Source organism: Gavia stellata, chromosome 6 (assembly GCF_030936135.1).
Source record: "Gavia stellata isolate bGavSte3 chromosome 6, bGavSte3.hap2, whole genome shotgun sequence".
NCBI classification, from domain to species: domain Eukaryota; kingdom Metazoa; phylum Chordata; class Aves; order Gaviiformes; family Gaviidae; genus Gavia; species Gavia stellata.
This window is the reverse complement of record NC_082599.1, coordinates 51,476,106-51,548,194: the sequence shown is the minus strand read 5'-3', so window position 1 is coordinate 51,548,194 and position 72,089 is coordinate 51,476,106.

Sequence of the window (72,089 nt, the reverse complement as noted above, 5' to 3'; positions counted from 1 at the left end):
AGCAACGCACATCCGTATCTGCTACCGACACCCATGAGGCAATGTACTAAACCCCCACAAACTTTTTTCTTTCTCTCTCTGATTTTTTTTTTCTTATTTTTAACAAAATACTCCTCTGAACAATAAATATTTAATTTTTAGAATTAAAAAAGGGCATTGGGTTTAGTAGGTGGCCTCAGTCCAGTTAGTATCAGCAGTTTTTTCCCTCTAGGGAGTAATTAAGGGAAAGCTTCCACCACAATGCTAAACTGTGATAATGACAGAATTTAAAATCATTTTCATACCACATGCTGCATTGCAGTTCATTTCCATATGCTCTGCCTCCAATGAAGGTGTCAAGCTTATAAAGTCTCCTGGGCAAAAGGATGTCTGAAGTCCCAATGCCTGGAAGGAGGCTCAAGGGAAAGACGCACGTTGTCATGCTATATGTGATAAGGTCTCCACTTTATGAAGTTGGCAGGAGGAAAGTAAGAAGGCCCTGGAGATTTTTACTATATTTGTCTCTGCAGCACAGTTAGCACCTGAGATTTGGGATGTTTTGTTGGTGATTCACCTGTGCTATAAATTATTTGTTAATACTGGACGTTCACTACATATCTACTGCACTCACCATAAAGCTAGATAACGGTGAGGCACCCATAAAAAATTTTCATGGTCCACACTTTGCAACACCCGGTAGCAGAGCACAGGGCAAGGATCCTGTACTACCTGGACTATCCATTCACTGCAATGCCATATGGTGAAAAAATAGCAGTATAGCCACATTACCTAATAGGTCACTGTTAACTTGGGTGCAGCATTGTCCTGACAGTTATGTTGACTCCAATGCCAGCTCTGGCTTCTTCAGCAGAAATGAAAAGACTCTTAGGGAAAGGTCATTTGCCAGACATCCCATCTGGGCTGGGAAATAAAACTAGTGACAAGACGAGTGGTGGCACTGAGAGCAGCCTCCACATAAAGTTTAGATCTGAGAATGATACAGCTGGAGAAATATTCTGCAAAAAAACCCAAACAGTAAAAATCGCAATCAGCTTGTTCGTAGCAGCAAATAGACAGGTTTGGACAATAATTCATTCAAGTTTTGTCTCTCACTTTGATCACCTCCAAATTCACTAAAATCGGACCCAACTATCTAAGGTGGTAAATTAATAAATATTTATCACACACAGAACTGGTGATCATACCTGAGAGGTCTCCCTAGAGGATGTAATTGAGTAAGAGCAGGGAAGGAGGTTGACAAGAAAAATGGGAATCGGAAACATGATTGGTGTGGTAAGTGGAAGTAGCAAGGAAGGGACACATCTTACAGGAGGAAAGAATGGAGGGAACTGGGAGCAGGAACTTGGTGAAAGCAATGGGGAACAACACATGGGTGCCCAAAAGAGAAACCTCCAGACTTGTAGGAGCAAGGCAAGACTAGAAAGAAAGGTATTAGGCAGTGAAAACCATCCACTGAAAAGCTGAAAATTAGTCCCCTGCATACAGCTAGGCATAAGAATAAAAAAACCTCAGACAACCTAGAAGCACAGGAGACAGCAGAGATAAAATCTGGAGAAAATGAGCAGAAGTGCAAGCAGCACGTTCCTCCTGGGCTTGGATCAGAAACAAAAAGCCCTGAGGCTCACCACCCTCAGCCATCAGCAGATCTCCACTCCACTGAGAGTGCCTTACCCTGCTCTTGGGTATTTGTTTACACAGGGAGTGATGATCTGACACTATGCCCCTTTGTTCTGGTACCAGGCTTTGGAGCAGTCAGCCTGAAGAGCCCATCTCTGTTGACGGTTTTTATGGCTGTCAGTTATAGGACGAAAAGAAAATGAGGGAAGAGAATAGATTTGCTGTTGTAAGAAGCTTAAAAGCACATCTCAAGTCGGAAGGACACTACTAAAATAGTGTCGTTGAGGTTAAAATGTCAGTCCTCATAAATTAGGAAATCCTTAATTTTGGTAATTTCCAGTTCTGCAAGTTGTTTTGACATACCAGCCTTAACGTACCCTTATGGTAGTGTTAGCTGTGTATGGTTCCTGTGCATGTTGTACCCACGAAATCATATCCCATGCAACCTTACACCTGCTAGGGTTGGAAGAAATGTGAAAAAAGCCAAGAGCAAAATTTTGGAGAACAATGCTGATGTATATTGTTGCTGTATCCCAAAACCAGAAAGTTTTGAATATACCCATTTTAAACTCGAGTATTTGTCATTCAGTTATACAGACTCAAAATGTTTGCTTCCAGGACAAACCCATAAAGATATTGGAACTTTTTCACCTTTGTGCAAACTTATGATATCTCACTAATTCTTTGAGGTTCCTCCGTTTCATCTCAAATCATTCATCTCTAAACACAGCAAACACAGCAAAACGTGTCACAAAGGCTTGAAAACTTATTTCCTTTGGGTTTTTGTTTGCTTAACATGGTCTGTCAAGGAATCAATACCTATTCTCATATGCACACAAAGACAAGTAATCTTAAGCGTGCATATGAATGAAAGGCAAGCAATAGATTTGATGCAACTGGGACACTGCATAATCTAAGTTTGTAAACCCCTTTAAAGACCTTTATAGAGCTAATTAAAAAGGTAGAAAAAGATCCATCTCAATTAGGACCATACTTGCTTATGTAATGTTTTTGTGCAAATATGATGACAAGGTAAATTTTAAACTCTGTGTGCAACCAATATATCAGAAAGGAGACAAAATATTCCAGGTGCGATCCTTCAGGAAAGGCCTGGCCACTCAGGACTGACAAATTGGTTGACAATTGTTTCAAAACCTCTCTTCTTTCTGTTATCCAGGAGGACAGATTAAAATTCCCAGTAGCATTCCTAAGGCATCTCACTATTACAAGGATTCTGCTGATATACTCAGGGAGTAGAAACAACAGTATGTGATTTGTTGCTACCCCAACTAGAGATCAAATTTCAATGACTACCTTTCAAATACTTAAAATCAGCAATACCGCAAAAGACTTTACAAACAAAAACAATAATTAAAGAAGTTGCAATCTTCCTCCAAAAACAAGCACTTCCATGACTGTAAAGGTTACGTTTATTGAGCGTATTTTTCCATGCTATTATTCACCAAGACCTACTCTATTTAGTAGAAATGATCCATTTGTATCTTCTTTATAAATTTTGCATTGAAGTCCAAGTTCATGCACATTATCATAACTAATATCTTCCTTCTACTGGAAGAGAGACCCCATAATTATATCATTAGCACACTGAGTATAGTTCCATTTTTCTCCAAGAGCAATACTGCATACATAAGAGCAAAGTCTGGCTTTACTTCGAGAATCTAAAAGTGTCTCTGGACACAAATTACTTCTCACTACACAAATGTGAGATAGGTAAAGATTATACACAGATGGCATGAGCTACATTAGTGTTAGGTTAAATGATTTCCTGCCAACAGAGTAGACAAAAAGACAGGAATGAATGGTGAGAATTTTCATGAATAGACTGCATTGGCTTTACAGGATTTAGACGTTCTATACATATAAATAACACCCACATATTCATAGTGTGTGTTATCAGTCAACAATTACATGAATATTCCCAAATTGCAGAAACTGGGGGCTTCTACATGTCTTGCAACATCAAATCTGAAGTTCATGAAATGGTTTGATAACAAATGAAGCAAACTATGAATGATTTTTCTCTTGAGGAACCAGGAAAAAATCAACTGTTTCATTTTGATCTTAACACACAGGGATGACCCATGTGAATCAAAACAAGGAAAGTTTACATGAACTGGAGAACCAAGAAGCGCTGACTTTTGCACAAGTTTCATAAATTAGCTTCCTTTTTGTGCTCTGTTCCTTGATAACAAATTGTGATCTGGGGACTCAGCTTCTGCAGTGGATCAGTGGTTTTGACTGTGAACTACTCTGGTGACCCACAGGTCAGAAAAAGCCTTTGTTCTCTGCTAGGAATGTTCTATTGAGGCATTCAGCACATTTCTAGCAGTAAGTAAATAAATCCTATTATTCAACTCACTTCACTTTTACACCATGAAGAGCCATTGACGAGGATAAAAGATATCAGACTGGCATTCTATGTTGTGCCCAGATGCAGCCAGCTTTTGAAGCAACACACACCTGAACCAGATGCCACGCAGGCAGCACACAGTGGTATACCACAATTATTAATTGAAGAGGGGACAGAAGGCTAGAGACAGGAATGAAAAAGAGGGAAGTGCACTTGCTCCATCCTGTTTTCTCATTCAAAATAGTGGGAAGGTTATGCTAAGTTTATTGTAGCATAGCAGAGAAAGCTAATCCATGGGAAAAGGCCTCAGCAACTGCCTGCAATCAGTGGCTTGAATATAGCTAAAGTATTTGCTTCATCAAGGGTGAGTCCCCAGAGCCTGGGTGAATATTTATGTTTGGCAAATACTTCATTTAGTAATGATGATATTAAAGCATGTCATTTTTATTAGCCCCTGCCTCTCTGGTCTCTCCTTGCCAGTAACTCATTTCAAAAAAAATCAAAGCCACCAACACATTTCCACACAAAATTTTCCAAGAGTCCAAACTCTGAATGAAGGTTGTCTTTCACGTTTGCAAATTTCAAAGAGAACGTGTGATCTATACAGTTCTTTTATACCAGAACAACTTACACTCAGTGAAGTCTAGGTCACATAACATCTTTCTGTCAATATTGCATGTCTTTCAGGTACACACAGTCAAACCAGAAGCCTATGGCTTGAACCTTGCTGCTGCTTGTGCCAGGTGAAGTTCTGTAGCCTATGTTCTGCTGAAACTCAGTCTCCTAGCCCCCTAAATCCTCAAAACTATCATCAATAACTTGAAATATAGCTTGAAAGCCTATTTTAATTGAACTAATAATCTGAAATGAAGCTGCAAAGCTCTTCATTAAAAGGCTTATTATTTGCAAACAGCTCTAAAGGGTCTACAAAATCGCAGATATGTAAGTACCATTTCAACAGACTTTATAATCTAACGGTATTTAGAGAAACTTCTTTCAAACCATAAGTTTGGAGCTTTGCTGTTTGAAACCCACAGTCAATCCTTCTAACTTTTAGTATTTAGGAAATACAAACAAAAACCAGTGCAAGTCAATGCAAGTGACAAGCCTACCAAATTTTTTAAGCATTATGCATAGCTTTATAAGATAAAGCCACCCACTCACCAGCTGCAGCTGAACATACCATGCGCTAACAGAGTACAAATAGATATACAGTAAGATACAAGCACACAACCAAATGATAAGTAAATACACCAAACTCTTAAACCAAAAAGGTTTATAAGTTTTAAAATAAAGTTAGGACAGGGAATTATTTTACCCGTCTTCTCACTGGGATAGTAGAGTCACACCGAGCCGTGCTCTTACCTATGCAGAGATATGGCCCTTTAAACACAAAGCTGTCAGCAGCTGAGGCTTCATAGTGTTAGTAACTAGTGTTTGGCACATCAGTTGTATACTGACAACTGAGGCATCAGAGGCACTGGGAAGTGGCAGGAATACTGATTCTGGCACAACTGCATATGGAAAGAGAATAAGAAATGTAGCCCACAGAGAATTTTCATGGAAGCTGTATTCTGCTGGACAAACCTTTTATTAATGATGTAGCCACAGGGGCTCATTAGGCATCTGAAAACTATGAGGATTTTATATATAATCGAAACAACAGGTAAATGTAAATTATAACACTTCCCTTTTTATCAGCGAGCTGGAGTTAATTCCACCAGTCACGGAAAACTCCAGCTGCCAACCTGTTCTTTTACCTCTGTTCCTTTGACCACAGCCATGAATAAGCCTTGCCTCTTTCTCTGGCAACTTTCCATTCAGCATAAGTACCATTCATTACATGAACCTAAAATTTAGCATCACACCCAAGAACTGAGGCTTTTGATTTTGACCCAGGTTTGCAATATGTAACAAAATCCATCTATTTTCTTGCGGTAACTGGGTGTAACTGTCATTATGAAATTTCAGCTCATCTATAAATCAGCTGAATAAGGTAATAATTAATAAAGCAGTAATAACAATATGGTGGCATGTTACTGGCAGTGGAACACAGAGCATTTCATAGTGGGACATAATGGAAAAATTATTCTGTATGGGAATTCTTCCCAGTTTAGGAGGCATGTCCCATTAAGGGATACATTATTTCTTTCAAATTTTGATCATCTTCTATCCTATGACTTCTGTCTTGTCATATCAAGCACATTGTCTGATAACAGGGAGGAACCAGAAGAGTTAATCGAATAGCCAGATGATAAGGTCTAATAAATCCCTGGATTTCCACCTAGTGACTATATTTTAATAGGTAAGGGGAAGTAAGGAAAAAGTCAGGCAGGGTGACTCATCAGTTCTAGCAATATAAGAAAATTAGATTTTAAGTGGAAAAAGATGTTTCCTAGGAAACTGCATGATCTGCTTGTGGAACATCAAACAAGAGCAATTTCCTAACAACAGCCATGGCTAAATTGATCTACTGCACCTCAGACAGCTTTATCAGTAACGGAGAGATTGGGTCCCTTTTATATTTTCTTAGTTACCATCATCAATTTGTCTATCATTTGACTCCTTCAGCTGTTACCTTTCTGACCTTCCACAAGTACAAGTATGGTATTTGCCATTATCTAATTGGAAAGCATGTTTCTCTTTCCCTCATCTTTTTTCTCTCTCTCTCTTTTTTGCAGCAAGCTCCAGATTCCGCTATTGCTGTTGCCACTGAGCCAGAAAGACGAGAGCATGTACCACAGCATGCAGCAGGCATAAGCCCAAGCGAATGTCCTGTTTGAAACCCTCAACTTTGCAGCAATGAAAAGTGAGCTGCAACATAAGCAACCTCCGGGGCTCCCTGCTCAGAGATGTTCAATCTACAGTATATTCATCCCACCTGTACAATTTACACTGGATCAAAATCAACATCTTTCCCTTTACAGTATGCTGTCTACATTTTCATTCCAATACATTAAAACCCTTAAATTTCTGCTACTGCATATGACACTTTACTTTATGTATGAAAGATACCAAGTATTTTAGATGCTAGGGAGGATAACATTTGCTTTCCTTGATCACTTCCAACACAGATTGTTCAACACATATAAGTCATAGCTGATGTAATACAGAGACTGTCTTCAGAACATGACCACGGATTTCTGAGCATAAATCAGCGTATGTGCTGACTATGTGCAGTCAGACAGGGAATTCTAGTACCAGGCAGCTCCTCAGCACTCGTGCTGCACATAAGGCTTGCACGTGCCCTGTGACGCTGAGTAGCAAATGCGCATCTGTTCAGCAAAGATGGTCTGAAAGTGCTTGGCTTCCTGGACATGCCTCTGTACATTTACTCTGCATGTGCTCACTGAATCCCATGTATCATAAAGTGAGTGGATTTACTTTGGGTGCATATATAGAGATGAATCCTATCCTAATGCCAAGGCATTCAAATTCCTCCTAGACTAAACATCCTGGCAGAAAAGTAAGATATGTCTGAGGAAACCCAAATGCCTGGTAGCTCTAAGCCTGGCCACTCTTGAGCTATCACAATGGATAAAGAAGACTGCCAAAATTAGGAGCCGAAATTTAAGTAGGCTGCCAAAAGCATTGCTGAAACATTTTCAAGCATACTGATTGCACAGAAAGTTGCAAACGGGGAAAAAGTCATAAGACCAAATCCATTCATGCTTACAAACTTGTCTACTATACAACTTGTGAAGAAACCAGAACAAAGACATTATAGGTCCCTTCCACAACAGCGACATTCTCACCAAAATGAACTGAACAGAGTATTCTTCTACCTAGTATAAGGCCCTGTAACTGAGGTTTTATTATGACTACTGCTACAAATTTGGAGATTCAGATGCAGACAGAAATTACAACATCCCAAATTCAGAAAGTCTGTTCAAGCACTTACTTAAATTTACTGCCTAAAATATACCAGTATGTTCTACAAAACTTGGGTTCTACTTTGTCTGAATTCAGTAACCAATGGAATCTGTCCCTCAACATGAATTTCTCTTTAAACTTTCCAGAAATATCCACTACTGACTATGCATCAGAAAGTCACACATGGAACAGAATCCCATGTGAAAGCCAGAGAAAGAGAGCAGAGACTGTGTTCTGGATTTGTGCCTCCAGAGTACAGTAAAGAGATGGCATGGGGGGAGTTTAGCCCACCATAACTGGTCCTTTGGATTTGCGGCAGTGATTTTATTGTCACCAAAACATAGCTGGCAACTCTACCTCTTTTCCAGCCTACTAAACAGAGCAAAATTCTCCAGATCTTGGTGAAGCCAATGGCAAACTGCTTAATACCAAGAACAACACCCCCTACCACCACTCCCAGAAAGCTCACATAAAATCCTCTCAACAAAACTTTTGTTCCTGCAGTGTTTTCCCCAACCTTTGCAATGGGAAAAAAAGCTTCTTTTCCTTCCTCTTGCAGTTTACAGCTTTGTTCTTAGCTTAAGACATATTTAGGATTAATGCTTTTATTTTAAAAAAGTAAGATTAAGTATTTTTAGCCTCTGTGAAACAAGATGATGTATGCTGCAATTGTCAAGTCCCTCTTAAATTGCATGTAGCACATTCTGTAGCTCATAAATATTTAAGATGACTAAATAATTATCCCAGGCTCCTCAACCTGCCTTTCTTTATTAGTTCCATGGAGGGCCAGGAAAGCATTTGTTCTTCTTCAGCCATACAGACAATTATTATATTGCAAAATACCCTCTTTCTGTTGTTTGTGGTGCTACTACATGATTGTCTCCTATTGTGGTGTGATGGAATTAGCCTCTTACAGAGGACAGAAGAGCCCCCATTTCCTTGCCAGATCAATCCAGCAAGCTTGGCAACTTTTCCAAAACATCTCCATCAAAGCAAATCACATCTCACTTAATTCCACCATTAGCCTCCTGTTCCCAACAAGTGTGTGTGTGGAGAGACTACAACTGGGCCTTTATCCGAGCACCCTGAATTATACAGGATTTCAGAGCATCAAGCAGAGAAGTGTCTCTCTGCTTCGAGCAGCTCAGTAGGGAAATGATAGGGGCTGAATGGATGCAGGTGTATCTATTTAAACCCATAACTGTAATGACTTGGGGAAGAGGAGGGTGAGCCGGCAGCGCTCTCACTATGGAATAGCATTGAACAGAATTTTTACAGTTGCTTTAGAGCTTATTCTCCTCTCTGTCTCTTTTTAACGCAGCCATACAGTAGCAAGCAGATACTCACAACCTAATAGCAGATGAGGAGCCCGCACACTCTCGCAGGCAGCAGATCATGCCCTAGCAGTCGGGGTGGCAACACCCACCAGCAAAGCCAAGGAAAAGGAGCTGCCTCCCAGATGGCTGGGACATAGAGCTTTGTCTCAAAGCTTAAGCTTCTTGCTTCTGCACCTGTCAAATCTGTCACCATGGTTCAGTACCCACTGCCACTACCCCCACCTCCTTCCACTCGGGTACACTGCAGAGAAGCAGAGTAGGAACACAATCCACACCTCCGGTGAGCATCGCCTTTTGAGTGCTGTTGTCATGTTATCCCGAGGTTAACTTGTCTTGGAATGCTATTGTAAAAGAGGGTGCGTGGCATCAAGTCAAAATAACCTATGTAGATACTGCAATGCGCATCTGTGTTGAGCAGAAATCTACGTTTGCCTAGAGAAAGTGTGATGACAGCGATCCGTCACTGCTATGTTAAGGGTTCGGCTTTAGACACAGCACTTAAGACACTGAGGAAGATGAGCTATGGTAAGTGCTGCGAACTTTTCAAGCACTTTGATAGCTGCGTTTGCATTTTGCAGATTCCCCTTTATTTTTGAACTCAAAATAATGAAAACAATAACATAGCTGGGACAGATCTACATGGGGGACCACTGAGAAGTTACGAGTTTAAAGGCGTGAAATTAGCGTGCAGAAGCTAAAGCACGTTACGTACCTAGGGGAATGCTCTCATTCAGAAGTAAATTGGCTTAAAGTTCACTGTGGCTTAATACTCCCTGGAAGATCATTATTTCTAGTGCCTGGGAAAACCAACATGTAAATCAGCATATTTTAGGGTGCAATTTGACAAGACTGCAAAGCCCGTTTAGTTTTATTGCTGCCACAAGCAGGTGTGGGAGCAGGCAGCTCCCTCCCTTTCTCCCCTGTCACACTTTGCTTCCCTTCCTTTTGGTCTGGCTCTACCACTTCTCTGACCCCTCAGTGGGCCTGTTCAATTAGCTAATCCAGCAGAAAACTAACAAGCAAAAAAATGTGATTAGATGCAATAACCTGAAAGTAATTTTGTAGTCAACATGGGGAGTTTTATACCAGGTCCTTATTATAAACTTTTGCTAGGATAGGTTTATGAGTTACAAGCCTGCAGGGAAAAAAAACAAACAAGGGAAAAAACAAAAAAACAAAACCAATCCACACATCCCCACCAGCAAAGCAATACCTGCAAAATGTTAGGATTTAGTTTAGGCTACGTCAGTCAGAGATGGCATATAGCTGTTCTAGAAGAGAGTCTGCTTCCCTTTGCCTAGGTGGTAGGCTCTGCAAGGAGGATTCTGTGGTTGTAATGGTAGGAGCAGCTAGAGACAAGCCTTTGCCACTCTGTCTCACTGATAATTCCCCAGGGGAAAAAAAAAAAAAACAGAAAAAAAGAGAGTTCTTCACAGCTAGTCCAAGCTTGCATGCTAAGTTCAGTATAAAATACATGACACATTCTATTCAAAAAGGTCTGGAACTGAGGAAAAACAAGTTCAAAGGAGTGTCTAAAATTAATCCAATAAAAACCACTCCCTTTACAGCTGTTGCTAAAAGGTGGGAGGAAAGCAGCAACAGTAACAAGGAAATAATTTGACAATGAATCAGGATTTACAGTGACAGTATTCAGATATATTTTGATGAAAGGGAGAGTAATTACTGGTGCAGCTGCCATATATGGGGGAAATATTTCATATTCTCCTCATCAATATTGCTGTCCCTGTGCTCAGATTAAACAAGCTAGGCCAGATCAATAGGCAAAGTTTGAGACTGCAGTATGTAGTGCATAGAGAAAAAATTCGCAGGGAGGCAAGATTTTTGACACTGCCTACTTTGGAAAGGTGAAACTTCTGCATCCTACCTTTTGTTCTGACCAGTCTAGCAAAGTCTGAAGCAAAACGATTAAAGATTAATCCAGATAAACGTTAGACTGTGCATTTGAATCAAGTAAATCAGCTGCACAAAAGCAGGAATAGTTTTCTGTACAAAGATGTTACCTCTGCTTAAGAAAGCTCTTGAGACCATAAACCATCAGAAGCTGAGAGATTACCTGAGGAAAAGAGGTGAGGAGGAACAACCATTACTCTATGCTTGCTTTGTTCTTGTGCTTTTACCAAGGCAGTGCTGCTGACCACTCTTGGAGACAGGAGAGCGGGGTAGAGGGGCACATTGCCTCACCTGGCACAGCTCTTCTTACGTTCTTTGTGTTGTAACTGCCTTCATCATCAAGCCAGGAAAACAGAAGCAGTGGAATTCTCTTTAGAATATGGTTTAGGAGAAGCATTTGAATAAGCCAGATCTCCACTTCACACATACACATGGCAAAGGTATAATCCCTTGAGGAACATCTAGGCTGGTTTATTGTCTTCAGATTGCCAGTGACACTTTTTCAAAACAAACCAACCATTGATGATGGAGATGTTGATCGAGTCATTCTGTTTGACTGTAAAATGTACCTTCACTTCATACAGAACACTGTCTTAAAATATTGCACCAGGTGTCACAGATAACATAAACTGAAGATTTGCTGCTGCTGCCAGCTTGGAATTGCTTATGCTGCAGAGCACTTACTCTTGGTAATAAAGGGCCAAAATTAAAACACAGATTATTTGTCAGCAGTTCTGTGTCAAGCTGGGAGAGCGTTTCAGCTCAGACCCTGCAGAAGCCCAGTTCTATTAATTATTTTCATCAAGAAGTTAGGTCATAGAGTAGAGAGTGCATACAAAACAGACAGATGACACCAAGCCAGAATGGTTTGCTATTATTTTGAAAGAAAGAAAAAACAAACCAATGTCAGCAAGGAAAAAGAAAAAAAATGTATCTGTAAAGACAAATGCAAAGTACTGCATTTATTAAGGCTAAAGCTAATGCAAAACTGAGAAAACTGGGTAGGCAACTGTTCTGAAGAAAAGGATTTGAAGCGTTAGAGGATCAGAGGCCATTGACTCATTTCTAGGATGATACATAAAGGCAGGTGTCACTTTGAGATGTATTAACAGAAACACCCTATGCAAGATAAGGAAGGTAATTATTTATTCTGTTCAGTACTGTTGAGATTTCAGTTGCAATGCTGCATTCAGATTTGAGAAGGATGAAGCCAAATGAGAGAGCAGAGGGGAGCTACATGAAACATAAGATCTATGAGGAAAGAAAACTAAAGAGGATCACAGGAGAAGAGATACAATGTCAGAATGCAAAGGGTTGCTTTGAAGAGAAAGGTAACCAGTCATTCCCTTGTCTAGGGGGAGACAGGACAATAAAAGATTAGCTAAATTTTGAGCAGATAAGGTTTAGGTTAGCTACTGGGAAAAGCTTTTTAGCTGCAAGGATTACAAAGGATTAAAAAAGATACTTGGTGCTCTATGGATTTTCACCCATAGGGATTTTGGGACTAGGTTTAACAAACCTTTGCCAGAGTAGTGCCAATTCTAAACACACTTGGTACTTCCAGAACTTAAGTGTTGGGCTGTATAATCTTTTCAAATCTCACATGGCTAGAAATCTCTAAATACCATCTTTCCCCTGCTGAGGATGATGGAAAAGTCTGTATTTAGACATTTGGGACTTTTAAGTAGAAAATGAACTAATAAAGCAAGCTTCAAATATAGAGAGAAAAAATGTCACTCATTCACAAGAACAATTTCAAATAAGATGCTGAGAAATAAACATAAATGTGAAGCACATTATTTATGACAATCTAATTTGGTCTCCTGTGGATGATATGATGTCTGAGTCATCTGAGTGGGCTTGGGGAGTAATTTTAGGTAAACTCACAACAATTTATTCCGGAAAATAATGTTCATCAATTTAATATTTACAGCTAGGTGAAAAGAGAGATGATATCTTGCTCTTTCATTTCTGATACTGGATATCTATATAAACAGAATTACACTTTAAATACCAAGCATACAAAAATACTTGCTATTAACACTGTATAAGAAAAGGCAAAGCTTGCTAGTGGCTGAAGAAACAGGCCACAGTGAGAGTTTCCTTTCCTAGAATCACAGAATGGTTTGGGTTGGAAGGGACCTTTAAAGGTCATCTAGTCCAACACCCCTGCAATGAGAAGGGACATCTTCAACTAGATCAGGTTGCTCAGAGCCCCATCCCACCTGACCTTGAATGTTTCCAGGGATGGGGCATCTACCACCTCCCTGGGCAACCTCTTCCAGTGTTCCACCACCCTCAACATAAAAAATTTCTTCCTTATATCTAGTTTGAATCTACCCTCTTTCAGTTTAAAACCATTACCCCTTGACCTATTGCTACAGGTCCTACTACAGGCCCCCTTTAAGTACTGAAAGGCCGCATTAGGTCTCCCTGGAGCCTTCACTACTCCAGGCTGAACAACCCAACTCTCTCAGCCTTTCCTCACAGGATAGGTGTTCCATCCCTCTGATAATTTTTGTAGCCCCCCTCTGGCCCTGCTCCAACAGGTCCATGTCTTTCCTGTGCTGAGGACTCCAGAGCTGAACGCAGTACTGCAGGTGGGGTCTCTTTCTGCAGTTGGTAGTCAGGGCAATTCTGCTCAACCAAATTCCCTTTCCAAAATTTAAGCTTAGCCGGACAATGGGAAATAAAGGGTCCCACTCAAAATTTGTCATAAAATGGGTTATCGTTCTTAGCTTGCCTTCCCTTCCTTTTCAGGAGGGTCTGCTTGCACGTAGGATTGTTTTTTAATACCAGAAGGTTAGAAAGAATCGTGGAACTCACAGTGAACTTGGCCCCAGTTACACATCTCATTTTTCTAGAAGACCTACAATGTAGTCATAACGCAAACTGGAAAGTGTATTCTAGAGTATGGAAGTCAAGCTAACTTGTTAAATAAATTCACATATTGTTTTCCTCTAATTCAAATCTTTGTTTCACACAGTACTAATTACTAGGAAAAATAGACAGACATAGGGAGGGGGGAATGCTCATTACCACAGCCTCTAGATTAATTACAGATAGCTTCAGCTATGTCTGAAGCAAATGGAGAAATGTCAATCCATTCTCAAGAAGGCTGAAGTAATGTTCTTTAAAAAAAAAAACCACCACATAATGATCCCTTCAGCACACGTATATACGTGAGTAATCTGATGTCAGTGATGACACTCAGGTGAGCAAAGTATTTTCCCCCAGGACTTAGATCTCCATCTGTAAACAAAAGAGAAAGCTCCCAAAAAGAAAAAAAAAATAGTGCATTTTTCTGCCTTCCTGTCAAAGAGTTTCCTCAGTGACAGCCTGCAGAGTTTTGAGGTTGTCCCAAGACATTCCAAGAGAATCATTTAAATTAAGAAGAGTTAGAAATGTGCATATTCAAAAATAACCATGAGCTGTGTATTTGTTTAGAACTATGTCCCCCTTGTGGATGAGTCTGGGGAATACAGACATGAATCAAAGGCAAAAAAAAGCTTTCTTTTAAACATCATATAAAGGCTAGTTCCTACCAAATATAAATCCCTCTGCAATTTCATAGCAAATTGTGTGGTGGGTTGAATTCTAGTTCAATTCTACTTTGAAAGAGGTGTTGAGGTCTCAAAATTGGGTTTGCTTGAGCATGGAAAGAAATTATACTACTTAAAAATAATGATAATCAATAATAATAAAGACAAGGTACAATCACACCATGGATTCTGCCAGTCAGAAATAACACAGTTTGAGATGGGGTCCCCAACAGCCACAGGCCAACAGAATCACATCCTTCTTTCAATATTAGGGCTTAATCACCAGGATTTAACCCCATGCTAACTGCTTCAAGCTCTATTGCTAGTTTCAGAAATGTGACCCTGTCCTACAACTGCAGTTCCTCCTGGATGGCATCAGACAGCTCAAAGTGCCATGCTTAACTTCCCTACAGTTTGTTACACATCAAATCCAAAACAAGTAGAGTCCACATGACTAGAATATACGTGAGATCTGCTCACATAACTAGGAAAAGGATAAAAGCCAACATACCCTTTAAACATACAATTCCCCTGCCCATGGATAACCTCCTCTTCAGAAAGAGTGTGTTAATGGAGAGAAACAGCAGCAGATTTGTCCAATGCTATCTCAATGCACCCTCAGGAAAATCCTCCGCACACACCACTACCCATCACCTGGTACAGCCAAGTTACTTCTACTAAATTACGTTCCTGTCCATAGCAGAGAGGGAAATTTGGCTCTATGTAAAAAGTACTCTATAAACAACCTGATTTACTTAGCTGCATATTGCATGAAGCCAGATAACAGCCCAGTATTTACATTACTTACATAGTACTACTATTAGCAGGGAACTCAGCTCATGTTACTACCTTTGCTACAGCACTCTAGAACAATAGCAAAATTATATTCTGCATCTAGAAAGGCTTAGGTTTTATAATTCTTGTATTTAATTTTTAAAATTGGATAGTGCCACATAAGCAAGAGCACTCTCATCTTGATCACAGTTGTTATAAAAGTCATTTTGCACTTTTGGAACGATTTCTCCCAACTAAATATTGATCATTGGCTATAACCCCTGCTGTGACGTTCAATTTGAAAGGGCATGGTAGAATTTGTGCCTCCAAAAGTACTAGATTAGAAAAACTCATAAATATTTGGTGCCTGGTTAAGTACTTCTTGAATGAGAATGGATAAGAAGAATGGATTTCATAACGATAGTTATCTATTGCAAATAACATCACTGTATATGCCACAAAAATATTATAGAGATTTTATGGACTTTTCCCTCTGTTTTTCTTTTTATACATTCTCCTTTACCTTGTGTGTTGATTTAACAGAAATCTGTACAAACTGCAGCACATCTAGACCAGAAATTCTAGTGAGGGACAGGCTGCTGTGAAGATGTTACCTACATTTAGATTGCTATGAAAAGGCTTGGAGAAGGCATACGTCTACAGCTGCAGCTCCACCTTTCCAACAGTTATTAAGACACTCTGTGTGGAGCACGAACTTACAAGCCCCATTTTTCCTTGCAAAATGGCTCAGGAAGCCTCCCCTGCCCAGCTATGGTGATATATCATTATAAATACAGAGGTGATTGGTAGAGGCTCCTAGACCAAGATAAAACTTTAGGATGCAGACAAATGGCAAATACATGCACTGCAGCAATTTTACAAGCACCCGGGGTGGGTGGATGGGTGTGTTCCCTTGGAGTACTGCCAGAGAAGCCGAGAAGCAACCCCTGAGTGCGTCAGCAGCCATGAGTAGACAGCAAACATGGCCAAATGTCCCCTCCCTGGGGCCACTTCTGAGCAGCTGCACACATGCAACCATGTCTGTCCAGTGCTGCTTGAAGCCTGTGACACCACATGGTCAATATGTGCAGGTGCAAGCCATACTATGTCCAAAGGTACAAAGGTGAAAAGTCTCTAACCCACCATACTGCATCTCTCAGACACTTTCTTTCTGCACAACCAGGTATTTTACTTCATATTTGTTAACAGTGTTCCAGGCTTAAAAAAAAAAAGAGCTTTTTAAATTTTGTCAATTATGTATCTCCAGTTACACATATTGGAAAGGACATTGTTTCTAGATCTAACCCATAACTTTTCACTCTTCTGTTCAATCAGGAGTTCCAAATACACACAAACAGAGATCTCTTTCATGAAAGTGACACTGCTGTTATTTATCAGATTGCTGCCCCGCTTTCACAGAGCAGTATGATGGCAACTTCAACTACCTCATCTTACTTCTTGGAAAAATAAAACAGCATTTCTAATATGCTGTCAAAACTGCTTTCCCCACCAACAAAGCAATTCCAGAAGTCCCGTTTCAGCAGAAAGTTCTCCTTGGAATACCACCTTCCCTGGTTTATGCTATTTCTGTATAAATGCATAATACCATCTTATTGTATATGTACGCATGTAGATAGAAATGGCTGAATATAGGGCAAGATAGGGAGAACCAGCAAGCATCACTTGGCCATTAGTAGGATTTTTGACACTTTCTCACATAACATTTTTATATTATGTGGCTAAAAAAGTATGGGTTAAATGAAACTGTTAAAACCATATATATGTATATATATAACAGAAAACCATGCTCTGAATACTTATCAGCAGCTCAGTCTTAAACCAGAAAGTATAGCAAGATGAAACTCCACAAGAGACTAGTCTTGGTACCATACTACTGAAGATTATCATTAGTCAAATTTGTATGATGCAACAAGAAGTATGCTCATTAAACATGCAAATGACATCAGCATAGAGGAGATTTAAGCATGTTTGAAGCACAGTTGCTGTTCAAAATTATGGGCAAGCTGGAGAAGCTATTTAAAAATACAAGATGCTAATCAATAAAGACAACTGTTTATAAAAATAATGAAACTGCAAATATAGGAAAGGAAAAGCGGTTTAGTAACTGGTTTGCAGAAGGGATAGAGAGGCTGTCAGTGATTATGGATTACAAACTAGCATAAGGCAAGAATGCCGTGCTTTAAGAAAAAGCCAAACACTATCTTGAGATGCATAAATAAGAGTATTGTTGACAAGTCATACATCGTAATCATCTTGCTTATTGTGAAGCTGGTAAGATCTCAGCTGAGTCCAGTTGGACAAAGCCCAGAAGAGATCGCTGAGAAAGTGAGAGGTCTGCAAAATATGATCTATATGAAAAAGGGGAAGGAATAGTAGTTACTTAATATAGACAAGAGAAGACTGAAGAGAGGCATAACATAATAAACACAGCTGAAAGGAATGAGAATAAATTGGTCTCCTTGTCCTAACTGCAGATATGGTTAAGTAAAGAATTTAAATTACAATGAAAGAAAAAAAAAAAGTTAAGAAAAAACTTCATAGCAGTAGGGATGGTTACATATTGTAGAGATTGCCTAAGACTTCATGGAATCTCTAGCTACAAAGGTTTTGGTCTTAAAAAAGATTAGATAAACATCATTCAAGAATGATTTTAAGTTGTCTTTATCCTCTTTGGGGACAAAGGGCTGGATTAGATGACATCTCAAGGTTCTTTCAGTCCTTTGATTCCTTACATTATTGTTGTGTTGCTTTTTGAAATTTAAGGTGATTCACAACAGGCAATTTCATGCACTACAGTTACAAGTATGGCTAAAAATTCCAGTGGATAAGCAGTCGATTTTTCAGCATTTGTTACGTACACAGATAGGAAAATGGTGCCTGATGAACTTTTGGCTGCCTTCAAGTCATCTCTTTATACCTGCATTAGCTCATCATATCTTCCTAGAAAGAGCCATTCTGATTTATTCTGCTATATACCATCATGATCTATTTACTCTTTATAATTTCCAGTTAACTGACATCAGTTGCACAGCACTTGAAATTTTATTTCAGTTTGCCCTTGAAGTGTTACTTCTGTTTTCCTCAAATGCATGCTTTGTCCTTCAGTTTATCATACAAGAGCTTCTTTATCATTCAGGTATTTTCTGTTAAGCATAGGTGACTGGCCCAAACAAATTAATAACTACAAAGTTTTGCATCCTAGCAGAGTTGAAAGGCATCATCTTCCTATCAATCATGACTAAATACAGAAACAGAAGTAGTAAGTTTTCTGTCCCTAGGAAATTCTCGAAGTGAAATAAAATGTTGAAATATCAACATTTATTCACAGAAATTAAATTTTATTCTTCAAATTGTGTCTGAACATTCTGCGTATTTCATAATGAAGTCAGCCTAGGAAAGTATATGCTTCCTTCCTATACAATGGAGAAGTAAAAGATAGCAAGTCACAGTATAAATACAGTTATGAAGACATTTTCTCAGGCAAGATTCCCATGCAGACACCAGATCTGTCTTTCTGATGTGACATGATATGATTTACTGCATTGGAGACATAGTTACCTGTTGGTAACATAAACATCTGGGTTACCAAATGTATTGTTTGGGGTTTGGAGGGAGGTACGGAAAGGAGGGCACTGGAGTTTTCTTATGAACTCATTCCAGAGAAGAGAGAGATTCTCAGGTATGTGATGCTAGCCCTCTGTCCTGGTTACAACATATAACATGGCCAATGCAAAAGTTACTAGCAGCTGGAGCAATTTATATTAAATGTATTATTAGCAGCACATGCTTAAAAATGGATTTTAAATTTAAGAAGCTAAAGCAGCGTAGCTATATTTTCTTCTCAATAGGAGATCAACAATTCATGCTATACTTATGACTGTTTCCAGTTCATCAGGTTTGTTTGCAGATTCTGACTCCCCTCTCGTGATTTGCACATGGCTGCAGGTAAAAATGGGAGCACTTGTGATGCGTGCAAGACAACGTGACATTGATACTAAAGAATGGATGATTCCACTAGTAGACATTTAAGATATTAAGGAGGGGCTTGAACAAATACAGCATAAAGATGCCTTCAAGCGTATGTAAAATAAACTAGTTCCACATTCATTCTCATACTCAGTCACTTAGCAATTGTGCAAAATTTGGTGTAAACGCATTTTTTAGAATGACAGTAGGAGGCCTGCAGTATGTCATGACTAATTCTGACAATCACAGCCTACCCATGGTTGTCATAGAAGTTAATGATGGATTGTGAGAAACCACTTCAGCCTCAGGCAAAGCCCTGGGAAGTTAAGTACTAGGACAATCGCTAATAAGCAGCAAAAAACAGTTTATTAGCTATATCGGGGATGAAATTTACTTCTTCTAATCAAGAGAAACTTTACTAATCACCCATTTTCACAACCAGGCTCAGGTACCAACATAGAGACCAGATCACAGATCACTGCCTTTCCATCCAACACATAATTATGACAGATAATTAGAATACATCAGAAACATGTTACAATTCATATTTGTCGTTATTTTTAATTTATTTTAATAACTAGAAATAGCAGGTGACTTTGTCAGCAGATTTTGGTGAAGGTCATATGCAAATATCACTTCACCTCACTACACTAGGATTTCTTACTGAAAACCAGCACTGCACTAATGATACTTAGCATCATTATCTCTTACTGAAGACAATAATTCTGCCTTTAATCACTAAACAGAGTAGTCTGGTTTAAGTCATGACGGTCCTCTCCAACTTTAAGAGATGTCAGTCACTCACAATAGCAAAAATTCAGTTCACATTTAGTATTAAATATTTACATTGTAAAAATGCCTTTGATCCACAATGAAGACAAGTGGCCAATTATGCAGATGCTGTGGAATAACCTGTGAATGTACATTACCTTTATGAGGGCATACTGCTCGCAATTTGTAGACTAAGACAGATATTCCCTAAATCATATGATACTGACTCCAAACTCCGTCATTACAGTTGAGACAGAGGTCAACCAACAGCAAATGTGCAAAAAGCCAGCGTTTCTCAGAGCTGACAGCGCTGGGCCGCCATGCAAGTTCATTTGCTTCCTTGGAAAATGGGCCCAACTCTACAAAGTGATTTGTTTGTAAGTAACTCCTATAGTTTTCCAACTCTAACTAATTCTATAACTGAACCTTGCAGAATGAGTAACCTTAAGGAAAAAGGCCTGAGACCTACCAGTAAATCAAGATGGCACGAAATTAGTCAGTGGAACTCCCAGGGCAGCTTACACACTTGGAGACCCTCAGGTGCTGTTCACTAATGAGGTGGATGCCTTGCTTCTGGTAATGAATAAAAGAAAAATAAAAAGCAAAAAGCCTAGAAGATATGTCTTCCCATGGTTTTTGGTTGGTTTGGGGTTTTTTGGATTTGGTTTTTATTGGGAGACCTTTACTACTCTTATAAAAGCCCAAGAGCAGCTTAATGCTAACATGAAAGTAATGCGAAGGGTCCAAGCTTATCTAGCATCAGGCCAGGTTTACATGTAGCATGCAAGTCAAATCCTATGCCTTTTTTCTGCAGACAAGCGGGAAGATTATATCAGTAGATACATCACTGCCATTCTGCAGACTTGGGCTAATTTCCAAACACAGCCACAGTTGCCAGGTATGGAACTAGGAAGACCCATTCTGGTTCAAAGTTAAATCTAAACACTGTTCATAAAAAACTTTGGTGTAAACTTAAGTGCAGTTAATAACAATTTAGTGGGATGGAAAGAAAATAATCTAATCTTACAAGAAAGTACTTTTGAAGAGCTCAACAGCAGTGCACCATAAATTACCTTCAATTCTTTGTACTACTGCTTTATTGGACAAATATTGTAAGAAATCAAGAGGGTTATTTTGGACTCATGTTGATAGAACTGAAAGAAGAATTTAATACTTTATTAGCATTCTGTTCAAATATTAATAGGGTTTAATCTTAGTAAATCAGATTATCCATATTTTTGAAGATCAGGAAACATACAAAACTGAGTTATGCCAGAAGTTCATAACTGAGCTAAAAATTCAAGACATCCTAGTTGCATACTCCATAACAATGAAAAGACTAATTCCTTTCTCTTTATTTGCTCATCTGTTTCCTCTTTGTTCAGGTTCTACGCTAAGTCTGCACTGTTATGAAAAAAAATGCAGAAACAAATCTAAATTACATAAATATTTGACTTCTACTTTATGATTGGTATATCTGTCAAGGGAAAATAAAAGGGAAAAAATGTGAAGGTGTTTCCTTTTTTAAGAGATATAACCATATAATCATAGAATCATTTAGGTTGGAAAAGACCTTTAAGATCATTAAGTCCACCCGTAAACCTAACACTACCAAGTCCACCACTAAACCATGTCCTTAAGTGCCACATCTACACGTCTTTTATCATAATTTACAGAAAGACTTAGTGAGACAGATTTACTTTTGGTTGGGAGATTGCCACAACCAACATTTGGACAGATTTTGCCACTAGCATCACTATGTACTTATGAAGGATAGAACCAATTAAAGTAGTAAAAATAATCTTTAAGATGTACCTATACAGTAAAACACAACTAGGAAACAACCAGCACAAGATTCACGTCATTACCCTGCGGCAGCATACTTAAATTTGGGTTTACGAGGCATCTCCAGTTGCAACACTGAAGCCTGATAATGAAACACCAACTGTTAAAAGAAGATGAATCAGTTTCACATCACATCTACCTATTATGCAGGGCACTTGTACTGTATGCTGTTTTAAGCATAAATTCTGGATGAAGAAACAGAAGTGGAAAATCATTCACTGACAAGACTGGAGTCCATCAGAATTGCCCCATGGGTGGAATTGGTCTACCCATCTGATAGGTTCTCCTTATACAATGACAAGCTTAGCAGCAGATCATTAAAAATTACTTCACTTAAAGAGATGGTTCATGAAAATTCATTTCAAGACATCCATTAAAGCTTTTCATTTTCTCTGTGGGAGAAAATAAGTTCATCACAAAAACAATAGTGCTTTGAAAAATAAAGGAGACTGGAATGCCACAAAATGGAATAACTCTCCCAATAAGTTGTCCATTTTGTAGCTAAGTCAATGTTCAAGTTCTCTATTTCATGATTACACAGTTGAATCCCTTCCAACAAAAAAAAAGAAGAAAAGTACAGATGTAGCTATCATTTCAAGTCTGCTGTTTAATGTGCAAGAAGAGCAGAAGTTTTCAAGATGTCTTTTGGGAAACCTCAAAACAGAATTAAAACATGGCTACAAATGCAAAAGCTGCTATTTTTCAGTGTAGAAGTTCGTAGAAAATAAAAAATTAACTCTGTCAAACTGACTTTCAAGAAATAATTTTAAAATTTGCCTTATTCAATCCAATCCAATCCATCCCTCACTAAGGACAATGTACTATATGAATATCCCAGTATAGATTGTTGAATCTATTAATAATCAGTTTGGCAGTCACTTCTTATTACTGTTTAAGTGGTAAGTTAAGAAATATTTTGTGATAAATACTTTATTGGACAAATAATAACACAGCCTTTTCCAACTTCCAGAACATCTAAGAGCAGATGGCTATTTCTATAAGCATATTCATTATTCAAAGTATTAAACATGATGGGGCCATTAAAAAAATATAAATAAATCTATGACCAGATTGGAAACAGTAGTCTACATGCATTTACTTCTTGGGATACGCCAGTTCGTGGTGACCAGTTAAAAGTTTCCCTGAATGGACAAGTGCACCTGTACTTCACGTGTAAACAAGGACTCAGATAAATATGAAATTCTCTTTTAAAGGTTGTTCAGACAGCAAATATGAAGAGAAAAACAGGATGCAAAACTTCATGACAGTATCTTCATTTAAAGACTAGAGTGTATTCTTACAGTGTGCTTGTGTACATTCTTTGTGTATAGACACATACCTTTTAATATCTGTATTATCTATGTGTATGTATGTAAGATAAAGTATGCATTTTTGTGTCTGACTAACCTATTTTGAACCCATATAGGGAAGATGTGTAAAATAAAAACCTATAGTCCAGGAACTTGCTGTAAAGCTATTTCTTCCTTACAAGTGCTATTCTTCAGCATTCTCTCTCTTCTGCAATTCCCTGTGGTTTAATCCTTTTTTATTTCCTTCCTCTTCCAAAAATACCCTCCCATGTTACCAACAGTTGCCAAAGGCCAATTGTACTGAAAATATAGGCTATTACTCTCCAAGGAAAAACAAAACAAGTTGTTTTATCTAACATTGCTAAATTAGCCACGTTTTTCCAAACTGTTTGACAGATTTCGTTCTCAGTACATAACACTGTACTTCACTCATAAAGTCTCCGATAGGGTAAAAATAGCAGCCGAGAGTCAGTTCAGGCCCCTTGGGGTGGTCTTTTGTTCATGTTATGGAGGAGTCTAGATTAATTTAGTAGAATGAAACAAATAAGGTTCCAAGGAATTTATTCCACAAACAAGCTAGAACTGGAGAGTAATAACTTTTAATTGGAGAACAACTAAGAAACAACTTTCTGGTGGCGTTTTAAAAGTGCTTTAGCATTTAACAAAATTCTACATTACATTTTATGATGCTTTTCCATAACAATCTAATCACAATAGCCAAAAAATTTATTTTCCTTTACATAACAAGAGAGGCTTCTCTGCCCTTCAGAGCTTGCACACTGAAGACTGAGCCTATTGCAGTTTACTTTTCAATTCAGTAATGAATACTGAACCACCTATCTACGCCTGCTCATACTTCCAATATTGAGGAGAAACGTTTTGACTAAACAAAACTCTGAGTATAGTGTTAACATTTGCTAGATAAGGTCACAATAAAGGCAAGGTATGATAAAGTTAAAACCTCACTGAGATGTGGCTTTCAGAGGCAAAGAGGCATCTCCTAATACCAAATGATACACTCCACTAATATCCAGTTCCATTGCCATATCTGAAAATCTCTCTTCTAAAAGCTCTGATAACTACTTTGCAAAAGGCAGAGAGCCACAAGCTTGCTAACTCCCTATTATAAAATGATTTCCTCTCAGAGCCATACCTGTTGTACACATCAATCTTTTCATTGCAAATACCTTCTGCATCCAGTGACAGACTTCAGGGTGGATACACTGAAATAATAGTAAACCCCACTTGTGACCACATCTGCCACTTACAATAAAAAGCAATAAAAAGCACACTCCTTGCCTTAGAACTCCTTCAGTTCCAAATCCTTAATCCTTAGCACCACAGCATCCGTTCATTTCACAGCTATCAGAATGCTTACACTAGAGAATCAATAGGACTTCATAGATCGAACATCCACTGAAGCCACTGTTAAGTTTTTCTGACTTCAATGTTGGAAAAACAGGGCACCTTAAAAACAAAACAAAAAACAAAACAACAAAAAAACCACAAAACAAGCCTCTGTTGCTTAGCACAACAAATAAAGTAGGTAGCATTGCTATTATCTCCCATAGCCATTACAGAAGAGTGCTTTACAGAAATAACATAAGGTCCCTTTGGTACCAATCCTATATTTAATGTGGATCCAGAAGTCCCACGCAAGTCAGTGGCAGCGTTATGCAAAAATCAGCAGAACTGGTTCCACAGAGCTTAGTCCGAGGGTAGGATCCAACGTGACATAAATGAATACACATCCTATTATATCATAAGATTATCTACAAAGGCAGCACCAGAGCCATTAGTTGGGAACAGCAGCATTTATCAAAAGGGTCTTCACTGAACCAAAGCTTAATGGGTTTCAACAGAAGATGCTCTCCATTAAAATTTCCTTACAGGGCTCTTAAATACTGCAACAATCCAGCACAAAGAGTAAATATTCATAAATATATTTCCTCAACTGATATTCCTGGATTTGACAGCTTTAAGTGTTACCCTTTAGTTCTTAAGAAGCTTTTCTGAGCTCTGAACAAAAGCAACTTTATACATACACATGAAACGAACCTCTTATTTGCTTCTTGAAGCCTTCTCTACAGGCCTCAGCAAACCTTTCCTTAGGCTGATTGCTAGTAACAGCTCAGAGTTCATATAACGGTGTGGCTGAAATATGAGTCAAGGTGGTTAAAGAAAATTATTAAAGAAACACTTTGATTTCAGGACAAGATGTCAGTCCGGGAACAATTAAATTCTATTCACAACTTCCATGCACGGGGAAGCTGTTGAACACTCCCTGCTACTTGATTATACATTACATTAATGATCCCATTGATTAGGTGACTTTTTCAAACAAGTAAGAATGTCCGTTTTCAGCTGTACTTTTCTACACTTGATCATTCTCTAGGCTCTAATGCTTTTTTTTTTTAATTGAAGAGGCAGGTTGTTAAAATTCTGGGAAAGTATTTAGGCTATATGAATCTTTAACAATGGTCAGTGATTAGCAAGGCTTTTTACATATTTAATGATGCAGTTACTGGTAATGATAAGTTGTTCACCATGCATGTTGAATGTTGAAGTGATTACCTGTCTCTAATATTGTTTTCCTGGTGAATACAGAGAGATATGTGCAGTGGATGGGCATGACAAAACTCAACAATCAGGCCTTTTTTGTGATTATCAAAAGTACTATACTGAGATAACTCAGAAAAATCACAGAATAATTTTAGATTGGAGGAGACATCTGGAGACATCCAATTCGACCGTCTGCTCAAAGCAAGGCCAGCTTCAATGTTAGATTGAGCTGCTCAGGACATTGTCTAGTCAAGTTTTGTCAATATTCCAAGTATGAAGATTTCACAATCTCTCTGGGCCTTGCTCCAGTACTTAACCAGACTCATGGTGGATTTTTTTTTTTTTTTAACCTTATATCCAGTCGCAGTTTCCCCTACTGCAACTTTTTCTTGTTATGTCTTGCTTGGACTTACATCACGCATTGCTGAGAAAAGTCTGGCTCCACCTTCTCTACAATCTAACTTTAGATAGTTGTAGAGAGCAACAAGATCTCCCCTTAGTCTTCTCTCCTGGCTGAACAAGTTGAACTCGCTCAGCATTTCTTCATATGTTCCAGTCCTAGTCACCTGGGTGATCCTCCACTGAACTTGCACCGGTTTGTCAACATCTGTCTTGTACTGGAGGGCGCTGGGAAGGACTGGACGGAGTTCTACAGGTACTGTTTTGTGAGTGGCAAAGAGGGAAATGATCACTTTCATCAACCTAGACTAGTACACAGTTAACTTTCACCTCACAAAGGAGCGCTGTGGATCCATGTCCACCATGACTCCCAAGTCCTTTTCTGCAATGCCGCTTGTCAGCCAGCTGGTCCCCAGCCTGGTGCTGCTGCAGGAGGTTATCCCATCCCACATGCAGGAATGCATTTACCTTTGCTGAACTTCACAAGGTTCCTGTTCACCTGTTTCTGCTTCCTGTCAAGGTCTCTCTGAAGGGCAGCCCTGCCTGTGCTTACGTTAGCCACTCTCCCCAGCTTGGAGTCACTTATGAACTTGCTGAAGTGTGTTCTAGCTCACTGTCCAGGCTGCTGCTGAAAATATTAAACCACATTCCAGTATCAAACCTTCAAGGATACTACTCATAACTGACCACCAGTTAGGCTTTGAACCACTACCACTCCATTTTGAGGCTGACGAGCCAGCCAGGTCTCAGCCGTCTTACAGTCCACACTTACAGCCCACATTTCCTCAGTTTGACCACAAAAGTACTATGAGAAACCACAACAAAAGTCTTGCTAAAATCAAGGTATACAGCGTTCATTGCTTTTGCCTTGTTCGCAGAGCCAGTCATCCCGCGACAGAAAGCAGTGATGTTGGTCAGGTACAGTTTACCCTTGGTAAATCCATGTTAACTGTTTCCCAGTCAGCTGGTCCATCACATATCTGGAGGTGGTTTCTCCAAGGACTTCCTCGATAACACTTCATGGCATAGAGGTGAGACCAATTGGCCTGTAGTCATTCTTACCTTTTCTGAAGATGGGAGGAATATTTTTATCTCCCAGCTCTGAAGAATTTGAAGACAGGTTTCTTACTCCTCACCATGCACTCCCTCCATTTGGAAATTGTTGCCTTAAGCAAAGTGGTGCCTCCTTTCCACTTCACCCTTGTATTTTCTTTTTTCCCTTGGTATTCTCTGTTGTCTATCACCTATTTACGTCTTTACATCTGCAAAGATAGTCTTGCCCTCCCACTAGCTAATTGCCTTCTACCGTCGATATTTATCAGGAACAAAGCTGTAGAGTACTGTTTTCTGCATGGTGTAAGACCCAGTTCAGCAAATATGAGGGATCTTGTGAGAGGACAGCCTCTCATTGCACTGGAAATCTCCTAAGAGTCATGGTAACCTAGCTGACCTAATTGCTCTCTATTAAGCCTGATGAAAGCCTAATACATACACACACAAGATATCACCCATACCCTAAAATAAAAATGATAACACAAAGCAGCACAATGTCCATCAATGCTATTTCTGCGCTCAACTTACTCAGAAAATGAAACAAAAATCAAATAGATCCATAGATAATTTTGTAATGATGAAGAATTAAAATACTTGGCATATTATGTATTTAAATCAAGTACAAAAGTATAGCACTCTGCTGGCTTCTTTCTATGACAGTCCCTGGAAAATAATGAAACATGATCATTTTCACCAGAAAGCCAGTACTTTGGGGAAAGCAGAATTACAAGTGTCATGTCCTGATAAATGACGTCTCTCCAGCTGAAAATTTTCCTTTAATGTTATAAGACTTGCATAGAAGCTCCTCTCACTTATAATAAGACCTTGGAGAAAGCTCTCTGTTTTCACAGCCAGCTTTCATACATGAATCACATCTGCCTTCCTTGCTATAAACGCTGTCACCTATTCAAGGAGTCTCACTTTTTTTTCAGTCTTAAAAAATGTTATGCTTTTATAAAGACTAGATTTTTTTTATTTTAATAAAAAAGATTCATGTTACAATAATGTCCTATGTGAAAAAGTAATATTTGACATACATAATTCAAATATATTGAAGGTTGTCTCCTGCAGCTCTCACTAAAATAGCTGACTGACTTTCTGTCCCTGATATCCAATAACCCCTTCTATGGTCAGCAGCTAAACATTTATTATGTGCCATTGAAATAAAGTCTGTAATTAGAACTGAAATTTTTCTACTGATTTCAAAATAAGCAAACAAGGAAAGACATTTCTTGGTGCATCATTTCTAAGGAAAGAAAAATTCACATAAATCTCTCACTGTGCAATCTTAAATTATACTAATCAGACACTCACCTGGTATAACCTATGAAAATATAATTCAGGAAAGAACACAAGTCTACTGCCAAAACTGTTATGAGGAAAGACTCTTGAAGGAATACTTGGCACATAAGGAAATGATAAAGTTCATTAATTGAGAAAGAGGATTAGGCTTTCTTGGACAGTACAGATGTAGAGGGGACTTAATTATTTAAAAGGTTATAAAAAGAACTGAATCTCCATTATATCCAATTTGCCTCCCTTTAAATTTGCCAGAAGGTATGACAAGGAAAAGATATTGAAACTTATAGAAAGAAAGGTCCTAACCCATGAGGAAGAGACTATTCTTCACATTCACCAGAGAAAGGACCAAGAGTAACAGTGAAATAATGTGTATGTACCTAAGGAAAAGTTTCCTCCCAGAATCCTTCAAAAAGTAGAAATCTTATTGTATTATCAATAGATAGTATAAACAATGAGGCACAAAGTAAAATTAAAATTTATAGGAATCAGAAACTTCATCAAAATACATCACATATGCACATATCCCAAACACCTCCTTGTTTTTAGTAACAGCAATCTGTAGTAACTGTAAGTGTGAATATGGCATCCTATCCTCAGATAACTTCTCTGAATTTCTTACATGAAACCTAGTCAAGACTTTTATAAATCTCTTCTTTATTCCTATTTCGGACATTGATGCAACTCCACTTCTGTAAACCATCATGGAAAGCAGAATTTACTGTGCTGCCTTTGTGGACTTTTAACTATTTCATTTTTTCCTCATCTTTTTCTAATCTCAGATTTAATTATATACTTTGCTGTGTTTGTCTTCACTGCACCAGCTCCATCTGTCTCCACGTCACATCTGTCCTGTACTTGCACGGCATCTTCTACAATGTCCTGTCACACATCGCACAGTCCTGAGCACAGGTACCACATGGAGTTCCTGACACTTTCCAATTCCCTCTCTAAAGTCACTGCTCCTTTCCAGATGAGGATTCCTAGCCCTGTATTCCCCCATCCCTCCTATACCCAGATAAACACTTCTCTTTATATTCTACTGTACAGTTATCACTAACTTAAGAGTCCACATCTCATGAGAAACAATGAGATTAATCACCCTATGCGTCTAATAAAAGTCACTTTGGAAAATGAGACTTGAGCTCTCTGAAAATGTTTTAAGTGTGCAGGCTAATCACACTACTGCAAGTGGTGTAACATTTATCTTTCATAATTAGTAAGAGCTGTGGAGCATGATACTGAATAATACAGACTTCCTGAACATATTCTGTATTTATAAAAAGAAAAAATCTAGCTGCTTTTCTAAGTAATTTACAGCCATTGCTTCAATCACCTTTTGTTAAAAAATGAAATTAGTGGATCTTTTCAAGTTAAGTGTTGTTGCACACAAAAGGATAACCTTACAAACACTTAACTGTAGCACTGAAGAGCCGGTATTTCTAATATTCATACAGAGACAGAAAAACAAATCTAAAGTCCCAGGAGCTTTTATCAACTAATACAGCAAGTGTATTTTCAGCAAGTCCTTGTATACGTGCTCATACATGAATATGTGCCAATATGCACTTATATAAATCCTTCCTTAGTGAAGAGGGAGAGTGTCTAAAATTTTCCTTCAGTTTTTCTCTGCCAGCTGGCTGGGTTAGCTGAGGACAGCAGGGAACATACAAGGATTTTAATATTTTAGAGACCTGTCATTTCGAGGATAAACTTTTCATTGCAGTATTCCGAGAACCAAAAATGAGATCGGCCCTCATGCACCCAGCAGTCAGAGCAACAGAACTGCAGCAGAACAGCCTGATCCCTGGGCTGTCCCTCAGCTCCATAGTCACAGTATGGCCCCAGTAAATCCTGATTCTTAGAAGGGACTTGAAAAACTTCCCCCATACATTTGTTTGCACACGTGGTCATGGGTAATTTTGGATTCAAGTGGGAGAAGTTTATGAGAAATCAGGGCTTAAATTTACCACTATTCCTTTTAAAGTATGATTAGAGGGGGAAGGGAACGCTAGCCCATACACTCAACACTGCGGTGAACAGGTTTTAGCCAGATCGTTAAGAGCACACTTAAACTGCAAAGTGAGATCATAGCACAGACACTGGAGATAGTTCAGACCACTCCAGTTCCTAAAACAATGCATCCATATCCTTGTGGTGCAGCGCCCCAAGCAAAGAAGCACTGCTGAAAGGTGCCAACATGAAAATGTAGATACACCTATTTCAGCACCATTTCGGAAACTGGCACATCACTGCACAGATCCACAGGGTCTTCGCTGCTTCGGCTCGATCCATCTCAGGTACTTCTGCAATACCCTCACTTGCATAGTGCAGGCATGCTGAGAAAACACTGGTATGTAAGACAGTAAAGGAATTAGAGCTAAAACCTCTTAAATGAAGCAGAAGAGAAAGTCAGCACATGACTTCCAGAGAACTGAGCTAACTGCTAGGTGCAGATTTCAAGGCTAACAGGATCCCAGCTGGTTAGTCCAAGACTGTTTCTTAGAAAGGCATCCACCTTTCGGAAGGAAGTTGGTGACAGCAGAAAGAGACAGACTGTGACTGGAAGTCGGAAGGTCAATGGTCTGCATAAGACTAGCTGTCAAATAAGGTCAAGCTCTAGGCTGTTTGTTGAATTAATTTTAAATTGTTCTAAAGGTCCTTCTTTCTCATTTAATCAGGTGGTTTTCAAATAGCTTTCAGTGAATCACTCAGAGAGAAAATTCATATCCACGGGTAAAGCGAACCATTTGCAATTTTCATTAAAGATTTACTTATGCTCCCTTGTGCTGAGCAGTTACCAATTCTGATTAAAAATTCCTTTACTTTTTAGGGACATGGCACAATGTAGTCTCAACAGACTATATGCACAAAAGCATAGCATTACAGCTTCTAACCTTCCAGCAGAAACTTGAAGAAAAGTCCTAACCTCAGATTAGGCAATGCATGAGAGACCAGCCTGTCTCAGAAAGATTGCCACACTGGGATATTTGAAGCAGCTTTAGGTCAATGCAAGAAACAGTAGGGTTGCAGCCAAGGAGTACTCTTGACTTGCTTAGTTAAGGTCTGCTTATGCTATTTGAGATTGTTTTGAAGCAGCTCAATATCAGTAGATGAAACTGAATTTCGTTTTTAAGAGTTTGGTTTCAGAGCTTGCTTATGAAAATCTATTTAAAGCAGTTACTATGACATGTTATTGAGAAGGAGGCATCTTAGAAGTTGGCCTTTTCCAGGGTTTCAGAGTCTAAGTGTAAGCTATCAGGAACCTGGTAAGGGCATCTTCAGGCCAGCAGACATCTGAGAAACCAGGCTTCCCACATTCTGGGCATGTGCTGTAACCACTGAACTATGGTATACTAAAGTACAAATCCTCCTTCAGTAATACTTTTAATAAGAAGTGGCTCTATCCTGTCAGTATATTTTAGATCCTGCACTGAGCAGATCTCCCAGATAAAGCACATAGGAAGGTGAATATATAATTTGAAAAGCCCAGCTGTTCACGCTTCGCAGCTGATCCACAGTTAAGGCAGAGAAACAGATTAAGTGACTCCTTCCAAGTCCCCAGTTTTATGATAAAGGAAAGTTAATTGACCCACTGCATTCACAACACCTATATGAGATATACTTTGTGGGTCTTGTTTCACAGTGCCCTACATTTAGACTCAGAAATTTGGAAACACACATTCATCATTCTATGCAGCATAGACAAACAGGTACCACCAGCACCACCAGCTTAGCATTTTATAAAACTTCAGAATATATTGTTATTTCCAGAGTATGTGGTCTCAGTGAACACAATCAATGGGCAAAAAGAATATATTATTCTGTTAGGTTACCTCAGCTGTGTTAGTTAAACATTGTTGAAAATTTCCGTTAAAATACAGTCAGAAACATGTTGCTAGCTTCTTGCTAGTCCACCCCAAGAAAAGAATGGTTGCATAGGGCTGGACTCAGAAAGCTACAGTGGGATGACAGTATCTTATTACTGTAAAATTTCTATCAGAAGGTTTGGGGTTTGTTTGCTTTTTTTTGTATAGAAGACAATCACTTAATTCTAAAAAGAATCAGTGTTTTGCCCCAAGGAAGACAAAACCTAAGTGTGGTGAATGAGGACAATACAGGTCAGGCCCATAATCTCTCAGTCACTCCACTCCATTGTAAACTAAAATGTGAGCCAGTGCAGGATTGGGATTTCTCTCTACTCCACATTCGAGCCTTAAAAAGAGAGTCAAATTCTTCATATTGTGTGTATATATGTATATGCATACATACATACAGATATATATGAAGAATCTCTGGGAAAATAAGTATAAGTAAACGTTTACTTATTTGTTGCCTATTTGTTTATTTTACCAGAGATCATTCCTTCAGCCCAAGCTTCACAGGTAGTTCTGGAAGTCCTGGGATCAATACTGTCAACTCTCAACCATATGTCAAGCATTTCTTTTTGAAAAGCCTGTTTATAAAATTAAAAGACCATAATTCAGCAAGTTAGAAAAAGGCATGGGGGGCTGTAGCAGGGGAGGAATCCCTTGGCACTGCTGGGCAACTGCTAATAAGACAAAGGATTAGCAACAAAGTCAGGAATTTCATTGCTTATTCCCTTTACACAGACACTTGTTACTTAGAGGAAATTAAAAGAAAATCTTACACACTGCAGAGTTTGTTCAATATACCCATGAACATCTAACATCAGACACACTGCTCCTATCCATGGTGGTAAAATAAATCTCTTTCAAAAGGCAAGAGCAGGCTGGTGACAGAGAGTTGATGTTCCCTGGTTCTGTGAAAGGATTTTGAGAGATTAAATACATTTGTAGGTTTTGAAATTGGGTGGGATATACAGATGGGAGCTTTCACATGACAGGGTATCTAGGCAGAGATAATACTGACACCCATTGTTCAGGAAACAGAGAAGGGCTGAGATAAATAATTTCCTTAAAATATGCCTTGAAAAATCTTTCCAAAACACAACATTCCTATAAAGCCTCTAGTGCTTTGTTCATTTTCATCTGCTTTCTGCTTATTACATTAATTCGCAGGGTCTAGCCTTTGCTGCCTTCTCTCAGTCCATAGTACAGAGGATTGCCTGGGTTCTGTTTTTATCTTCTGTAGTTTTGCAATATAATCAAAGCAGAGATGTTTTGTTTCATCAGCATCAACATGATTTGTGTTGCAGTAAGTGTCCCTCAGGATAAGTATTCAGACTCCCAAACCTCCTGAAGCCAGGCAGATCAAAAGAGGGAATAAGAAAGGGGGGAGAGAATAAGAGGAAAGTAATTTTGTTCAAAATTAGGAAAAATTTCCAAAAAAAGTATCAAAAAAGTGTCAGATGATATACCTTTCACTTTGCAACTGTTACATTAACTGGCAGAATTCTTTTCAGAGCAAGACTGTTTTGAGATTTCTACAGTTTTTTTACAATGGATGGTGTGGAAATGACAGTTAAAAACCTATTCCAGTTTTCATGTAGGAAATACCATTAGTATACGGTAACTTAAAAACATAGTGGGAGTTCTTTTTTCAATAAAAAGGCAATAACATATCCTCCCCATTAAATTAATTCTTTTCAATCAGTTTAAAAACAGAAACACCAAAGTAATTTTATTTTTGTAGTTATAAAACTGATATTAGAGATAAAATTCCAGCCCAGAAAAATGAAATCCTTTAAAGAATTTCATTTCCTAGAGGAAAGATTTTCATACAGTACATTTCCACTTGTTTCCCTTTCCTTGTGCTCTGCAGTATCACCTCCATGCTCAGTAGATAGTTAAACCTTAACTACATGCCCATCAATGGTACAAAGAATCAGCTAGAATGATTTGAGGACAAAAATGTCAATGTACTATGCTTTCATCTCTCCCCAGGGTTGCTAATCATTCACAGATTTCTTCAGTAACTGTCTCAGCCCCATAAAAACAAAATTAAAAACTAAAAACTGGCTTCTAAGTCCCAAAGTCCAGTTTCTTTTTTTTTGCAGCAGGTTAATCTTTACTGTATAATTAAGGCAAATTTGTTTGTTTGTTTTTTGCTTTTTGGTTGATTGGTAGGGTTTTTTGGGGGGTGTGGTCTGTGTTTTTTGGAGAAGCTGTTAACATTTCCTAAATACGAAGTTTCTAAGCAGTCAACCTAAGGTCTCTTATGAGGAGGTTCTTTTAATTGTTGTTTGGTTAAATTCTAATGCAGAAGACTTGAAAATCTGGAAGTCATTAGCCAGAGACACCATTTCCTGGTTTTCAGTTTGGCAATGAGGTAGGCTATTAAAAATTATTCTTTCCCTTTCATTTGAGCAGTCCCCTTTCTGTTAGCAAGTTGAAGAACAACAAGGGTCCACGAACCTGTTAAGCCAAGGTCTGTGTTGGCAGATCTAGAGAGAAGAGAACTGCACTTAAAAGGTGCGCAATGTATGGAAGAAAGCAACTATACATCTCAGTTACTCCTCCTGGATCGAACATAGCCAATAACCCAACATCCCCCCATCTGACCTGCAAGTCTTCTCACGCTGCCCAGTTAGAGCAGTTATTTCGGTAGCTGAACTCTTGGAGACCCATGCTGCAATACTAAAAATTCAGAGCTCAAGCTCATCTTCTGAAGGAAGATTTCAAGGAGACAGCAGTGATTAAGCACTGAAAAAGGTAAAAACAAGTGTATGATGTTCTAACTCCAATAGACTTAAATTATATACAAAAGGCTAAGTTAAAATAATATTGCAGCCGTACAATAAGGAGTAAACAAACAGGAAGTGTCCATATTAAACGTTTCACTTTGTGCACATTGTTTATGACCCATTTTGTAATTCCATGATCACATGTGATTTTTCTGTCATAGGGATACAAGCAAAAATCCTGTTCAGTCCCCAACCATAAATCTACTATTTTTTAATTTTCAGGCATTTCATGTCATAACCTAGATAACGCTTCTTTATCACACTACTTACTTACAATCACATTTGTATTGCCAGGCTGGTGGTACATTAGTGATAGCAGTTTAGCACACCTACATAAAGAAAGCAGACTTATGTATAGTGCTCCTTGGAGCAGCCATATGTGAGTCAATGTGTTTGATTTTAAATGCATGAAATATTGACATGCTTTGCTCTTCCAGCACCTGCTGCTGACTGAGCTACGTACAGTAGGGCCATAGGAGTTATCCTCTCAACAGTAAGTAATGTATGATGACAACTCAGTAGTCACCAGCCAAAGAAGGGAGTGAGGTGAACAACAGGACTAAGAAGGACAATTACTTCAGCCAGAAAAATAAGCAGAGCAAGGAAAAGGAAAGAAATATATTCAAAACTCCTTTTTCAGACCCCACCCCCAAAAAGCCTATGCAATTACTGCAGTTCCCTTTTTGTGAGCTCTGAGAGTTAAACTCGCAGAATTCATAGACTCATAGATGAGACTGGGGAGGGGGGGACACTGTGCTCACCCATTCTCAATAGCACAGACCACAGAACTTGCCTGAACAAATTCCTGCCTGAATTCCCTGCGGTATGTTTTCCCATAAGGAGTTCAGGCACCTATGCCATTCCTATTTTTTCTAGCTGACGTTGATTCTACTCCTCTAATTTATACAGCAGCTGTTGATCCATTAAAGAAATAGCTGATTAAAAATTGAAAGAATACAAAGGCTGAGTATTGAAAAATAAAATAGTTCAGACAGATACAGCATCTATATTCAGAAATTCTTCCCCCTTTCAGGGTAGGGTAGATGCCTTATCTCAATTTCTGGTCTACCAAAGACATTTATTCTTTTTAAAATTATATATATTTACTGTGAATTATAAGTAATATATTCCTCACAAGGTTTTGAAAGTAACATTTGCTTTTCATTCCCATGGCTCACACTTGATTGTACTGGCAGGAAGTCAAGACTCACAAAGCAGCCTCCTGTCTAATCAAAATTAATATACAGTAATAATTGGAAGGGCACTGGAACAAAACACTGAATGGTGCCAATAAGAAGCAAATATCACACTGAGCGCAACATGTATGTTTTAGAAAGGACTGGGGAAAGCAGCTTTATTCTCTGTGTCACAGAAGCAGACTTCTTTTCTGAACAGGAGCAAGAAAAATGGCTGTAATGCCTGTCCTTCCCTCCCAGACTGCTGACTCACACCAGAGGGTGTCAGTGAGGCAGCAGCAAACACATATGGGGGACCTGGGGCAGTGAGAAAACACAAAACTCCGTGCGCATGTGCGCATGCATGTGTAATGGAGCTCTCTAGGGAATAAAACTAGAATAATTTCTACTGCTTTAAGGGTTGCTTTGAACTATTTTTTGCGTGTACGAAGTATACCATAATGACAGCTCCAGATACTGAGCAACTCTGTCTCTCCAGGGAGGGAAGGCAAGGTCCAGCTGAGGAGGTGGTCCATGTCTCTGGGTGGGCTGCCTGAGGTGTAACCAAAGCCAGTAACACCACCAGGATGCACCAGCCTTCATTTTGAGGGACTTCTACCTACCGCTAAATAAAAGATTGGCAACCTCCACTCAAAAAGGAAAATATTCTTGCTGATGGGAAGGTGCTTCCAAATTTCCACCAGGCTACATCACAAATGACTTACACTGTTCCACCTTGACCGAACTTTGTAAGAATGCTTATGAAAGTATCCTGATCCTTCTCCCTTTTCAAGGTTGTGTTTCTTGGTCAGATGCTAAAAGTGTCACACAATTTTGTTAGAAGTGAGAGAGCTAATGCAGCAGTAACTGCTGCACAGATGGGACCAGGGCATCCCTCCATGAAAAATACAAACAAACAAAAAAACCCAAGAGAGAGAGTATTAATAAACACAGCACACTCTACAAAGGTGCCAAAACTGTTTTTTTCCAGACAAGTTAAATAAGCTATTTAGAAGTTCTGGATGGAGACTTAGCAGATATTTCAAAAGTTGGCTAATCAAACAGCCTAGTCAATTCTATGGCCTGCATCAAATAACTCACCACAGCAAACCTTGCAAAGTGACCCACGAGAGATTTGCCCTGAGCACAAGCCTGCCATGCACAGCTGTAGGTTTGGAAGCAAGACAAATAAAGGAATGGAAATTGATAACAAAGAAATAAAAATAGCAATGTGCATGAAGTACAGTTATCCATTTTCTTACATGTGTTTCCTTACTAGTGTTAAAGTATTCTCAGAGGTCTCTCCAGTAAAAATAATAATAAAAAATAAAAATCAATCAACGTGTACAGCAAAACCTGCCATGATAGGATTTCACTGGGTTGCTGGAAGACAACACTGGGTATTTTTATTCCAAAACTCTTGCGAATCATTATTAAATGTTTTGTTCATTAAAAACACAATTCATTTATTTCAAATGCACAAAACCAAAAGGAGACTTTTACTGGCACCTTCCAGCCCCTATTAGGAAACTAAACCACTTAAACTATTAGGTTACTAAACCACATCATCCACCTGTACTGGAACTCAAGAGCAATGAATCTAATAACACAAGACATTAATATAGCAGTTCAAGGAAGAGCTGTATTAGCTTTTACTGCCAACATAACACTGAGGTTTTTAGTGTGCCTTTAAGGAAACAAAGCTTATGTAATCACGTGACACATGTACATATATGTACTGTCTCTTCCCTCCCTTTGTCACTGATTTTTTGAACCCCTGACTGTTTATTTTTAATAAAGCAGTAATTGTGTCAAAGATACTGAGTTTCTTCACGCTTTTATAAAACAAGCAAGCAGGTAAACGAGAAGCATTATTACTGCCCTTGCCCAAGGAAAGACTGAAGAGTGAGTTTAACTTATTTGCCACTAGAGAATTGACACAAGAAAAATTACGAGTCACCTAGCCACAGGAAATCTACAAGTTCACTTTCTGTTAGACTAGAGAGACCCCAACCACAACCCAAAAAAGAAACCCACAAGAAATTTGACTTTGTTAGTTCAATTTTTCAGAGAATGGTTTATTTCCAGGTAGCACAGACCTTGAAGGAGCAAGACCCTCATAACTGCAAAGGAGCTTGTCAACGCGCCCACAACATTTCCACCCACCCACCAAAATCCCTCAGCTCTCAGACAGGCTTCTGAATTTTCAACCAATATCTACATACTGATCACCTTAAAAACAAAACCAAAAAACTGTGCCCTTTCGAAATCAGTAGCCACGTGATACTCCCAAATAGCAAAAAACATCCAAAACATCCTTTTACCTGAAAGCAGGAACATGTCTGTAGCAGCCAATGAAGTCAAAGTAGTAAGCTGGTGTCTCTCAATGTTATCCACAAAAAATTAACACCTTATTTCAGTTATAATGAACCTTCTTCAATTAAAGCTTCTGCATTTGTTTCCAAGGAGATTTCACTATACAGATGGTACAAAGAGTGAAAACAAACCTTTTTGACCTCACGTGAGACAAAAAGGTTAAAATCCAAAATGCAAAGGGTTTTGTTTGTTTTTAATTTGAAGTATATTCCTAGACCAATTCAATATAATTTCTCAAACTTTGCAGAAATGTTTTCCATTGATTAATTTTGTTCTCCAAACCAAGATTCTGGGGTCCCTTAAAATAATTTTTTCTATGTTATGGAATCTGGCTACAATTTAAGCTATGGAAGGGCTAGTTTAATAATATTATTATACTAATTAGTTTATAACCTTTAGCTAATTGCTTTCAGTTCCCCATTAATTCTAGCTCTGATAATCTAACAGATGTTCCACTGTAACAGAAATTATTATTAGCTCTTATGTGTTCAAATGCTAAATGCAAACTCCAAGTCAGGCTGCATCTATTTGCAAACCTGACTTCAGTAAAAACTGTATTTTTATTCTCCATTCCACATTCTCTCTCAGAACATTCAAGTCAACTTGGTAATGGCAAAACTCTCCAAGATACTGTAGCTAATGTGGCTAATAAGATCACAGCTGGCATTTACAATACATGATGACACGATGAACTGAGTGTCAGAAAAAGCACGCGAAGTGAATGAAAGACACAAAAGGCGTCTCCTTGCTTTCGCATTGGTTTTGCATGGGTTAATCAGGACCAAAGACCCAACATGGCAGAGAAGGACTGGAGATTACAGGCAAGGCTCCATCTCACAGTCATCTCTGATGATCATTCAGTTACATCTCCTCTTTAAATTTTCTTAATTTAATAATAAATAAATAAATGAGGGGTGGTAGAAGATGTAGGACAAGAAGTAATTACAGCAGCAACAAGCAGATATAGGCACTGTAACTGTAAGACAAAACATACATACTCAGTTCTCAGTTACCATTCTAATTAAAACAACGTAAGTGAATACAACTGGACATGATGCACTAATTAAATCACTTGCACACTATGCTGACCTCAAGCACATACACTGGCATTGTTCATTAATAACTGGGATTTAATAATATATTGAAGGATTATTAAGACCTTTAGATGAGCCTCATTACACTTAATGAGAACACTGTGTAATGGACAGCAGGATTGCCATGAAAATACATATACTCTATCTGCATGTCACGCAGCCAGCGCTAACATAGCTGCCTTTCCCTTTTTTGGCATAACCTGCTGCAAAAGCCAAGATATCTCCCTCCTTAGAGCACCTATCCATTCCCAAGGTTGTATATTCCTAAAACAGGTTGAATTTTTAACAGCCTCAAAAGAATTATGCTCAAGGGATCACCAAACACAACTGAGGTGGACCTGGCTTTGGTATGATGACGCAGGCTGCTCTTAGCTGCATTAGCTGCAACATGCTACACATTGACAGAGAAGACTCAGGCCCAGGCTCTGATGGTGAGAAGCATGGACACACAGGCAGGAAATAGGGACTGTATTTCACGAACATCATATACTGGGTAGAGTCTTTATACAGTCATATCAGAAACAAGTATCAGAAATAGCATGACCAGCAGGAGTAGGGAGGTGATCGTGCCCCTGTACTCGGCGCTGGTGAGGCCGCAGCTCGAATACTGTGTTCAGTGTTGGGCCCCTCACTACAAGAAGGACATTGAGGTGCTGGAGCCTGTCCAGAGAAGGGCGACGAAGCTGGTGAGGGGTCTGGAGCACAAGTCTTATGAGGGGCGGCTGAGGGAACTGGGGTTGTTCAGCCTGGAGAAGAGGAGGCTGAGGGGAGACCTCATCGCTCTCTACAATTACCTGAAAAGGGGTTGCAGAGAGGTGGGTGTTGGTCTCTTCTCCCAAGTGACGAGTGACAGGACTAGAGGAAATGGCCTCAAGTTGTGCCAGGGGAGGTTCAGGCTGGATATTAGGAAAAACTTCTTTACTGAGAGAGTGGTGAAACACTTGAATAAGCTGCCCAGGGAAGTGGTGGAGTCACCATCACTGGAGGTGTTCAAGGAATGTGTGGACGTGGTCTTTTCCAACCATAGTGATTCTGTGAAGAAATGTTGATCAATTTTCAAATTATGTTCACCGTTCATTTATTTCAAATCACTTTCATAATCATTTGAGAGATGTAGCTACAGCTGTCAAATAATCTCTCTGTCAATATCCATTTTGTCTAAATGAGTATTTTTCCACAGGAAAGTGTCGATTCTGGAAACATGCACACCCCCAACCAAAATATGCCTTCATACAAGAAACATTTTAAAGTAAAAAAATTTAGTCCTCTATCATAGCAGGTATCACTTTGTTTCCAGTTTTGTAAGCCAGAGCAGTATTGTCAGTATTTAAGCATTTTCAGTTAAAACTGAAACTTTATTCCTTGTTAAAACAAGGATACAAAAAAAAAATTAATAATTTCAGGTTAGCTCAAGACTTCCTAGGGGAAAAAGAATGATATTTTTCCCCCGTTTAATAATTTAACAACTCTTTCTGCTTTGAATTTCTCAGAGAAAAAGATTCAATTTTCCTTGCAGACTGTTTCAATTAGTACTCAAAAGTTCCCCCAGCTCAACATAAGTCAATCTGAATGCTATAAGCCAGTATAAAAAGATGCCTACTAGAACTAAAAGGAAACTTCAGGACACAGTTATAATATCAGAGCCCAAAGGTTAATTTTAAATAGGTATGTTCAGTAGAGGTTGGCTTGTTCATTTGTTTTTAGGAAATACTCTTCTTATATGAGATTAAAGAAAAGGTTCGAATGACATATCAGTGACACCTACAGCTCCAGTAAGCGCAGCATTTTGGATTCAACATTTTATCTCTCTCTCTAACCCTGTATCCTGGGAGGTTTATAAACTGCTGCACCTGCTGGGAAATGGTAACATTTTCACAAGGGCCTTCAAATTTGATCTCAGCAGCTATAAGAGCATTGCAAACTTTGGTGAGGAAACAGAACTAGAGGAAGTTCTGGAGAATTTTCATGGTGCACAATTCTTCAGTGTGACCTCATCTCTAGTTTTCAGGATTTCAGAAGGGAGGAAGAGGTGAGGAAGGCTACAAAGAGCCACACTTCATCTCACATGCTGTCCTTCCACGGTTGTGTCCAGCTGGCTCAACTAGCCAGGTATTAAGATGAACCTATTCAATATATATGGCTGACATTTTGGGTAAATGCTATACAAACCTATGTCTCCAGACCTTTACAGAACTGGAAATTCTGCTTATTACTTTGCCTCATTATTTCTGCTCCTGGTTGTGACTATGCAAGAACCATCTCTTCCAAATCTCTCATTTTATATATGCAGGAAAGTATTTACAATTGAGAAACTCGGGATGATAGCTGGAACCGTTCATCCAGGTCAAACATGAACAGGTACTAAATCTAATGGTGTTTTTATTTGATGCTCAAATATGAGAACAGAAAATATCATATAGGAGTAGGCTTCTATTTAGAAAAAATACTTGTATAGCATAACAGTCATTGCACTGCATGACTTAGAATACAAGCAGTCTCTCCCCACCCCTACACATTTGAAACCTAAAGCAGGCAACATAAGTTTACATCCAAAACAGAGTAAGAAGATAAGGATCTACTCTCTGATAAGACCAGGATGCTGTTTTATCATTTAAATCATGAGTCATTTTATGGAGGCTTAAACACTTGAAAGCTTTCTGGAAAACATGTTTTAAGACTGATTCCAGACTCTGGTTATTTGAGAAAAAAAACAGCTCAGATATTCTGACTGCATCTTCATCCTTCCCTCCCAGAACAAAAACACAACACGCTCACAGGTTCTCCTGGGGAACTGTAATTCATTTAATGGTGCAGGAGACTGGGAGAAAAACAAGCTGAATTATTCCCAGAATTTGAGCAATAAAAGGAAACCTTCCTGTGGAAATACAGGTGATACTGGGGGGTTCTCATCATCAAGAAAGAATTCTAAGATGAGATCCAGGAAGGGCAACTGCCATCCGAATCCACATCAGCCTAAATTTTCAAGGCAATTACGTATTAAAGTGCCTAACAGAGAATAAATTAAAGATACTTGATTTAAAGAACAAAGATAAAAAAAAAAAAGGGAATGTTTAAAGTATGTCAAGGTAGGCATCAAAAAAGAGAAGTAACCCAAATTTACTTTCTCTTTGGAAAATTTTAGCTGAGATACTTGGGCACTGGGAAAGAATTACAATACGTAGCAAAGACAAAGAAGATAAGGAAAAGTAGGGAGCACAAATCAGCTGTACTTTTATTAAGCTGTCACAGAACCTCCAAAAAGACATTGGAAAGACCAAGCAATGGGAAACAAAGCAATGCTGAGAAGCCAGCCATAGGTTCTCTTCTGTAAACAGAGGGTGAGGACAGAAAACAATATGCATCTATTTCACGTAATTATGGAAAGGCTAGGGAGCAGGTCAGAGCTGCAGGACAAAGTATAGCCACACCAAAACCAGCTCAGGCATTTTGCAACTTGTTATGTTTCTCACCCATTGCCATTCTTAACTACATTTACATGTTTGCTGTTAAATTATACTGCCAGATTCAAAAATATTATAGAAGATAGGCAGGTTCCTACCCTGAACTGTAATGAAAACAGTAACATCCTGAAAAGAACAGCTACCTTTATATTTGTTGTTATTCAAGCATGGTCCATGCAGACATGACTCTCAAAGTACACTGAAACATGTCACATACACGATGTGGGGAAGGCTCCTCACCTACCTATATAGCTTCATGAAGGTCTGTCCAATTAACATTAGAAAGCAAAATGCTACTAATTAGAAAGGTCCTCAACTGGCTAACAGGACATACTGATTTGTACTTTGTAAGCTAAATCTTTCGCAGTATTATGTAAATGTCCTTTTATTTTTTGCCTCGTGAAAGGGGAAGTGAAATGGTATATAGTAAAACTAGCCAGAGGAAGTCCAATTACTTTTGAATGCTGTGTTCAAAAAGTTTACACAAAAAAAAAAAAACAAAAAACCCAAACACTTCAACTCCATTGATCCCTTCCTGCACCCCCTCGTCAATCTGCATTTATTTGGCAATTTGTTCCCATGGGGTTGGTCATTTCCCTCATAGTCTGAAAGGACAATTCAAATGACATTTTTCACATTGCAAAAGAATAGTAATATCTGTTTTATATTTGCATTTAGTCGTCTTCATCTTTATTAATGCATTTAGTAAGTTCAAGAAAGTCAGATATATTTTGATTTATTACTACATCTCCATTTATGAAAGAACTTTATTATTCAGGAAATTAAAGCCAATCTCAATTAAGGCAAACTAAAGCAAGCCACACCAGCTAAAATTAGGAGGCAAATGACAATCACAGTTCTGAATGACAACGGTCCCTAATCCAGAGCTGAGTGAGACATTCAGCAAGAACCACAGATTCGCTGCTACTTGGTGTCTACTGGGTTATTAAAATAAGGAGAAATTTGGCAGCTACATGCAATGAATTGTGGCAATTCACACAGCAAGAAAGCGTACCAATTCCATCCCTACTCATCTGTCAAATTGCCCTATGTACTGCTGGTATCTCCAAACAGAGGTTCCTTGAAAACGCCTCCTTTTGTCCCAGACACCTAGTTGGTCCCTTGCAGGATCTTTACAAGTCATTGAGTTTTCTGCACTCCAAAGTGAAGGAAATTCAGGAGAAGCCTTGCTTATCAACTGAGGCCAAGTACTGAACAAATGGATGGGGACCTGAAAAGTCTAAGTTATGAAAAAGAGAAACTCTTCCTCTCCTGCTGCAGCTATAACCTCAGGTTACGTCATGCTCCTTATGTTTTAAGTACTACAATCCCAGCATTGCTGATCCCTTGAGGAATTGTCCTCTCCAGAGCTGTTCTCTCAGGCTGCCTTATTAGGTAGCCAAAAAGCTGCATGACTTGATCTCTGAAAACTCAGTTTGAGTCTTTTTCTTGCTTTCAACAGAGGTCCCAAACTATATTTAAAAATAATTCTCAAAAATTAATCTGAACCTACTAGGGCGCTCTTTGACAAAGCAGTTCATCGTAACTACTCTTTACCCTTAGACAATTAGATCAAGGTAGATTCTCAAAAATCCCATAAACCACAGTATTCAGCAAGGTGTGCAGATCACCCCTCTCAATTCTGACTATCCAGTGAACCAGTCTAGGGCTAACTTCGGGGCATCGGGGTGGGGGGGGTGGGAGGGGCAGAGAATAAAAAGTTTCAGCTGAAACCAGTTATGGATGATCAAAACTTCAAAATAAATTCATGCCTGAAATTAAGGTGCTATCAACAGCAATTGCTTAAAGAACTAGCCTGAAACAGTGAGCATCATTATAGAAAACTGTAACAGATAATAAATAGATCTTTAAACATCTGGTGGTAGTTGGTGAATTAGTGCTCATTATCTTTTCTAGTATTAATTGATATGGTCCAATTTTAAAGAAAGTGCACAGTTATCAATATTCTCAGCAACTCTCCTCCAAAACAGCCTAATGTCACCAACTCAGAAATGACACAAAGCGACCCTTTGATAGATCTGGTCCGCTCCTTCAGACAAGAGCTCACTCAAAGCCTAACCCAGCAACAGCTTTTTTGATATCTGAGAGCATCAAACTTCTTCTCTTGCCTTTGATACTCACTTTTGTACCTTCTCATTTTAATGCTTAGTCTCAACACTTGGTAAAAACAGAAGGACTCTTTTAAGATTCAGATCTTCCAGTTCAATGATGCAGATCAAACGACTTTCAACAATGTTTGAAGACTATCCAAACATTTGGTTACCAAACTGAGAAAGCTGGGGGTTGGCTTGGGTGGCTGACCCATTGCAAATTTCTAGCAAGTAAAAACAGAGTGATCCTTTTTCTTTGCTTAAATAATTGGTGATTTTTTTATTTAGGACATTGTGGTGGGTTGATCTTGGCTAGATGCCAGGTGTCACCAAGCTGCTCTATCACTACCCTCCTCAGCAGGACATGGGGGGAGAAAGTAAGATGAAAAAAAACTCCTGAGTCAAGACTAAGGTAGTTTAATACAGCAAAAGCAAAGGCTGGGCGCAGAAGCAAAGGAAAACCAAAGATTTATTCTCTACTTCCCATCAGCAAATGATGTCCAGCCGCTTCCTGGGAAGCAGGGCTTCTGTACACCTAACAGTTGCTCCAGAAGACAAATGTCGTAAATAATGAATGCCCCCCTCCCCCCCTTTCTTCTCCTAGCTTTTATTGCTGAGCAGACATCATATGGTATGGAATATCCCTTTGGTCAGTTTGGGTCAGCTGTCCCAGCTGTGTCCCCTCCCAAGATCTTGCCCACCCCCAGCCTACTAGTTAAGGGGGACTGTTGGAGAGACAGCCTTGATGCTGTGTGAGCACTGCTCAGCAGTGGCCAAAACACTGGAGTGTTATCAACACCCTTCTAGCTACCCATACAAAGCACCGCACTATGAGGGCTGCTCTGGGGAAAATAAACTCCATCTCAGCTGGACCCAATACAGATATAGTAGTTACTAAGTTAGTAACAAATAGATAATCTGTGTCCTATCCGTATCATTCATAATGGCCTACATTTCTTTGCTGACGATACTCCTGTAATCAATGTGTCTATATAAATTTACATTGGCAGAAACTGGCCCAATATTGTAGATAGGCATTAGTCAGAATCACAGATTCAAGCACCCAGTAACTTTGGGGAGGGCAAAAATCAATGCAACACTTACACCTGTAATTAATCTCTAGAATTTATACAGATTGGGGTAAGTGTGAAGTTCTCTCTCATCAGTGCAGAATAACATTATTTTTTCCCCAATATATTGCCATTATTGTTTCAAAACCAAAAATATTCTTCTTCTGTTAAAATTTATTTATTTTTTAAAGACTTACTCAATTTTAAGTTGTTTTATAGCCTCAAGACAGAAACGGAATAAAAAAGAGAAATCAGTACAGTATAATTGAGTTCTTACCTTTGAATGCTCCCGCTTTGTTTACAATTCTTAATTTACTTTGATCAGAGACAAGATGGATAGGAATGTCACAAGCTATCTATAACAAGTATTTTAAGCCTTCTAAATAATAGCTGCCTTCAAACAGGATTTCGAAGGTTATCCACTGAACTCTGCTCAGTTGCAACAGGCTGATACCACAAGCTACTGAATAACCTACTGACGTTTCTTAGGTCAATGAGAGCTGCAGGTGCCAAAATCAGCTCAAGACCTGGACCAACAAAGAATCCTCAATATGTGGATAAAAGACCTCAGTCCATACTCAGAAAAACTTCAACTGGCAACACAGTTTTGCTCAAACTAGAAAGTTACTGGTTTGTATATCTCAAAGCTATGGACGATCAATGACAGAGAAACGTAGTCCAGTCAATTCTTTGAAAACTTACCCAATTCATAATTTGTTTTCAATTTTAATTCTTAAAACACAACACTGCGCTATTTAGAAATTTTTTTTAAATTAAAAGAATTCACAAAGAATTTTCCCTAGGTGAAAGTGTCAGATTATCCCCATTTCCACAGATACCTTTGCACTAAAGAAATAATGACAAGACAACATGTGCTGAAACTTGAAGGTCCAACTTTCAAAGCAGACTTTAAGTGTCTCACCTGAATTAGGACTATTTTTAAACTGATACGGTCCAAATTTAGTTCAGACACACATCACATCCCTCAACAAAAAAAATTATGCTGCTTGTATTTCTTTAAAGCTGCCATTGTCTGAAACATTTAAAATTTTTTTTCATCAGCTGTGACTTCTATAACAAATTTGCTAAAGATACATAAGTATTCATCATATTTGCAGAATGCTAGTCACAGCATCTACAAAGATTTTCCTTATTCATGTTGTGTATCTGAAATGTAGTGCGGTTATCATTTTATGTGTAATTGCCCTAGGATGCCTTCCTTTTACAGGCTTTATGGGGAGATTATTGTAACAGTATGATATGTAGCATTTTGAGCTGTAGAATTCAAGATCATTAGTGTATCATAAATTTGCACAGAGATAAAAACAGCTATGATTTTTAGGTGCATTTTTGTGGCATGGGCTCAGGTAGAAACAGTATTTTCTTCATGCATGAAAAGGAAGCTCATCTTACCTTTCAAAAACAGACAAATTAGTATTAAAATAAATACTAAGATAAACAATAATAGCATAGTAACCAAGAAATTCTTGTGTGCATGTGTCTCATTGGGACAGTAGTTCAGGACATAAACCAGCAGTTACCCATGTCCATCTTCCTCTAAAGCTGAAGAGACTTATTTTTGTCAATATAACATAGATCGCTGATTGCTTCTGCAGAAGGGACCATTTTAACATAGGTAGCAGACCCCTGTGCAAAAGAGCACTGATCCATCTCTGCTACCTGCAAGATACTCTTATGATAAATACTGAGCAAAGAACCAATACCGTGCTCAATAGGGTTGCCCTGTATTTCTCTTCACACAGAAAATTTACGCAAGTGCTCAGCAGCCAGTCTTTCACATAATCATTAAGGTTGGAAAAGACCTATAAGATCATCAAGTCCAAACATCAACCCAACACCACCATGCCCACTAAACCATGTCCCGCAATGCTACGTCCACACGTTCCTTAAACACCTCCAGGGATGGTGACTCCACCACTTCCCTGGGCAGCTTATTCCAGTGTCTCACCACTCTCTCAGTAAAGACATTTTTCCTAATATCCAGCCTGAACCTCCCCTGTCGCAACTTGAGGCCATTCCCTCTTGTCCTGTCGCTAGTCACTTGGGAGAAGAGACCAACACCCACCTCTCTGCAACCCCCTTTCAGGTAATTGTAGAGAGCGATAAGGTCTCCCCTCAGCCTCCTCTTCTGCAGACTGAACAACCCCAGTTCCCTCAGCCACTCCTCATCAGACTTGTGCTCCAGACCCCTCACCAGCTTCGTCGCCCTTCTCTGGACACGCTCCAGCACCTCAATGTCCTTCTTGTAGTGAGGGGCCCAAAACTGAACACAGCATTTGAGGTGCAGCCTCACCAGAGCCAAGTACAGGGGCACGATCACCTCCCTACTCCTGCTGGCCACACTATTTCTGATCCAGGCCACGATGCCGTTGGCCTTCTTGGCCACCTGGGCACACTGCTGGCTCATCTTCAGCCGGCTGTCAATCAACACCCCTAGGTCCTTTTCTGCAGGGCAGCTTTCCAGCCACTCGTCCCCAAGCCTGTAGCGTTGCATGGGGTTGTTGTGACCCAAGTGCAGGACCCAGCACTTGGCCTTGTTGAACCTCATACAATTGGCCTCGGCCCATCATTGATCCAGCCTGTCCAGATCCCTCTCTAGAGCCTTCCTACCCTCAAGCAGATCAACACTCCCGCCCAGCTTGGTGTCGTCCGCAAACTTGCTGAGGGAGCACTCAATCCCCTCATCCAGATAGTCAATAAAGATATTAAACAAGACCAGATCCAAAACTGAGCCCTGGGGGCCTCCGCCTGTGACCGGCTGCCAACTGGATTTCACTCCATTCACCACAACTCTCTGGGCTCGGCCGTCCAGCCAGTTTTTTACCCAGCGCAGGGTACTCCTGTCTAAGCCACGAGTCGCCAGCTTCTCCAGGAGAATACTGTGGGAGACAGTGTCGAAGGCTTTACTAAAGTCCAGGCAGACAACATCCACAGCCTTTCCCTCACCCACTAAGCGGGTCACCTGGTCATAGAAGGAGATCAGGTTGGTCAAGCAGGACCTGCCTTTCATGAACCCGTGCTGGCTGCGCCTGATCCCTTGGTTATATCCTGCACGTGCCCCGTGAGTGCCCTCAAGATGAACCTCTCCATAATCTTGCCCGGCACCAAGGTCAGGCTGACAGGCCTGTAGTTCCCCGGATCCTCCTTCGGCCCTTCTTGCAGATGGGCGTCACGTTGGCAAGCCTCCAGTCGTCCGGGACTTCCCCTGTTAACCAGGACTGTTGATAAATGATGGAGAGCGGCTTGGCAAGCTCCTCCGCCAGCTCCCTCAGTACCCTTGGGTGGATGCCATCAGGCCCCATAGACTTGTGGGTGTCCAGGTGGCATAGCAGGTCGTTAACTGTTTCCTCCTGGATCATGGGGAGTTTATTTTGCTCTCCATCCTTGCCTTCCAGCTCAGGGAGCTGGATACCCTGAGGATACCTGGTCTGGCTATGAAAGACTGAGGCAAAGGCGGCATTAAGTACCTCAGCCTTTTCCTCATCCTTCGTGACAATGTTCCCTCCCGCATCCAGTAAAGGATGAAGATTCTCCTTGGCTCTCTTTTTGTTGTTAATATATTTGTGAAAACATTTTTTGTTATCCCTTACGACCATGGCCAGATTGAGCTCTAGCTGGGCTTTTGCCTTTCTAATTCCCTCTCTGCATGACCTAACGAGACCCTTGTACTCTTCTTCAGTTGCCTGCCCCTTCTTCCAAAGGTGATAAACTCACCTTTTTTTCCTGAGTCCCAGCAAAAGCTCTCTGTTCAGCCAGGCCGGTCGTCTTCCCTGCCGGCTCTTCTTACGGCACATGGGGACTGCCTGCTCCTGCACCTTTAAGATTTCCTTCTTGAAGAACATCTAACCTTCCTGGACCCCTCTGCCCTTCAGGACAGTCTCCCAAGGGATCCTCTCAACCAGTGTCCTGAACAGGCTGAAGTCTGCCCTCCGGAAGTCCATAGTAATGATTTTGCTGACCCCCCCTTCTTACTTCACCATGAATTGAGAATTCTATCATTTCATGGTTGCTAAGGCCAAGACGGCCTTCGACCATCACTTCTCCCACCAGTCTTTCTCTGTTCGTAAACAGCAGGTCAGGCAGGGCACCTCCCCTGGTAGGCTCACTTACCAGCTGTGTCTTTGCTACAGAGAAAACGAATAGTAAAAATTTAGTTATCTGCAGCTCCCTGAAGTTAACCAGAATCCAATTTGCGCTTGGTTCACACATCATAGGATAGCCATTACCTACAGGATGAGTACATTTACGTCTAATAAAAACCAGAGAAGGAAGGCACCATTACTGTTTTGGAGAGCCCCATTTGAGCTGGTAAAAGGGGCTGCAATTTGAACCAAATCATAGGATCCTTTTTTCATCATCTTGCTTCTCAAAATAGAGCACCAGCTGCAGGGCTAGAATGTAGCAGAGAACAACATCCACTTTATATAGCACAATAAACACTGGGAGTGAGGGGGGCAGGGAAGGGAGAGAGAAAGAATGGAGGTTTTTGCTCATTGGGCAAAAGGGGAACACTGATCTCTCCCAGCATCATTTTCAAAAAGCTCCACAGCAGCTGAGTAAGAGCTCTGAAACTCAAGGAAGTCCTGTCTTTTCCTTACTCCTCCCTTCTATAAAATGGAAGGGTGGAAAGGCTCTTTTCTTCCCTCTCCAGGTGCCCACACAATCTCATGAAACAGAACTCAGGGCCCCATACGTATTTTCACATCTCCTTAATACCTTCACCCTTGGCTGCAGCTTGGCAGGGCCTGTGGCTGCCTGAAGTGTTTTCCCTTGGGCTCCTCCACTTCCCTGAGCTCAGCAACACTCCTAGTTACATTAGTCATCCATCTACAACCACCTACAACATACAACCAGCAGGGAAGCACCAAGAAGGATAACTCCACTGTTTGATGTCCCAGGCCAGGCAGTGCAATGAGGACAGACTGTACTACCCAAGTCCATGAAACAGCCAAACCACATCCCACGCTGCACTACCTCACTAGTGTTAGCTATGTTAACGTTAAGAAAGGTAATCCTAGGAAGGGAAATCTAGAGATGAACCAGATAGAAGCAAGAACACCCAAAGCAGACTGAGGCGTTTTGTTTTGGGTTTTTTTGGTAAAAACTTATCCCTTGCTTTTTCATCAGATTTCTCACTAATGGTCATTTTTTCAGACTGTGTCCTATTACCTGCCATGCAGCATCTTCAATTCATTTCCATTTTAGATTTCAGCAATTACTTGCTCGTTCTCTATTCCTCACCCCCATCTCCCTCACCCTTCAACTTCAATGCCTTATGTTCTTTTCCTTGGAAATGTATCCCCTCTTATTTAAATATGTTGTCACTATCTTCCTCAGAACATCTTAATTTTCGCCCGTTTAGCAACATGCTACAAGCTCTGTGGTGCATGGAGCATCTACAACTTTGTCCTTTTAGTTGGCCAAGTGCAACAACTATTCCTTAGGCACCACTCTCAAACACCATAAAAACAAATGCTATCCACAGGGCCCACTTAAAAAACATTGTATTCAAATCAGCCTCTAAGGTGCTGACTGTAGAGTATCTCTGAGAAAACATCTCTATTTGCTTGCATTATACTTGACTAATGGAGATGCTCTTGATGAAGAATGACACTTTGAGCGATGGAACCAAAAATACTAGGGAATTCAGTTATTTCTAAACATCTCTAAACAAATTGTTTAACTTGCCAGAATCATTTACTTACAGCATTTTTAACATGAAAAAATGAAACGTTTTGAAATGAAACTGCCTTGAAAAAAGAGGTTATGACAAAATGGTTAAACAACCTCAGAATAAGATGTTTCACTTCATTAAGCAAAGGATTTCAACTCAATCCAAGTTGGGTTTGGGGGAGGGAGTGAGCAGAGCAGTGCAGAACCAGAGGAGAGAAAGAGAGCATTGTTTCATCAAAACAAAATAACACCGTACCTAGGTAGATGTTCCTTTAGATTCATCTTAATTTAAAATTAAAAAATCATCATATCAATTCAATCAGCAAACAGGAGTGGCTGTTATTTACATAATGGATGTTATCAGTACTTGACTGACGACTTTTCATTTCAGTGTGGCTACCTGGCCTAACATTCATACATTTTTTCATTGCTGACATCTTCTGAGGGAAGAAGTGGCTTTGCCCTGAAACAATTTAGGTATCTGTAAAACAAATCTTTTACATCAGTTAGATGCTGTCCTGGATATCTTCCTTATCTATTATCCTCTAAATACAAAAGGCTTTGGGAGGGAGATGACGGAAGTTCATGGCTGGGGCTTATCTCTAAAGTCAGTTTCAGACGCCAGTTCAAGGTCTTGACTTTAATCTTCAAAGCAATTAACAGATGAGCCTCTGCTACACTGGAGACCAATTGCTATCTATAAATTTCCTAAACAGTTGTGTTTCTTCAGGGCAACGCTGATCACAAAGCCCAGACGAAGCTGCATGAGAGCTGGGGCAAAGCATTTTCTGTCATAGGAATCTGGCTATGAAACAAGTCTCCATAGGAGAATTCAGAGCTTCATTCTCTTTTGAACTGCTTTAAGCCTCTTCCTAAAGAAAAAAAAAGGAAAGAAAAAGCCTCCCACCAGCAGCCTTCCCCAGTCACATAAAAATATCTTCCCTACTCTATCCTCAAATTAATTAGCAAAAAACCCACAGAAAATGTTTTTATTCAAAAGGGAGATAAAGCAGAGAATTTTGAAGGCATTCATGAGAGTTTTAGCTAATGCTATTGTTATAACAAAGGTACAGGCAGCAATCCCAGTTAGTCAGGATCGTATGTGATGCACTAACACGAGCAATTGTCTTTATGTTAGCCTTGCAACCCACAGTTTGGAAAACACTGCACCAATAACTAGATTCATGAAGCAAACACACTGTAACTAAATTTCCTTTTCAAAACGGAGCCAGCCTACCTTGGCAGAAATAATACATGATACACTGACACTATATCTCCACCTCAGAAACATCTTCTGTCCTATGCAAAATCCACATATACACAATCAAAATTATTAAACATGAAAAAATATGCCTTTAAAACATGAGGTTCTGTTCCTTTTGGTGCCCGGTCCAAGGATGGAATCACATGCCACATGGCACGAGGAGTTAGACACCTGCAGTCACTGCAAAAAACAGCTGAAATTGTGAACACGAACAGGCAGCAGATAATTGTAAGTGCATGGGTGAACGCCCAAAATTGAACTCCTGAACTCTCAAGCAGGAGTCTGCTACTTGCAAGCTGCAACGAGTATGGGCTGCTTAGAAATTTGATAACACCTGAACTAAACAGAAGTGGCACATCTTGAATCTTCCAACTAATAAAAAGACATGAGATGGAACTACCAGTTAAGAGGCTGATCACCTGCTGTGCTTCTGCACATACACTATTTAGACTGGAGAAACTGGGAGCTTGTTCTCCAGAAAAAAAAAAGAGCTGGTGGCAAGAGATGGGTCCCTGAAAGAAAAAAGTGGTCTCAGAAAGAAGAAGGTCAAGATCATGGCCCAGGGAGAGGTCTGGAGAAAGTAAGGAAAGATCCTGGGGATGAGGGAAACATGTGGAGACCAATGTCAGGGGATGCCCATGGACCTTAGCCAGGGGTGCATGAGAGCAGCAACTACAAGCAGCGTCACAGCAGGAACTGACACGACTTCGTGCCCAACCTTCGCAGGTAAGCAGCAACCTCCCTGCAGGGAAGGGAGGTCAGACCTCGGGAATGAAACCCTAGGGCTGTAACAGCCACAGAGGATAAACACAAAATAAATTAAAAATTCCCACTGAAGTTTTTGCAGAGGTGATATTCCCTACTTTCCCCAAGGATTCTGGATGAACCTTAGAGAAAGAGCTATGAGATGGAGAAAGAACCGGGGAGGGAGAAGTGCTGCTGTTAATTTGGCATTCATTTGAAGGAGCTGAATGGGAGCCAAAAGTAGTACAGATGGCATCTCAATTCCCCCTTCTTTAGAAGAAAATGTATTTTTAATACAGTAACTTTTTGTTTCCATTAAGGCATTTTTAGCTGTGAAATAAGGACAGTTAAAAGCAGTAGTTAAAACGTCAGCTTTTAGATGACAGTTCTGAAAGCAATTTCACAAAGTGATGGCTAGTAATACACACATACAGTTTCTCCAAAGCCACAACAAGGTGCTGGGTAGTAAGGATGCAGGGGGTTGTTGGCAGGCATCCGAGGTAGGAACATTAAGCAACACAAAAGAGACCATACTGTTGCTTTTGCATGGGGCGGGGCAGAGTATGGAATTTATATTAAATTATATATTCTACTTTGTTCTTTGCAATGAATACTAGGCTAGCTCTAAGCCTCCCCTGCTACACAGCATTCCAGGCAGCTGCCTGGTTTTTAGACACCTGATTAAAAGTCTGACAGCCATCAAGGCTGCAAATCTGGAATTTTGACTGCATTTCAAACACTGATTCATCTCATGCAATAGGTAGCACAAGAACCTGAAAGTGACACAGGTGGAAAAACACCATGGTGGCAGTTTTGGAGTTCTTCCACCTTGAGCAGAAATGCAGGCTGCATCTAAGAGCAATATTTTGTTCCAACTAGGGAAGTCAGTCAACATCACAAGCAAAGATTTGCAAGAAGAACTAGCAAGAGAGACAAGGCAAGAAACATTACCCAACACAAAATACTGCTGGAACATTGACTCATTAAAAGGATCAAGGTCAGATAAGGTATGAAGAACCTCAAGGCATGTTAAAGAGCCACAATTTGAGTGCTTTTGAGCTCCTACATAAAATACTCTTTCTAAAACTGCAGTCCTCAATTCCTTGTCAGATGGCCCTGCATTATGTTAATTTATTTTGGTTCCCAGTGGCTAAATCCTGGAGCATCACAAGAGAACGGAATGCAAATGTCTTGTGGGGGAAGGCAAAGAGGGAAGGGAAGGTGCTCTCAAAACACATTGGGCATTAATTTTGTAATCTACAGACTACGTAGTTGGGTTCAGTGCATACCCATGACTGAACATGATTGACTGGTCTAGGCCAAGAGAAGAGTGGCTTAGACAGTTTAAAATCTTGAACTTTCTCAGAGCTGGGAAGAGGTAGAAACCCTACCAGAGCCCAGTGAGTCCTGAAGCACACTGCAGTTCCAAGAGACTCGTATTGGGAGTACTGCACTACTTTATCAAGACCTCGTTTCTCTCAGCTTTCACGTTCAGCATCCCAAGCTACAATACTTTGACTTGGGCCAGTTCTGTTTATTCCCAGCTCTGCTGCAGTCTACAGCAGGGGCAAACCAACAACAGCATGACTTGGTGGAACCCAAAGTTAAGAACGCCAGGCTTGATGATACCTTCTAACACAACTGCATTAGTTCTACCTGCTAGCACAGAGATTTAAATTTCCAGCTGCCTTCTCCCTTTCTCCATGAGGAAGAAGCCTCTAAGGAGCAACGATGCTCTTAAAAAAAACCAAAATCTGAAACACAGCAAACACATCATTTAATAGTTTGTTTTCCTGCATGCCTTACATCCTTAACACAGTTCATGTTGGCACAGTTATCTATTACAATACTGTATTGAAACAACCACTTCTTACCCTCCCATACCTGCAGTGGGGTGGCAGAAGTGCCAACAAAAATGCATATCCATCATCAATATGACTGACACATTGGTGGATGACAAGATTAGTAAAATAGTTTGGATGGTACTGTATCACCACAAGGTGTTCCAGATTCATGTGAGCTTTCTGACACTCATCAATTCCCCTCAGCACCTCCTTATTTCAATGGCAAGTAGCACTTCATAAACGAGGTCTGCAATACCACAAGTTGCCATTCCAGTTTATTATCAATATTATCAAGATCAGTAACTCATACTACCAATCCACATGTGAAATGGTTACAGTTGTTATGCTGTTTTTTGACAGCTTTGGCTAACGGTTGGGGTATTGGGGCCTTAGGAAGAGGATATTTAAGTTCCACAACAGTTCCTTTTGTTTGGCTTGGTGTGCATCATTGCCGCTGACTAGTAACAGTCAAGCCTGCATATACACGTTGGGCATTCAAGATATTTTACTTGGCCAAGCTTACAGAGCTGCTGGCATTGTAAATGCCTATAGTTAAAAGCCAGTTACAACATACAAGCTCGGAGAAATGGTACGATACAGCCTCTACAGACAATGTATAAGGTAGACAGCTAAAAAGCATGGGACCTGTGGGAGTCATGGATTGTAATTTTCCTTGACTCTCTGCAGGATTTAATAAATCCTTATCTTTATTTTATTATTTATACTCCAGGTGCAGCTCCTGAATTCTGTCAGGCAGTCACACCCCAGTATCTCTCTCCTATTTTTAAACGCAGTTGTGAAAAATACCCGAGTCAGCCTAAACTCTAAAGACCAAAAAAAGTGAATGAACACCCTACCACAGAGTCAGAGAATTTCAGTGCTGGTTGGTAGCCACATATACAGTTGGAATAAGAGCTCCTTCAAATAAATCTTTGGTTGTATTATCTAGCCAGGAGTCTAATATTCCAAACATAAGAATATACAGTTTATGAATAGCTTTCCTGTTCTAGAAAAGGTTAGTTTAACTACCAGAGTATGAAAGCTGACCAAAATTCTGAAGTTCTGCTTTGTGGTAAATTTCAAAACAAACAAACAACAGTTTTCATTCCTGTGAACGCATGAAATGGCAGTTCTGAACAGAAAACTGTGCTGAACTTTCAGAAGTACTACACCAGAACCTCCAATTATTTCTTCCACATTTGGCAGGGATTTTCATTATTTCACGACAAATAAGTAGTACTGTATAATTATATATTACTATTATTGACGCTGGTATATGGATATTCCATTATTTTCAATGTCCTCTAGGGCAATTTCTAATTAGTACTGTTTGGAGAATCTCAATTTTTTTTTCCTATTAAATTGTTTGACACAAAAGCATGTAAAATAAAATAAAATGTTCCCATATCTGTAGCAGCAGAGATGACAATATATTAAAAACAAAAAATAAAAATGAACGTGTTTCAGAAGTTCACCAATTTTTGTTTGGGAAGTTTCACATCTCATTTTATTTTTTCTCTAATTCCTTATTAACACAGGTAAAATTTTGTCAGAAAAATAAGTTCCAACAAAATAAACTTCATATGACCAAATATGCTTAGACAAGGCTAACACATAAATAAATCCAACAGCTGTATACATCAGCCAGCAAGCAAAGCTGAGACACAAGCACGTCGAACACAAGCAAGACTGCTCAGCAGACACTAATCACCACTGGGCAGAAAGAATTCTCAGGCAACTCATAGCCAAGGAGGAGGACATCAGCTCCACACAGGCCTGTGTGTTTCAAGACCTTCCCTCCTTCCAGTAACCACTTGTGCAGTCAGACTCTTCTCCAATATACTAGAAGAAGAAGATAAACTCCAAAACGACATGCCACTAAACGCGTTCCTAGTTATACAGAGGCTACCACCTACTAAACTTGTTTAAAAACACGTTTACAGGAACAGTGTAGTACGTAGGACTGGGTAAAAGACCATGAATACTCTGGTATAGCCTCCATTCTCATTAGAAGTTTAAGCAGCAAAGGGGAAAAAGCCCAGAGCGCAGTTAGATCTTTGGCTAAAGTCTGTGCTTGCTTTGTACAGCACTGGCTCAGCACGAACCAAAATCCCGCCTCTCCCTGGCCCCTGCTCTGCAAATGAGGCACAAAAAACAGAGGTGGTTAATGAATATGCTGCATTTTTTTTTCTTCTGCCTCGAATCAGCACAATGTTACTTAGCACAGGTGCACATTAACAATGATGAATCCGGAAAGTTCACATTGATTAATTACTCTCAGATTTTCACATTCACCATCTCATACAAAGAGAAGGCGGATCAAGCTGTTGGAAGTATTTCTTCCTCCACCCCCTTGATATTTTGTGCTGCCTTTTTTTTTTTTTTTAAAGGAAACAAAACAAACAATAAAACCCTGTTTCTCAGCATCTATTTTTAGCTGTAACATTTTGGGGCTTAAAAGCAGAATTGGATTATCTTAAAACATAGCTCTAAGGAAGGCAAAGAAGGATTTACGAAAGCTTCTGAAACCGTAAAGTAGTTGCTGAAAGACAGACGCTTCCTTATGTATGGGGGATGTGCCACCCACCCACCTTCGTAATATCTACGCATTTTCTACCTGATAGACACGATTATTGCCAAGATCCTTAATATTCTTCACAAAAGTAGAGACTTTTCAGGTCTCAGGCCAACAGTATACAGAGTGGGTGGTAGATGTTCCAGTGTAAATGCTTTCTCAGAAGCAAAAGGCTTAAAGAAGTCCTTAAAGGGCTCAGATTCAAGTGAACTCCACATCAGATCTGATCCACCACCAGTTCCTCAGACCCACTGCCTAAGGGATATCAACCAAGTTCAAAATTGTAACATGTTCTATCATAGTTTCCACAAAATAAAGCTTTCAGGATTTAAGCAAATAATTTTGAAATTGCTGTCAAAATTTAGACCTGCAAATCCATAGCCCACATTAACACAGATGAGTCTAAAAATCAGACCTTTTGATACAACTGTAATTAAAATCAAGCTCATCTACATCCAGGTCTGAGATGATGCTGTCATCTTCTATATAACGAAAAAACATTTCCCTCCTGCATGGAACAAAACATGACAACGATGGCTCCTCAGTTACCACTCTCAAGTTCAAACCAAACAATCCACCAGAGTAAGACAAATGTGACTTTAAAAATAAATAAAAACATGGAAAGCACACTTACTTGCCTCAACTAAGTATCCTTAATTAAATAAATGTGGGTTTTTTGCATTCTTTGTGCATCTAAGCCAGCCAATAGCCATCAATTCAACCACAGGAAGCTGATGAATCTGACAGTACCATTTTTATTAGCAAAGTTTCTTAGCTACCAGTATCAGAGCATCCTTGGTTTTCTATCATACCAGGTCCAGTTAGACATTTTGGAGGGGAATGTATTTTGATTTCCCCACTGCCACCACCAAAAGGGAAAGTGAGCTAGACACAACTACATGATTTCACAAAATTGCAGGAAGGAAATGCATAACATATATATGAGAACATACAGACAGTAATGCCCAGACATTCTATATTCTTCACTCTAATTAGCTTCCTTGGAGCAGATTGCTTTCAATAAGCTCAAGAAAATTGAGCTTGATTCACTGGAGACAATCTGGGTTCAGTTGTTAACCTTTTAGCCTTTAAACAAGGAAGCTTCTTTAAAACGTACAACATTAACAAGTATATTGTCAATAGAAATCAGACTAGCATCAAGATGTGAATTTTATTTATTTATTTTTAAATACCACAACAACTCAAAAGAGAAAAAAGCTACATATTTTGTCACTGATTAACAAAGTCAGTTAGAATCTATCTGGATAAGACTGGTGCAGAGATATCAAGTGCTAATGTGCTGCAACAGTTCCTAAATTTGGATAGAATAGACAATACTATTAAACAAGCGCAGATTTATCCCCACACCCCAGGGATATTGCTGGCCGGCACTTGGTGGAGGAGGGAGGTAAGAAAGACAAGCATCCCATCCCTATGCCAGCTGATGTGATTAGGGCTGGTCAGCCTGCCCATTCCTGCAGAGGCTGCATCTGTTCCGGAGAGCAGTTGCATTAACACATACAGTCATATTCCTGCTTACCAACTCCAAGCTCCTTTCTAGCTGAGGTGAGCCAAATCCTGATAATTCTGAAGCATCTCCTGTTGCCTCAAATGACACCAGAAAAAGGAAAAATATGCCTGTCCCAGAGGTCAGAGGACTGAGATAATCAGGTAGAACCATATGCCAATTTAATAAATTGTTCTAACAGTTTCAGAATTGTGTTTCTGTTTTCCATGTGAATCAACTTTTCCATTGTAACACAGAAAAAAAGCAAATGGGAAACCAAAAAGTTCTGCTGACTCAGATGCAGTTAGGTGGTTTTAAATTTCCCTTTGGGGAACTCTGATCATCTTCCTTAGTATCAGTTCAAAATAAAGGCATCAAAACAAAGGGATCAAAAGAATCAAAACATTTTCAAAATAAAATTTTAATCTTAATGCAGACTGCTATATGAAAGATAAATTTAAGCTACATCAAGGAAACAACAACTACCTGATGCTGCTAAAATGGATTTTGTTCCATAACTCAGCAATTTTCATCCAATACAAGTAAATTGACTTATATTTTTCTTTTGTATGCTTAAAGATCTTAGCCTTTTTAGTCTCCCAGGGTCAACACAGGGTATAAGGGACTTAAAATCAATGTTACGGTCATCTATTAGTCAGCTAATAACAGGCACAAGCAATTATCCGAGATAAGGTATGTAGCTTATAAAGGGGAAAGTAAAACCCTGTCTCTGATTAGGTGTTAACAAGCTGCAAAGATATTATTTTACAGATGCTGGGGGGGGGAAGAGAGCTTCACTATAAAAGAAGTTATTGAGTACTTTAGCATTGCTCATAGAAGAGAAGCCATTATCTGTGTTACTTAGACATACAGGAGATGAAAGAAATTTGGAAGGAGGATGCCTCTACTACTTTTCCTTTTGGACAATTATTCACAACTCTAATGTTTTTGTAACTGTGTGGTAAAAAAAAAATTACCTCATTAATCCAGCAGGAAACTAACCCAACAAATGCAATAACTGTCTTTCTTCCGGGGTAGTGAGTTCAATTGGTTGATGGCAAAACCATAAAAGAGCTAGAGCTGATGCAAGAGTACACAAGACCACACAACCCAGTGCACGGCCCAAAGGAGGGAAAGGGTGGAAAAGGAGAAAAGAAGGAACAGTCTGCCCCACTTTAGTGGTCACAGCTCACTGCATCATCTCAGCTATACTGTCTAACCACCCCTGCAATTTCATGCTCAACAAGCATAGAGAAAGAAGGATGGCTTCATCTCCCAAAGACTTAATGCCTAGGAGAACACTAAAAATATTGTGCAGTCCAACAACCAGCTCAGACACTGTAGGCACCAGAAAACAGTATTTGACAAGAGAATCATTGCTGAAGGTCCCATTGTGAAGATCAAGACAACCCTGTAATTCCTGTCAATAGTTGTCCTCTGGATCTGATACAGTTGGATTATAACTCAGGTGAAGAGAACTAAGGAAATGTTTTCAACTTGGTAGATGAGCTGTTTGTCTAATGGAAATCCATTACACATTCTGTAACAAAGTTTCAACAGTTACTTGTGTTAAGTGCCATGTTTTCCTCATACTTTGTGGGATTACATGAGCCCATTCTTTAGGCATAAGGAAATAGCTCACCTTGACACATGAGTGAGAAGGTACCACACAATAATAGAAGCAAGAGAGAAAGTGAAGTAATTTACAAGGGATTTAAATGGATTAGGAGCACTAGACTACTACTCTCATGTAATCACCGAAACAGACCTCTCAATCAAGAGCTGTGACATGAGTCACTTAATCAGCACATAATCTGAAAAGCAAGGAGAGGGGTTTGCAGCAAAACAGTCCTTCAAAGTAGCAGTGATCTAGCCAGCTCTGGAAAGGATACAGACATGCAGCTTCAAACAGCAAAGGAGAAGTAGTTAGTCTGGTTTCTATAATGGAATTCTTTTCAATTCTTTTAGTACATTATCTTGATAATTTTTCCAAATATACTGGTGAGGGGAAGGGGACAGAGGGCTCCTGATAACTGACAGCTTCCTAACAGTAAAGTAATAGGTAGTAACAGATACTAAAGATGGAAGATTCTTTGGGAAGGAGAAAGGAAGAGGGGTTTATGCCTTGTTTGGAAAGCAGTAGGGTGGGGTTTCGGTTTGAGGTTTTTTTTCTTTTTTTAAAGGTCCAGTTTTTGTGTTTTTAAGAATGTTTGCTTCCTTCAGGCAGCAATTTGACTACCAGAAGCACCATCTCTGTATTCTACCCTGATTTGTCAAGCAGAAAGCATCCATGTTTCAGTAAACATAAGGCAGACACTTTAATAATCTAACCAAAGCATAAATTAAGAAAAGAAAAAAGCCTTCAAGTCACCTTTGAAGGCAGAAAGTTTTAGCTACACAGAAGTAAGGAAATAAAAATTAAGGCCTCATTAACCCAATGTTTGACATTAACTATTGTATTTGGCACATCTTGTCCATTCCTACATACAACAGCTGTTTTCCCAGTAATCTAGAAAAATTGAGTAAGCAGGTGAATTAGTATTACGATGAATTACGATATTACTTTCTCTCCTGACTTCTACGCACTTAAGGTATGAAACTTTCATTCTGCATTAACATGAGCTTTCAGTTTAACATTGTATAAGTGTCCAAGAACACTGCTGTGAATGAAACACTATCACCTCGGAGTAGGTGTCAAAGACCTTGATCCAACCCTAGGCAGAGCACACTCAAGACAGGTGGAGCTTTAAATATATGAAAAGCGTTTAGGTCTTTGAAACACACTTGTCTATGGCAGTGAGAGAAGCTAGCAACAGTTAGCTATCACCATAAGGAGAGGTTGCCACCCTGCCTGCATAGTCAGCAGGAGGGAATGTATTCTCACTTCTCCCACTTGAGTGCAAAATCTGACGGCTTGCTTTACACTTCTGATGGGTTGGAGCAAGGCTGCCAGACTGTGTGTTGAACAGCCTAAGGCTGTTCTGCCTCTGACTCTCCTCCCTCCTAGGAAGGATGGACACCTGGAAGAGGTAACTTCAACTGCTGCAACTCATCTGTCAACACCTTGATGGAAGACACACACACTTATTTTACCTTGAAATAAGGATGGGTTAAGAAGATATGACTGCAATTTTGGTTGGGAAGCAATGATTTTTTTAATTATTCAACCTGATCAATACGATACCCAAACCAAAAATTAAATTATATAAAGCAACGTTCTACTTTGAGGCAGAGTCAAAAATGATTTATGGGGGAAAAGCAGAGTTTTGAGTAGCTTACAACTAGACCACAGATTATAGAAAACATTCTGGAACAGAATTTAGCCTGCCTTTAAAAAAAGTTAATAACATTTATTTTTAAAAAACATCCTTTGAGATTTAAGCGAGGTTGTCATGTTAGGTCTGCAGGGAGCTTGAGAACTATAGTGTCCCAGTCTTCCTCACCCCAGGGGGTTAGTAAACTCTGAACCTTGACAAAAACTTTGCTTAAACTCTGGTCTACAATAAAGTTACAAAGTTACATGGCCACCTATGTAGGCTAGCCAGTGTTGAATATCGCTGTATACCAGTTGCGATGACTCCTAAAAAAATGCACCTAGAAGATGAACATGACATAAATTTGAGCACAACGGAAGTGGAAATACACCTCTTTATCAAGCATCAGAAAGTGCATTACTAGAAATGTAAAGTTTCTCCTTCTCCTAATGGGACCACTGTTTAGCAAACCCTCAGGATCCCTACGCTTACTTCCAAAAGCCAGGGTATAATTTTCCAGCACAGGCTGACAGTTTGGAGCAGCCATAGTAGTATGAAGTATCAATAACTTATATTGAATTATTTTTCATTTGGCACAAAAGCCACTCCTGCATGGACATTATGATGCTTTAGACCACACTTACATCCAAGAAAAGCCCATCCCTGTAGATAACTTAACTGAAACTCAAAGTGCTCAAACTGCTTGTAGACTGCAGTAGACAAACACGAACTATCTTCTCAGAAGTTAACATGGGATTTTGAGCCATTCCTCCCCCTCCCCACAGTACAAAATTTGGTGGAAAACTGGTGGAACGAGGAAGCTGACGGATGGTGCATGCACGCATGGCAGGGTCCCCCATCCCAGTGGGAGTCACCATGTGGCACTGTGACACAGGTTTAAAAGATCTATTCTCTAGCACCTGAGCACTGCTTTGGGAATAAAGCAGTGCTACTGCCCTGCTATGTGATGTTATTTCTTTGGAGAATGGTGTGGCAAGCAGAAGAAAGTCTCCTTCCCACTTTAATTTCCCTAGCGGGGATCAACTTTGTAAAGTTTTTAATTGAAATTCTGTGGCTCAGTTTCCTGCAGTATCTATGTATGCTTTGACCTTATTGCCAAGGAGAGAGTTAAAATCCGGTTCAGGCTTTTCTTATTCATTTAGACTCAAACACTAAATAAAACTAGTGAAAAGCATCATTTAGGATGAGCCTGATAACTAAGCATCAGCGAACTGCCTGGCTGCCATATGCAAGATTCAGGTTTGACCCAAGAATGGAACAGCTACTCATTGAACCAAATGAAATTAAATATATTGCTGGGTGATGCTCCCAGTTTTTCAACAGCAATTAATTGACCTGCACTAATGCTGTGGGCTTCATTGCCCAATCTATTAAAGCAAGATCCAGAAACAAGCTCTTGATGATTTCTGACCCTGAAATATCTGGCAGGCAAGCAAGAGACAGAATTAATTCCAGGGGAAGTAGAAAGATGTAGGTTTCTGTAGGTAAAAGAGAAGTTCTGAGATAAGAAAAAACTGCTACCCAGATATATGATCTTTCAAGATGGCATCCAAGAACCACCCGAGGACTAAATAGCCTTCGTAGACAGCAGTAGATTGTATCATGCATAACACATTCAACTATGAATAAGCATCTCCTTCTAAACGCAAATAGGATTCCTTCCTTCAAGGACAAATACCGAACAGAAAATAAACATGTCTGCGTAAGAGCTGGACTCATCTTCCAAACCATCCCATTTGACTTCTGTCACATGAAATCACTTCCAGTTCTTTTAGTGGCAGCAATCAATACTGCCTGTTTCAATTAATCTGAAGCTAAATCAAACTGAAAATAGTGTTACTGGTGTGATGACAGGCAACTGATGACTTCTGTATTCCTCTGATGCTCCATAGTGAAAACTAGATACAAAAAAGCCAAAGTTTCCTTTATTCTTGTGTGGGTTTTTTTAACCTCTATTGTAAAGAAACTTTTTCTAAAATTAATTCTTTGAATATAATTATATTCATTACCTAAGAATAATTATTTAAATGTCATTCACAAGAACCAGAATAATGTCACATAGAACTAGGCAAACTGAAAACATTATTTGAAATCCAAACACATCAGGAAAGTCATTGAAGGAAAAATATTTCCTAGCAAAATCTCAATGTTTATTAAAGGTATAAAAATATAGAGGTGCATGGCATCAAATATTGTATCTTCACCAGGTCATTTATCATGTAGCACTTCAAATGAGAAGATAAACAACAAATGAGATTTAAGGAGCAATACTTTGAAGAAGCAGGTGTGTCCTTAAAAGTTTATCCTGTCTTGTAAGAGTTTCTCTAATGTGATTCAGGATGGTAGGAATAGAAGGTGTATCTGAAAATTTTTCAAAGTAGAAGATTTTAAGTGCATTTTTATATCAATGTGTTCAGGCATACCTCTATTTACTTTCCGACTTAACCAAAACAAAGAGCATTCATGCCATTCAATTAAATATAAATTATTTTGGCTTTTAAAAGGAGGTCAATAGTGAGCATCTGTTTCATTAACATATGAGACTTTCTAAAAAGAAAGAAAAATCCCTAAAGAGTAAGAATGACTATTATCTTGCCACCTTTTTACTACGGATGCAGCTCCATTTAGAGTTGAACAAAGCAAATTAAGGATGACAGTTTAAATTTATTTGGAATATCAGTAAAAAAGAAATTATTTCAGTTTAAGACAGTATTCATTTATCTTACTTTTAGCTAAATTTTTGGTGAAGTAAGGTAAATAGTTTACATATGTTTGAGATGCATGCTGTAGAATTTCTCTGCTTCTTAGGCAAGGGATCAACAATGGCAGACAGGTGAAATTACGCATCTGCAACTTGTTTTTTCTTTATTGTATTTTAAAGAATGGGTATAAGCTAAATTGAAATGAGCCCTCTGTATTAAAAAAGAAATATTCTTTTAGCTTTCTGCACCAATTTCTATCCCAAATATCATAGTAGCCCAGCACTGCAAAACGTAACCCTTACCCCAAGGACCTTTGTGATCACAAGACACAGTAATCAGCAAAAGACTTTGAGAGTTCTTCCTTTGTTTTAAGGGACCTGAGATGTTTTTCTGAACTAATGTCTGAAAGGCCTGAAGGTCTTCACTCATGTTGGCAAGTGCCTACAAAATGAACAGTTCCCTCCAGCTTGATTCCACGATACGAGAGAAGAGGAATTCTCTCATGACAATCTCTAGGACTCAAGCTTTTTCTGGCACCACATTAACTGGGCTTAAACTCATGTTCTCATAGGCACGCCACAAAAAGAAATACAACCCCTGGAAAGAGAGATAAACTTTTCAGTAAAGCCCCTGTAGGAATCCCTGCTGGAGTTGTTTTTCCCCATTCCCCTCAGACCTCTCAAACAAAAAAAAAAAAAAAAAAATCTATTTGTCATGACATATTGAATTTAATAAAAAAAAAAATCCATCAGGAAAACTGAAGTGATAGGTTCCTGTCCACATGTTGGGGACAAGAGCATCCTCCAGACAGGCAACCAACAAACCAGAACATTTCATTTAGGGTTCTTTTGAAACTGAGTTCATGAAACACTCATTTTTGTCACAAAAGATTCCAGGTTTTACTTTGGACCTAGAAAAATAGTGTGGAAAAATACAGAGAAAAGTCATGAAAGTGATTAAAAAAATTATTTTACCTACTGCAAAAAAAAAGTCTATTTAAGTGAGAAGAGTAACTTAATGATGACTTCTAACTACCTGCAAGACAACACAGAAACCTATAGTGGAAGGATCTCAATCCAACAGACAAGTACATAGCAAGATGCAAAAGCCAGAAACAGCCAAAACCAATTTCAGACAAGGAATAAAGCCCGAATGTTAAGTGAGGATCATTTGCTATTGGGACAGTTTACTGAAGTTGATGAACACTTTAAACCAAACAATGCTGGAAATTTTTAAGCCATACATCACTGCTAGCCTTAAAAGGCTCCCTCCACTCCATCTGGTATATAATTCCTAGGCTTTATAGGAACCACTGCTGATTATCTCATCCTTCTCTCTTGCCTGTAAAACTGTGGGATGTAGTGTGTAGATAGAGACACTTCAGGACATCTTGAACCTAGTAGAGTTTTTCTCTTATCACGATAAATGAAGTTACAATAAACAAAGCATCATAAAGCCCTAACTAAATAAACCTTTGGATAGAGAATACATTTGTACATGTATGTGTCTCTAAGTATTATTTTTGACCAAGTTATCTATTATAAAAGGGTACAATGTTCCTGCAAACTCTGACCAGAGATTTATGCCTGTACACATCATCACGATCATTGACACAAGGGTCCACCCACATATTTCAGATTACAACAGCAGGGCTTCTGGTTTTGCCTAAGGTCAACATGACTATACATCACGCCTCCCTTTGGCACTGGGTTATTGTGTTTTGATTGTTGTGTATTTGTATACCCACTGCTGTCTGCTACTATCTTCCCCTCCCCCTGCTTCCGGTAAAGGACTGAGACAATACACATTTACTGACAAAGAGCTGAAAATTATCTGTCTTCAAAACAGTGTTCATGACATCTTCTCTGGCATATTGCAATGCCAAAGGAAAGCACACTGTTCTGGTAAATACAGAAGGAAAGGATATTTTAACAGCTGCTTTTTTTTTCTTCCCAGTTTTGAATTTTCACCTCAAGCAGTGCTCTCATATTTGCATTTAGCATCAGGCGCCAGCAATTAACCTGAATGAAGATACCTTCCCTCTGGTAACTGAGAAGGCAAGAATTGCTTCATGTCAATGGAACCAAACATTTGGAGAACAGCTTTTAATCAAGATCGATACCTATAATGAGAAAAGGGCTTAAAAACTAGCAAAGCAATAATGTACATATTAGCTTTTTGATTGAACATGCTGATAACCTCAGAAAAAACAATTACACCAGTCAACCTGTAACAAACATAATGGGACTGCCACCCTCACAGGGGGTTTGATTCAATCAGTCCCAAATCTTCACAAAAGCAGACAGCAAAATACTTGTGTACCCCCAACTACCTCACTGCTCTTTTATCCAACACATTTCAGCAGAGGCTTAGTCACAAAGACATTGCTAAAAATTGTTCCTCCTCCTATTTTAAGGTATCATTGACTTCTCTAAACAATATATTGTTATGCTAACCATTTATTTTTGTAGGCAAGAGAATAACTACTGTGTTTTCAGTTTTAATGTATAATTCCAGCTCAATAATCCTACTGGGAAGGTTTTTAATAAGACATGAAATTTCAGAGGAAAAGAAAGCAGTAGCATGAATGGCCTATCCCTATTCCTACTACAGTACTTGTTTTCATATCTGAGGTAGGAGACATTTAATGCCCTTTGGGTTTTATAATTTATTTTACAATTTCCTACTAATGAGTATCAAGGAATGTAGCTATGTCGGGATACGGTGCTAATTAACAGGGCTACTTAAACAGCCAAAGTTGGTCTGGATCTCAAATCAGTTCTCTCCCAAGACATAATTCAGATCTCAGACTCATGACATCTCTGTACTTTTGCAGAAGACCAATTTTTCCCCTTGATTCCTTGGTCACATAAAATTTCTACAGTTTGAAATCTCTCTTGGCTCAAACTGGGGAGAAAGGAAACTGCACAATTTTTCATGGCTAATCTATCCTTTTGAGTTTTATGCCATGAAAACATGCAAAGGAAAACACGGTGTTCTAACAATCTGCTGCCAAAAATTTTCCATTAAATAAGTCATTTCCCAGGAAATGTTTTGATTTTCTGAAGGGAGAACATTCAGCTGGAAAATATGCAACTATCTCTATTAAATACCATGAAAATAATTACAGTTTTGTTTTGTGGGTGTTGGTCTCTTCTCCCACGTCACTAGTGACAGGACAAGAGGAAATGGCCTCAAGTTGTGCCAGGGGAGGTTTAGACTGGATATTAGGAAAAATTTCTTTACTGAGAGAATGGTGAAGCACTGGAACAGGCTGCCCAGGTGGAGTCGCCATCACTGGAGGTGTTCAAAAAAACATGTAGACATGGAACTGCAGGACATGGTTTAGTGGGCATGGTGGTGTTGGTTGACGGTTGGACTTGATGATCTTACAGGTCTTTTCCAACCGTAGTGATTCTGTGATTCTGTAACATAGTTACTGAGGGATTTAAGATGGCTCACAGATCACAACTGGAGAAGCAGATCACAATCCAAGCTCCCATTTCTTCTCAGTAGTCGTTCTTGCATGCTTCAACTCCTTCCCCTCCCTCCCATATTTCACTTCCCCACAGCCAGCATGGAGTTATACCAGTACTTCCATTTCTGTGTTTAAACTGGACTTTCCCCTCCACATGCACACACGCTATAACTGAGCAGTTGCGTCTTAGAGCTGAACTATACTTCTCTTCGTATGTTTGTCACATGAAGCACTCAGGCTAACATTCACATGAGCAAAAGGCATGTACAGGGAAGCCTTAGACACCAATACAGTCATTATTAGGTCAAAACCAATTTGTTTGCAATCAAGCAAGCAGTTTTCAAGGAGTAAATGTTTCACTGAGCAACAACCCTGTAGTAAGTCTCATTTTCACCATTTTCACAAGACCTTTGGAAGTTTAGTTAAGGAAGTTTAAGGGCGATGGAATTCATCCAGGAGGACCAGCTCAGTTGAGCTCTGTGCAGGCAGCAGGTGTCCCAACAGCTCCCACATCCTCAAAACTCTCAAGAGAGGCAACAATAGCATCTCTACGTATTCAGATTTCACGGGATGTAGGAGTTAGAAGGATCTGACTCAGATTGTTCAGTGCCAGAACAGAGATGTGAAAGACTGTGCTCAGCATCACACTGCAGCTCAGCACTGCTCAAATCAGTATCTGCATAGTGATCAAGGGGCTTAAGCTGGGTTTTGACACCACAAAAGGTCCCCTTCCTGCCACCTTGGTCAGCAGCATGGTGGCATACTGAAGTCAATGACAAACAAAAGCAGTAGTTTCTCAGGTTCCTTCCACTGTTCCACAGTTTTTGCTCAGAAGCCACAAAACAGATGAGTATAGCAGGAAGCATCATAGGAGATCAGTGATCTGAACAGACACCAGCATTTTCTTTTAAAAAATATGTTTGTAATCATTTAGTTTTTAGAGAAGTATATGCTTGCACAGGATGCCTTCATGATTGTCTAGTGAACCAGCCATCTAAGGAACCTTAATAGAAGTCGTATAATACACTTCATTTACTATGGAATTCAACTGGTTAGCGGTATAGCAATACTACATTCAGCCTCACAAGAAATACCTATCAAAGGTCAAAAATATCTAATATTCTCTACCTCTTTAGAAGTGGGAGAGTTCTGCTTACAGCCAGAAGTCTAAATGGTTCATCAAGTTTATTACTATAAACTGTATAACAGCAGTTATATAACAAGTTTAATTTTTCATCTCAGGCTCTATATGAATTTCACTGAAATGGGCAAAGAAATGGCACAAGTTCAAAAACAGAGATGAAGTTGGGTTCTGTTAACTTCTCAGTATTTATTGCATGAAGAGGTAAATATTGACAGAGATTAAGACAGATCAGAAGAAGGTTAGCAAGTCAATATGTGCCTTGAAGGAAGAGAACACTTGATATTTATTAAAGTCAGGGTAAATTATCCAGAGAAGATTTTCCTTTGCTTTTTGTGAGGCAAAGAGAGTGCTGGCTTACAAATGACCATTCATTGCTATCTAGCAGTTCATTTGCCTTTAACCAGTGTTTTTCTATGCTTTGAAAAAAACAAAATATTCTCCCTCTGGATGCTTACAGAACATTAGCTCCTTCTTGCCTCTGAGCCAAACAGCATGTGTTTCTATGTCTGTATTTTTACTGGCACTGTTGCTATCACAAATACTGTGGAATTTCTCTCAGTATTTAAGCACATATTAAGGCCCATGCATAACTAACAAAGCATTTTGGCACACATCTACGTGCAACAATAATATCTTCATTCTTTGCTGAAGGAGGATTTATTATTTATCATGCTAACCTGGGAGATAAATTGATAATGAAAATTATGGTATTGTGGAAAAAACCCATGTTTCTCTCCATTTCCTTCAACCAGGGTCTTCCAAGTACTAGGTTCACCTTCAGGCCTAAGTTTATTAGCAATATCAGGTCTTCAGTTTGAAATCATTTTTTTTTTCTTCCTTTAACAATTAAAAGCTGGTTTTATGAAGTTAGAACATTGTGAATTACCAGTAATAGCCAAAAACAGACCCAAAAGAATGGGTTTCACATAGGTTTTGCATTTGGTTTCCAGTTTTAACACCACACGGCAAACATGGCAAACACAGCATAAAAACTGGAAAGCAGAATTTATGAACACTTGCATATTTGAAGATGGTTTCTTTCCCTACTGTTTTAGTGATTTTAACATGTATCTGAGGTGACTACAAAGAAGGTGGCTAGATACATAGTGGATACTCAAGGATTTCAAGACATCTTGTCATCAAGAGAGTGCTACATGAAGCAAGTGAGTCTGATTAACAGAGATAAAGTCAGATCAGTACGTATGAAAACTAAGTCATACTTAAAAACTATGTCCCTGGTGTTCATGTTTGACCTAC